General features: G+C 44.3%; 1 protein-coding gene across 5 annotated transcripts; it reads right to left on the bottom strand.

The window, feature by feature from the left end:
* Nucleotides 1-7,948: 7,948 nt before the first annotated feature.
* GLRX3 (glutaredoxin 3) lies at nt 7,949-55,262 on the bottom strand. Of its 5 annotated transcripts, none has more exons than XR_008651478.2 (13): nt 55,099-55,238; nt 46,684-46,792; nt 31,398-31,472; nt 30,467-30,668; nt 24,805-24,977; nt 24,510-24,571; nt 22,308-22,365; nt 20,167-20,219; nt 16,934-16,973; nt 16,751-16,843; nt 12,389-12,467; nt 11,470-11,680; nt 7,949-8,514 (listed from the first exon to the last, which is right to left on the bottom strand). XR_008651478.2 is itself a non-coding variant. In XM_055245361.2 (12 exons), the coding sequence occupies exons 1-11, from the start codon at nt 55,188-55,190 to the stop codon at nt 12,417-12,419; spliced, it is 1,008 nt and encodes a 335-aa protein (XP_055101336.1). In that variant the 5' UTR covers nt 55,191-55,260; the 3' UTR covers nt 11,413-11,680; nt 12,389-12,416. The 5 variants fall into 5 exon arrangements, 3 of the variants coding, with proteins under 3 accessions (XP_055101336.1, XP_055101330.1, XP_063472587.1); XR_010115379.1 differs by having other exon boundaries at nt 7,949-8,518; XM_055245361.2 differs by lacking the exon at nt 7,949-8,514 and having other exon boundaries at nt 11,413-11,680; nt 55,099-55,260.
* Between the last annotated feature and the right edge of the window lie 5,686 nt (nt 55,263-60,948).

The raw sequence follows: 60,948 nt of genomic DNA on the forward strand, positions 1-60,948 counted from the left end.
GTGACAGAGAGAGACCCTGTCTCCAAAAGAAAAAAAAAAGAAGAAGAAAAGAGATGAATATACAGAAGTCTCCATGCACAACTCAGCGATTTATGGGCTACTCCCCCTCAGGGACACTCATTCAGTGTAGGCTGCACACAGGGACTTCCAACGACACCCTATAGAAGGAGGGAGAAAGCAGAACTGGGGTGGAGACCTGGGAGGTGACCAAGGTCAGCACCGCAGCCAGAAGGCGTGTCAGCAGCGTGTAGCCTCGATGTGACAGGAGGGGGGTGGCGCCTTGCCTCTGCGGGCTTCCTCCCAAAACACTGCTGCCCCAACCTGACCATGAGAAAACCCCAGTCGAGAAACAGCCTTCCAAATACTCTCACACTGTCACGGTCACCAGAGACAAGGAGAGTCCGAGAAATGCTGCCGCCAAGGAGCGTGAGCAGACGGCGACCCGGTGGGATCCTGGGACAGAAAGGGGACCTCAGCTGTATGGACTCTAGCTAATAGTAACGTGTCACTATTTGTTCATTCATTAGAACAAATGCACCTCGCCTGTGCAAGATGTTCACGGGGCGGGTGGAGGGGGGCAGCAGGGGGTGTAATAAGAACTCCGGGCTACCTGCTCATTTTTTCTGTAAATGTAGAACTGTTCTAAAAATAAAGCCTATTGGTGTTTTAAAAACCCGAACCTCAACTGTCCCCAAGGTCCCTCGGCTCCCCTCTTGGAGGGGACGCAGAAGGTTCACTAGCGCTAAGGAACAAAAAATTCCTGGGGAGGGCCGACTCTGGGGAGGCGAGGCCAGGCCTGCGACGCCCTGCGGCTCGAGTGCTGGGGCCCAGGCCCGGTGGCTGCAGCGGCCGAGCCGGCCCAGGCTTGGGGAGGCGGGCAAGGCGCCCCGATGGGCTGGGGCTATGCCAGCTCCGCTCCCTTCTCTAGCCCAGGTCGCAGCCCGGGCAGGACGGGACAGGTGCGTCCCCTGCACAACCGCGCACCCCGGGCCAGGATGCAGCGCCCACCCGGAGGCGGCTCGGCCCCCAACCAGACCGACCCCCGGGTCCCCGGGGACGAGCGGGCAGGGGTCCAGGGGTCCGGGGATGCTCCCTGCTTCCCCGCAGCCGCCGCTCCCAGCACGGCCGCCCCCAAGGCTCCGGCGCTGGTTTCCCAAAGGTCCCGGCCCCCTCGAGCTCGGAAAGGCTCGGCAGCAGCAAGCAGCGGGGCGGGGCTCTGAGCCGGACCCTGGGGGTTCTGCCCCGGCCACGCAGGCACGGCGGACTCCACTCGGCTCCCGCAGGTAGAGCACGGTGCGTGCAGGTAACGCCCAGGCCAGTCGCAGCACCAGGTGAGCCCCGCACAGGTGTGCAGGCACGCGCCTCTGGCTTAGCGCGCCCCCGAGACGTTCCAGCCGCTTCGTCTGCGAAGGAGGCCCGAGCAGGCCGGCCGCGCGCCCTGGACCCAGCACACGGCGGGGCGCGCACTCCGGCATCCGCGGGCTTACTCTTGCGCTCTCCTCGGTCCTCGCACGCCCCCTGGCGCCAGGAGACCGCCCCTGCAGAAGGCGAGGCCGGGCTGGAGCGCGGTGCGCAGCGCCCTCGCGTGGACACGCGCCGCCACCGCCCGCCACCGAGGTCTGCAGCCGACGTGGCCTACCTGGGACTTGCCGCGCGCTGACCTCGATGGTGCACCAGCGACCAGGGGACGAGGGCACCATGGACCGTTTTGCATGGAAACTGAGGCTTTCGAGGTCCTGGAGATGGTGCATTGACTCCGCATATGGCAGAAGATTCAGTTCGCGCCCCGGCCTTGTCCCTCCAAAGTCACATCAGGCCGCAGCGGCAGCAAAGCTCCCAGTTGGCGCGGGGCCCTGGACATCACCTGCCGTCGCTGGCCCCGGGGTGTCCCTGCAGCCCCAACGTCCAGGGCACTCTGGGACCCAGGACAGGGACCCAACCCAGCCAGGCAGGGCTCGTGACCCGCTCCTACCCTGGCGTCTGGTTCCAGGGCTGCTGCTTCCTGCACGCGCCCTCCCCAGTGGCACCACCTGGACCCTGGCACCAGGGGCTGCGCGCCTCCCTGGATGCGTGGGGCAGACCCCTCCAAAAGGGATGTGCACGGGCCGCCCCCAGGAGTGCGTGCCCGGATCCCCGATCCCACCCGTGTGCCCCAGGGCCCGGGGGAGGGGACAGAAACAGGGTGGGAAACAAGGGGGGCACACGTGAGCAGGGCGATCTGTCCCCTGAAGCTGCCAAGACCCAGGACTTTCTAAATTCACAAGGCAGCCTTCCCGATCACTGGTAGGTGTATTTGTCAAGGTAAGAGAACATAACAGTTTAATGTTTGTTCGCTTGACTTAAAACTTCCAGTGTTTGCGGCCGGGCGCGGTGGCTCACGCCTGTAATCCCAGCACTTTGGGAGGCCGAGGCGGGCAGATCACGAGGTCAGAAAATCGAGACCATAAAGGCTAACAGGGTGAAACCCTGTCTCTACTAAAAATACAAAAAATTAGCCGGGCGTGGTGGCGGGCGCCTGTAGTCTCAGCTACTCGGGAGGCTGAGGCAGGAGAATGGCGTGAACCCGGGAGGCGGAGCTTGCAGTGAGCCGAGATCGCGCCACTGCACTCCAGCCTGGGCGACAGAGCGAGACTCCGTCTCAAAAAAAAAAAAAAAAAAAAAAAACACTTAGTGTTTGCACACGGCATGCAAGGATTTCTGTCTGAACTGCTGCTCCCAGGGTGCCCAGGGCGACCTCACCCTCTGGAGACCCAGGTAACGGATCCGCCGTAAGAACGCAGCGCGCTTCGCGCCGGTGGGTGCTCCCGCCCGCGTCAGACCTGCCTTCAGGGAGAATCCGTCCCCCGCCCCAGGCCTAAGCACAGCGCTTGCTGTGATCCGGGAGAAGCAGGATCCGGAGCTTGGTATGAACCCTGGCTGAGCCACTCGCCCCTTGGATAAGAGCTTTGGCAAATTCCTGAGCTTGTTTCCCCACCAGCAAAAATAACCCCCAAAACGCCATCGTGCTGGGGGGTCCTCAGCAGGTGCTAAATAGGCACCGTGCTTCGGGCAGAGCATGGCCTTCACGGTGGGCTGCTCCTGTGGTGCCAGCGTTCTCTCTCCTTCCGGCAAAGCCGGTCCTGGGCACCTCCTCACCCTCTCTGCCTACCATTAGGACCAGCATGGGCCCATCCACAGCGCAGCACTCACCCTGCACCCAGTGCTGTCCCTGGACACCCAGAGGAACATGTCTCCCTCCCAAGCCACAGGAGCCAATTCACTGACTCCTCACACCTCATAGGGGTTAAGAGGGCAAACTGCAGCCAGGAGGCCCAGAGTCAAATCCCAGGTCCAACAGGTACTATGAGCAGGAGCAGTTTGCTTCACCCATGCCTCAATTTCCCCATCTGTCAAATGGGGCTGATGATGCCTACCTCATAGGGTTGTGGTGAGAATTAAATGACTTAATACATGTCAACTATTCAGGACAGCACCTGTTTGCTGTGGTCGTTTCAGCATCAGGTGGAGAGTATGTCCCTGCAGGAATGCACCTAGAACAAGGGGTCCCAGGTGACCGGGTGTGTGTTTCTCTAGTGAGCAGTTCGGAGCAAGTTCAAAGAGAAGATCATGGCTAAGGTGAGCGGCCCTTTAACAGAATCTCCAGGAAAGGAGAACCCTGGGGTCAGGGCCTGAGTTCCCCAACCTCCTTCAGCCACACTCCTTGAAGCAGGGCTGGCCTTCCAGGCCTGCCACCTGTGCGGTCCATGGGGCCCTGCACTCAGAAGGACCACACTCGGTTTCATGTTCTGCTATTGTCATCTCGAAATTCTTCATAATTTGATCTGAACTCGTGCAGAGGCACCACAGAGCATGTGGGTGAGCAGAGAACTGGCTACTCCTTGCCACCCGGCTAACATGCAGGGTTCACGATGCGCCAGAAGCAGCGTTCCAGTGGGCCCCAGCATCGGAGGTGACAAGACTCAAGGTGAGGGCAACCTCAATGTGTAACCAGCTATGACAGGAGAGCTGGAGCTGACAGCCCTGGCACCACATTTTCCAATCACACGAGAACTTGCTTCCAGCCCAGAAAGAGAGCAATTGCATTCTAAGAAACACGGATGACGGAGGAAGCCATCATATCCTCCCTGCCTTGTCTCTTGCCCGTACTAGCCAACTACTCACACTGAAGATGACACAGAAGGCAGGCAATGAGAGGGCAACCCACAGCTCCTTCTCTCCCATGGTAACCTTAGCCTGAAGGCAGCGTTCGCTGAGGGAATGTGCACGGATCAAGAGCATTTCCTTTTATGCAACGCCTCCAGCATCCTGGCAGAAGCTGAGATAGACATAGATGGGCCAGCTCAAGTATCCCACACACAAGTTAAATGCTCTTATATTTGCATTTGAAATTGCCACTACACAGTGTAAAGAAAAGCAGAAACATTCATGTTAATAACTAATTTTTCTTTACTTAGAATATTGAGTAGCAGATAATACACACCCGGGGAAAAAGCTTTATATCTTAGCACCTCCAATGGCACTTTTTGCCTGCTTTCTGAACAAGCCCTGAAATTTATAAACCTGGACCTGCACGCAGGCCCTGCCCAGCAATATAGGAGGCTCCTTCCCTGGCAGTGGCCCGGGAAACAGTAGAGTGCCACAGCCCCTATGGGAACCCAGGGCTCCAGGGCTTAGCTGCAGGCGGAGGGCAAAAACCTGCCGTCACCCCACAGCATGCCCAGCGGGGTGTTATTTTCAACAGGAACATGCTTTCTTACACTCTATTGTATGAAACTACACATGCTTCCTGCACCTCAGTGCATGGAATTCAGGGATGGAGACAGAATGCTGGCATGGAGGCTGGCCCGGAAAATCCAGCCCGCTAACCGTGGGCCACCACCTCCCATCTCAGCCTCTGCTCAGGACCATCCCTGCCAGATCCTATGCTGCTTCTCATCAGCAACTTCGGACAGTCAAGCGTGCTGCAGCATGGGACACGCTCCTACCCACCAGGAGCCTTTGATTCTGGGATAAGACTCCTGGCATGAGGAAGACCTGCAGATCCTCCCTACCCGCACCCACCAAGGGCAAATGCCCTGGAACATTCCTCCAGACCTAAAGGCAAAATAGAGGGATATGCTGGGGCTCAGAAAATGATACCCCAAGGCCTGTGGTTTTGGCACACTGAGTACTAGGAACTGCAGGACACCGGAAGGGCCTCAGAAGCAAGGGCTCTCTGACCCTCTCTGGCCCCTTCCCTTGCCCGCACCCCACCTCCCCTCAAGGTAGGCCACAGAAAGTAGAATGCCTCTTCCGCAGTGCAGGTCATAGAAACCAGAACCCCTCTCCTGCAAGGCCAGCCATAAAACCTAGAAATATGGCCAGGCTCTGTGGCTCACGCCTGTAATCCCAGCACTTGGGAGGCTGAAGCAGGCAGATCCCTTGAGGTCAGGAGTTCAAGACCCACCTGGCCAACATGCCAAAACCCCGTCTCTACTAAAAATACAAAAACTAGCCGGGCATGGTGGCACATGCCTGTAATCCCAGCTACTGGGGAGGCTGAGGCAGGAGAAGTGCTTGAACCCTGGAGGCAGAGGTTGCAGTGAGCCAAGATCGCGCCACTGCACTCCAGCCTGGGGGACAAGAGCAAAACTCTGTCTCAAGGAAAAAAAAAAAACAAAACTAGAAATATGACTCTAACCTTCCCTGGCCTTTGTGTAGGAGTGTAACTGAGCAGCTTAACTTCAAAATGCATTTTTAGACATTTTTCTCCTTTTTCTTTAGTCCTGAGATGCAACCTTAAAGCAAACGCAGAAGCCTTGTCCCTTAATGTTAAAACAGACTCCATACCCCTCCCTTTCTCACCATATACCCTCTTCACATGTGTCTGTGAGCTAGTCTCTAATTAAGTGCTTACTTTGAAGTTCTAGGGACTACTCTTGAGACAGACCAAGCGTGGAAACCCAGCTGCAAAATCCCAGAGCTTACCTCAAGGTGACCAGTCAAATCTGGCCACTTGTTGAGATGACACCAGCCCACACTCCAGATGGACTGAGGCCCAGGACAGCCACCGGAACAAGACACACACCGTACTCAGCACAATCCCTGCACGCCTCCCATCCCAAGTTCCCTACTCCCCCCTTTTTAAACCCTTGCCTTCTCCCCAGAAATTCAAAGTAGTTACTTTGGGTGGAATCCAGCCATATCCCCATGACTAGTTCTGGTTAACAGTCACTTTCTTTCTACCAGACCTTGCTCTTTTCAACTGGCCTCTGTAACTGGCGAGCACCCGGACCTGAGTTCCACTACAGGAGCCAGCCACAAAGACATCCTCCTCACTACTTTACCTGAAAGTGGATCCCAGACCTTCATCCCAGAAGGGCCCTGCCCTGTACCTGGAAGGAACGTTACACACGGGGCAAGGTTTCCCCATCCAGTCTACGATTAGATCCTTCCCTTCTGTCCAATCACATTTCTGCACGGCCACCCACTCGTCGTTGAATCTGAGTGTGAACATGCAGTTTCTCTTGGGTCTTTATTCTCAAGACTCCTGTGTCACCTAAGTCTTTACATAAATTTTATACTTTTCCTTGGTTATCTATTCTAGAGTGCTGGCTGTGCCCCTTGTGATGGGTGAGGAAAGGCATCTTCCTTTCTGCCCCTACAGACAGGTGACGGGGCTCTCTGAGGGCATCCAGGCTCCTTCTGGGTTTTCTCCATTATATCAGGGCTCTTCCTTTTAAGCACAAAACATAGGACAAGAGCATAAAAATCTATTTTAATTCCTTTAGAAATTACCACACATGCCTTCTTCCTAGACGGCTCCCATATCCAGGTTACAAGCTTGGGCTCAACGACAGGGCTAGGGGTTAGGGAACTGGCTCCTGGGGACAGCAGGCTGGGAGATGAGGGGCAGAGAAACCCTTACCTTACCACATGGCAGGCATCCCCCGGGCAACCCCGAACGAGGGCAGGCTCTCTCTCTAGGAGTTCATATGGAAATCTGTAACTTCCTCAAATAAAACTTGATTTTTTGAGAAAAGATTAACGCTGTACCACTGACAACCATTTAGATGAATGACCGCGGGGAGAACAAGGTCTTTTTCAGTCAAAATTTGTGGGTCCTGGCAATTAGGTTTTTTTGCTTTTTTTTTTTTTTTTTCTGAGACAGGCTCTTATTTTTGTCACCCAAGCTGGGGTGCAATGGCACGATCACTGCAGCCTTGACCTCCTGGGCTCAAGCAATCCTCCCATCTCAGCTCCCCAAGTAGCTGGGACTACAGGGGAACACCACCATGACCAGTTAATTTTTTATTTTTTGTAGATATGAGGTTTCGCCATGTTGCTCAGGCTGGTCTCAAGCTCCTGAGCTCAAGCAACCCGCCCGCCTCTGCTTCCCAAAGTGCTGGGATTACAAGCATGAGCCATTGTGCCCAGCCTGGCACTTAATTTGTAAAAGCCACACTATTTCTAACAGGAGGGTAAAAATACCAGGTCATTTCAGAAGCCCCAGACTTGGGCAACTCCACTCACTAACTTGCAGCGTGCTACCTCAAAGCCAGTGTGGCATGAGGCTTCAAGCACAGCACTGGGGCTGCACTGACAGATACTGGTTCAAATCCCAGCTCCTAGTCCTAGAACCTTACAGTGACCTAAGTGCACCAAGACTCCTTCCTCAAGGTATTCTGCTGCTTTCCGTGAGTCAGTGCAATGTGCCCGGCCCATGAGCTAACTGAACTCATGTTTTCTGAATCTGAATGTCTCTAAGTATCAGACAAAGCTGTATGAAAAAAGCCCCCAAGACTCTGAAACCAGATGGGATGCCAGTTATGAAACTTGTCTTTAAAGTTACCCATCCTGGTGAATGAGGCATCAGGAAGCTACTGCAGCTTATGTCTGATTCAGAAAGGTGGATACCTTTCCTCATCCATCACAAGGGGCACAGCCGACACTCCTATAACAAAAGAGATTAACAAGAGAAAAGCATAAGATTTATTTAAGTCTATGTGACACAGGAGCCTTCAGAAAAGAAGAGCCAAAGCCGCAAGAGAAACTGTTCATGTTGACGCTGATTCAATCATTGGTGGACGGCCATGAGGAAGGAAATGCGACTAGACAAAAAGGGAAGGGTCTAGGTCCTCAAAGTCAACATCTGAAATGTGTATAAAACAAGAATTCATCTGCAAATAATCAACTTACTTTTATTTAGAAAGGTTTGAATTTTGAAAAGTAGCAACTGTCAAATTTAAGAAAACTGATCTTAGGTCAGGCATGGTGGCTCAGGCCTGTAATCCCAACACTTTGGGAGGCTGAGGTGGGAGGATCACTTGAGCCCAGGAGATTGAGACCAGCCTGGGCAACACAGTGAGACTTCATCTCTACAAAAAAAAATCAAAACACAGCCAGGCATGGTGGCACATGCCTGTCATCTCAGCTACTGAGGAGGCTGAGGGGGGAGGATCTTGAGCCTGGGAGGAAGGATGCTGTGAGCCATGATTGCACCACTGCACTCCAGCCTGGGTGACAGAGGAGACCCTGTCTCAAAAAACAAAAGAAAAGAAAGCTGATTTTACTTTAAAAACTAAACCAGAAATCATGTTTCATATTGCAATCTTAAGCTTTTAACTTTTGACTGTCAAGATAGGTCTTATTTATATAATTCTTTCCAATAAGGCAGATAATGATTACCAAGCACTTAAAATGTATTACAGTTGTTTCAGAGATTAAACATTTTTTAAGTTATTAAAATGAGGCTTTCTAATTATAAAAACATGGTATTTTTTAATCTACTCCTCGTAGACTTAAGACATTTTTGTAAAGAATGGAAATGGCAAATAATTTTTTTCCTTCCTTCTTAGTGATCAATCCAGTGGGACCAAGGTGGACTTCCTGATGGTTCTGCAAGGCTCAGTGTTCAACGAAAAAAGGCAAAAACATGTAAGTCACACGTGGGCAAGGCAAATGAACCCACCAGGTCCTGTTATTTTATTAAGGAGCATTTACATTATGATAGCAAGTTTCAACACATTCATCAACAAGGCGGTCTTCAAATCAATCAGTCAACTCCTGGAGTTAGAAAGTAGAGTCATGAGGAAGAACTGCTTGGCTGTAGGAAGTAGGGTTAATGCCCTCTAATCCCCAGGAAAGGGGCAGACTGAAGCCAGAGCCAGAATCCTGGCAATTCACCAGTTTCTCACCGCAGGTAAAAAGGCAACTGCATCACACATAGCTCTGGGGGGAGGCCTCCCAGGAGGGGCAAGCCTAAGGTTTGGGTGTCGCAGACCCTGGATGGAAGCCACAGCTCCCAACCTGTAGCTGTGCCCTTGAGAGAGCTGCTTTCTCCCCTCACATGCAAAGGAGAATTCCACAAACTACCTAGCCTGTTTCACTGGTTGTAGTTTTTCTTTCCATTTTTGATCAAGAGTTTTTATTAAAAAAAAAAAAAAATTCATTCCTGCAGGCTTATTTCCCCTAAACAGACACCAATTCCCTAAGAAGCCTTCCTACAAGGAAGGCACAAACACACAAGTCAAGAGGAGTGACAGCCCTGCCTGTATGAGGGCCTTTCTGGTTCCTATTCAACCAGCCTCTTCTAGAAAGGAAATTCTGACATTTGAGGTTTGGTTTCTAAGACTTAACAGGCAAATAGATGGCAGCCCCCATCATCGAGAGCCTCCCCACAGCACCAGCTCTATCCTAAGCACCACGCAGCTTTAACCTGTGGCAGGATGCCACACAAAGCCCCACTACATACTCAACAGAGCAGGCCGAGAAAGGGAGGGCAGGCAGAGCTGGCCACAGGCTCTGGCCAGGGTCCACGCTCCCAAAAGCGCAGCAGTGCTTCTCGGGACAGAAATGTGCCCAGACATGAAAACCCTCCATACAAAACCTGCCTGGAGGGTCCCTCCCACCACAAGCACCCAATGAGGCCTCACGTGTGGGACAACATCCAAATGACATTGTCACCTTTCCTTGTGAACCGATTTCTCAAATTCAGAAAACAACTTTGTCTCTAGAATTTGAGGATCGGAGAGGATTTCAATTCTGATAAAACATTTCTACAAGAGCAGGCTCAATTATAAACCCATATGCAAACTCTTTTGTTAGAAAATTCAATAGGGGAAGTTCAGTTGAGCTCAAGAATCTTACTTTACTTCCTAAAATACACTAATAAAAGCAGATTAGGAATGGCCATCAATCCGTCTGCATGAACAAGATGTCTTGACCTTCCCCATGTCTGGCCAGAAACAACTAGAAAATAGAAATACGCTGCACTGTCACCCCAACTTACCTGGAGTCAGTGGAGCCAATGACCACCAGAATTTAAGAGGATAAATTCATATAGGACCCAGGAGCAACTCCCCAAAAACTCTCAACACTCATCCTGACTCAAAACAGGATGGCTCAACAAAGGATAACATCACTGGTATCTTATGTCCTGCAGGAGTCAACCAAAGGGAAAGGAGGTCTTCCTAAAATGCACTGACCACATGACATTATCAGAGCAACGGCCTCTGGCCAGAAGAGTATTTCCCAAATTGGAGGTAGCCATTTATGTTAAAAGTTGTGCATTTTATTTATTTGTATGTGCATTAGAAAAAAATAAGCTTACTGAATCTGTGATGGCAAAGATATTCTTGCTTAGGATAAAGTGAAATTAAAAGTTGACTTAGAAAATATACTAGGACGGTTGGCACTTAGAGAAAAAGCAGTATGCAAATGATTTAAGTTTGAGGTAAGTATACCAAAAAAGTATGGAGCCCTCCTCCATGACACACATCCCTGCAGCCAATGGCTTCATAAAATTTCAGTTAAAATTCTATCTGTATTTAAGAACTGTTACTTATACAATGATTTTCATTTTAAATAGAAACAAGGAAGTTCTCATGGACCAATGCTATAAACAGCCTTATCTAATTACACAGAATGCCAAGAAAATCCACCATCATGGATGTCCTGACACCTAGCAGGAAGCAGGGCCATATCGAGCTTTATGACTTGTACAGACCAGCCTCTGTAACACACAAATCAGCACTCTACTCTTTACACAATCAAAACAGAGAAAAACAGCCTGAGCTGAAGAGACAGCAGCAGTGTGGAGGTGGTGGGCTAATCTTCCCTAGGAATAGATGCATTTCATCCTGTTTATTCTTGTCTGAATTACTGACTTCTGTTTCCCTTTCCTTATCACCACCAGACAGTGCCAGCCTCTTAACTGCCCAAACAAACAGGGTGGGGTAATATATGAAGAGAATGTGCCACAAGTACAAAAAAACTAAGAACCATGAGGTGAATTTAGCCATCCCATTTGAAGCCTGCACTGTGGAAGCCTAGTGGAGCAACTATTTTTCAAATATGTTAGATTCAGGATCAAAATTATTGTTAAAATTTTCATGGACTTCAAACTGTTCTCAATAGAAGGACCAAAGGAACTTGAAGGACCAAATCAATGTTTATTATAAGTAAGTGGACCAAGTGTGGTGGTCCTACCTGTAAATTCCAGCACTTTGGGAGGCTGAGGCAGGAGACCTCATCTCTACAAGAAATAAAAAAAATTAGGTGGGCATGGTGGTGCACGCCTGTGGTCCCAGCTACTCAGAAGGCTGAGGCAGGAGGATCGCTTGGCCCCAAGAAGTCGAGGCTGCAGTGAGCCATAATCGTGCCACTGCACTCCAGCCTGGGTGACAGAGCCAGACCCCGTCTGAAAAAAAAAAAAAAAAAAAAAAAAAAGTAGTGATGCTTACAACAAACGACAATACTTTTCCATTCTTTGTCATGACTACTCATTCTTCTAGACCTTATGAAAAAAGTGCTTGTTGTACCACATTCAATGAGAAATCATTTTCCTCTTAAATGTTTCTTGATAATTCACTACTGGTGCCTTGTGAAATGAGTCTGTAAACCTGCAGACATCCTACACTGCCTCTGCAATTTAACCAGTGCCAAGCTCAGCAATGACATCAGAAACTAATTTCCGTTGTTTTTCCTAAGCTGTAAAGAGATCTTTCACCAGCGAGGGGAGCCATTGTGTTGGCAAAGGAGTTGTCTGTCCTAAATACTGTTGTGTACTGCATTCCGCCACAGTTCTCCATTTTCTGACGACTGCCTTTCTTAACTGCTAGAAGATACTCATGTACTAAGAAAAAGAGATTTAAGGTGGGTTAATTATAGTAGCTGTATGTTTAATATTGCTGTAAAGATACACTTTTTTCATACACTTATTGTTCATAATTTGAAGATGTTTATTGCATTCTATTTTTGGTGGGAAAAAAATGTAACATACATTTATTTATCACGACATTGTGAAATACACAAAACATGTAACTGAGTAAGCAGGAATTTTCTATTCCTAGTCCATTTCTGAGGACTAAATCATGAACTGCTCCCAATGTAATTAAATATTTCTTACAATAGTTGGGCACCAAGTTTAAGATTTATTAATTTTCTCCTCTCAGTATAGGCAGCAATTCACCATTTTCTTTCAGTTCCTAAAAATAAAAAACAATAATAATAATATGTATATGCATACATAAAAAGATGGAAACATCTAAACAATCACAGCTTGTATGTATATTTGAGAACCAAAAGAAACACCTATTGGATTAAAACTCCAGTCTCTTAACACTCTCAAACTAAATGAGCCATAAACCCTGAATACACTATCAGGTTAAAAAATTAACAAGGTATTCTTGGCCAGGTGTGGTGGCTCACAAATGTAATCCCAGCACTTTGGGAGGCCAAGGCGGGCAGATAGCTTGAGGCCAGGAGTTCAAGACCAGCCTGACCAACATGGTGAAATCTGTCTCTTAAATAAATAAGGCTGGGTGCAGTGGCTCATGCCTGTAATCCCAGCACTTTGGGAGGCCGAGGAGGGCAGATCACCTGAGGTCAGGAGTTGGAGAACAGCCTGGCCAACATGGTGAAACCCCGTCTCTACTAAAAATACAAAAATCAGCTGGGCATGGTGGTGGGCACCTGTAATCCCAGCTACACAGGAGGCTGAGACAGGGAGAATCTCTTGAACCCGGGAGGTGGAGGTTGTAGTGAGCCAAGATCATGCCATTGCACTCCAGCCTGGGCTAGAGCGAGACTCCATCTCATTCATTCATTCATTCATTCATAAACAAATAAATGAAGTTAAGGTATCCTAAAACCAACAGCTTGTTTAGTACTAGGAAATGCAGCAACTGGAGCCAGTGAAGCCCCCTATTTAAACTATAGCAATAAATAAGGAAAATAAATCAAGTGACTTTCAAGGCTGAAAAATGAAGTAATGTGGCTGGGCACAGTGGCTCACACCTATAATCCCAGCACTTTAAGAGGCCGAGGGGGCAGATCATTTGAAGTCAGGAGTTCGAAGCCAGCCTGGCCAACATGACAAAACCCATCTCTATTAAAAAAAAAATTAGCCAGGTGGGCGTGGTGGCATGTGCCTGTAATTCTAGCTACTTAAGAGGCTGAGGCATGAAAATTGCTTGAAGCCAGAAGGTGGAGGGTGCAGTGACCCAAGAGCCAAGACTGCACCACTGCACTCCAGCCTGGGTGACAGAGTGAGACTCTGTCTCAAAAAAAAAGAAAAAAAAAAAGCAGTGTGACATTAAAAGTCTACTCAAATGTGATGCTTGTTCCCCTCCCGTTCTTCCACTCACAGAGAGGAATCAGGCTTTGCTATTGAAACCCAACCTGGGAATACATCTCTGCCTCAGGAAAAGCTAGAGTACCAGTAACAGGGAAAGGCAGAAACCATTAAAAAGACCTAACAATTCAGAAACAGACATGGCATCAAAAGAGCTACCACTAGGTTGACTGGAACTGCAGTACAGGCGCCATGCTCCTTGTGCCTGTTTTTCAGATTTAAAATCTGGACTATAGACACCAAGTTTGAAAGGAGAGATGTGATAAATAAGATTTTCTGGTTTAAAGAAACATTTAATATGATATAACATTTCAGGTTATCACTGAACAGCATAAACATCAATCAATAAAACCATTAAAATCCATATGACCTCCTCTCTGGATGAAATTCAAATAGGAATGATGCTGTCACACAAAACCCAGACGGCTTTCAGTCATGTATAGGGATCTTCTTCTACCTATTCAACGAGCAGACACCCTGCCCCTCCAAGTGACCCAGCAGGACTTTTCTGAGCACACACTCAAGAAGGCACGGAGAGGACCACACAGCTGAGTGGGCAAGGGCAGGTGGCCCTTAGGTGGAATGTGGACTCAATGGCTTACTAGTTATGGGATGGTGGACAATTCACCTGACCTCTCCATGTCTCTGTTTCCTCAACTACTGACTGAGAAGAATTCTGCTCTCTGAGGCTGCTTGGGAGATTGCGTGAAGCAGCCTCTTAAAGCACCAAAGCAGTGTGCCTGAACATTGGGAGTGTGCCAAATAAGGCAGTCCTCACCATCCTCACCGCTGCTAATGTGAGCCGGCAGGTGGAACGTCTAAACCTAACCAAATCTTCTAAATCTCTCTCAACAAACTGTCTTAAGACCAAACATTCTGCAACAGCAGTAGTGAACCGTTTACTCTTCAGAGGCAATAACAACTCACAATTTTCTCAGGACATTAGATTGGCCCCTGAGTAACTAAATCATTATCCAGTCCCTCATTCAACAAAACAAACGCTCATTGCTCCAAAGAGGCCAGCCAGATTAGACCATTTCAAACATCTTTTAATTGAACTGAACATGAAGAACTGCATTCTGCAAGAAACAGATCAAAATGGCATCGTAAGAGCTATTCCATGTATCTTCTCAAGGAAAAACGTTAACAATATCACACATTTCAAATGTATATGTTCTTAGCACGTGAACATAAAAAAATCACATAACACTCTGTTATATAACTAAAAAGAAGTTACCCACGCAGCTTAGCTTTAGAATTAAATGAGATTTATTGATTGTATCTTCCCAAGAGTTACCAATGGCTAAGGTACAGGCTATAAAACACTCAGACAAGAACAGGCTCAAGAGTATTTGGGGTTTCGAGTACTGTTTGTGTCTTACAAAAATAAGATTATATATATATATATACAGAGAGAGAGAGAGGGAGAGGGGGAGAGGGAGAGAGGGAGGGAGGGAGGGAGAGAGGGAGAGAGGGAGGGAGGGAGGGAGGGAAGAAACAAATGCAGATCTGTTTTTGCTGCTTCAGGGCTATTCAAGAGCTATAGTCTTAAAAATTTTTCCCTCCAGGAGTGAGACCATTCCCCAGGAAAAATGTCTCACTGGCTTGTTTAAGAGTATATCAAACCTGGAACTCCACAGGAAACAAAACCTACACAGAGGGCACTGAAGACAAAAACAGCCTCTGCGTCAATGGAACTCAAGCTTTGTTTTTATAAAACATATTGGTCCAAAGTGCTGATGTCATTTCAGTGGTAGGCTAGTGCTTCACTTTACAAAAGCACGTGTTAAAAACTTTTATTTTGGCCGGGCACGGTGGCTCATGCCTGTAATCCCAGCACTTTGGGAGGCCAAGGTGGGCAGATCATCTGAGGTCAGCAGTTCAAGACCAGCCTGGCCAACATGGTGAAATCCCATCTCTACTAAAAATACAAAAATTAGTGGGGCGTGGTGGCGGGTGTCTGTAATCCCAGCTACTCAGGAGGCTGAGGCAGGAGAATCACATGAACCTGGGAGGCAGAGGCTGCAGTGAGCCGAGATTGCACCATTGCACTCCAGCAGGGAACAAGAGTGAAACTCTGTCTCAAAAAAAAAATTAAAAAAAACAAAAAAACAAAAAAACTTTTATTTTACAACATAACTGGAAGTAGTACTACTTGCTATTTGGTTTCCACATAAAAAGTCGAAGATCTGACCTCAGAGAAAATTCTCTAATGGATTGAGGCAAGAGGAAGGCCTGAGGGCAGTCAGCAGCCCACTTTTCGGGGCAGTTTTGTTCATGTCCCTGAGCAGAACCTGGCATTCCTGCCCAGCATTCCTGTCTAGCTCCTCTCTATACCCAACCAGGTACCACCCTCCTCGATGCCACCATGCCCACAGTGGGCCTGGGATGCAGTGGGGCCTGTGTGTAGATATTAAAGCTACAGCTTCTGTTCATTGTTTTGGGCTAATCAAAGAGCTACGGAGCACACAGGTGCTAGTTGGTGGGCCTGCCCTAAATTCTAGACATTAAATACATGCAAAGTAACATCCATTTAAAACTCAATCAAGAAGTAAAGTCACTTATCCATCCAACAACCATTTACTGAACTCCTAAAATACACAAAGCATCAGGAAGGACTCAAGATACATAAGAAATGGTGTCTTATCTAAAACACAATCTAACAGATAACAGATTTCCAAGCATCTGAAAACCAAAAAGGGACCTACATTTTTTCTTTCGGGGGACCAGGGGCAGTGATCTTCGGCCTCTGTGGCAAGGATAGGCAGCACTGGGCCACAGGCCTCACACTGCTGTCACTCCATGCACCCAAGGGCAGGTAAGTAAGGCAAGAAGAAATAATTTGTTGGCTGGGAGCTGAAGCAGGATCTAACAAGTGACAGGGAAGATCGCCCCACAGAAAGGAGATGCAATGGTTAGTTCAGGTGGAAGTGAGAACAGGCTGCCGCGTGGGGACAGTGAGAATGGCAGGGTACTCATGCATACAGAAACAGTGATACTGGTCTAGAAATGTCTGAGAGTCAGGCTGGAAACAGGAGTCAAAAACAACTCTCAAGTTTCCATTCAATATGAAATTATTTTTAAACATACCAAAATCTTTTCCATTCTTTAGAACAGCAGAAGAACTGGCCTTACCTTCACAATATCCAATCCTCCCACCAGCTCCCCTTTCACATACAGCTGAGGGTATGTTGGCCAATTTGAGTAAGCTTTTAATCCTTGCCGAACCTAAAGAAACAACAGGAATCCTGAAAGCATCCTATCAGGCCCTTATGATTAAAGCTAAGACAAGGGTGAAACATCAAACACAGAACTTACTTCTTCATCCTCCAATATATCGAATGTTTCATATTCAACACTGCAAAAAAAGAGAAGACATTTTAACTGGAAATACAGTTAAATCAAATTGTAAAACCTCTATGCATTTGATGTTTTTAAAATAATCAAGAAAACCGTTTCATTGCTAACAAAATGTACTACAGACCAATGGAAATGATTTTACTTCTTAATCTGGTACTACACAGAGTCATTCCAACACACGACTTTATCTGGATTTTTCTCCAGACAATATTGGGTTAGACCAGGGGTGGGCAAACTTCTTCTTAAAGAGTGTGACAGTAAACACTTCAGGCTTTACAGGCCAGACAGTCTCTGCTGCAACTGCTCGGTTCTGCTGGGCAGCATAAAAGCAGCCACAGACAAGGTATAAATGAAGGGATGTGGCTATGTGCCAATATAACTTTATTTACAAAAATGGCCAGCCAGCTGCAACTTGCCAACCCCTGGGTCAGACCCACACCCCCAACTGCATGAGCCTTCGTTAACTGAACACTCTCACCCACTTCTAATATCTAACCCACCCCAGGCTGCTGCTTCTTAACCTCCTGGAAGCTGCCCATGGAGCAGGATGGTAGTGCTCGTGGACAGAGGCTGGAGGGCTCAGCAGCCGGATGACAACCACGCTGCCAGCTCCCTCCACCTTAGCAAGAGACATGCTTTCCACACTTAAACTTATTTCAGAGAGGGTGCTGTTTTTAATGTACAAAAGGCCAATGAAAGCTTTGTGGCTTTATACCGTACAATGAACATTACTTGTACAAAGAATGAAAAATCACTGCATGAATATCCAACTGTACCTACTCAGAGCGATTTCACCGTTAGGTGGTCAAGTTAGCAAGCATGTATGCCTAAATCCTTGCAGGGTGCCTGAGGGTACAGGTGCAATTCCCAAAGGTGGCCAAAGAAAATGCTACATGTAAAAAACACTAGACTTTCCATAAAACTGAAACTATCATAGGGAAATCTTATTTAGTAAACAAGTTCCCAAGGAAACTGTCTATGGTGCAGGGAACAGTCAAAAAAACTAAATGACGGGATAAATCAGAAGCAATTACCATAAAAGGAATGTTTGAAAGAAGAACAAAAAAAGACCCTAACGTAAACCTAATGCTTTTTAAAAACCCCAATGTAAGTCTTTGTTCAAGTTGGACTAACTAAAGGTGGCAGATCTCTTAATACTGTGATAAAAACAATGAGTTAAACAACTATTCATAAAGGATCCAGGAAGCACTGGGCCCAAGAGTATGTATGTGGAGTCCTAACAGCCAACAAACTTCCTAAAAGTTATTCATAAAGGGTACCTTTCAAACCTCAGTATACACTTGGTTCTCAGCCACTCATGCATGTGTATTTTGGCTACTAAAGGACAAGATAAGAAATGAGAAAAAGTAAAAAGGAGTTTTCTCCACATACTTTTGACTCCCAGCAAGAGCATGGTCTGTTCACGTTAAAAGAAGCTAAGGTCCTGGATGGCCTCACTCATCCTAGGGTCAATCATGCTTAGCAAGTCCGGAGCTGGGAGGTCATTCTCTCCCAAAACATCCTCCTGCTCTCTGCGACAACAGGGTGCTTTCAATACAATGGAGATTAGACAGATACGGGATAGAAAGCCAAGTTACCAAGATGTTCCACCAAAGACATGAGCTGGGTCAGGCCCAGTGTGTCGGCTCAGAAGACACCTGAGGAACCTGATGCCGCTAGAGAGGGATGGACTGTGGAGCTGCAGCACAGGGTCGACAAAGAAAGGGGAAAATCAAAAATGACCAAAAACAAGCCAGCCCCCACTGTACGGCCCAGGGCAGGGGTGAAGAAAGGAACGGGCTTGAAGTTACAATTACAATAAACTGACTATACTTGCCTCTATAAAATGTCATAATAATCTAAAAAAAAAAAACCACATCTTTTTTTTTGAGACAGAGTGTCACTGTCACCCAGGCTGGAGTGTAGTGGCGTGGTTTCAGCTCACTGAAACCTCCACCTCCTAGACTCAAGGGATTCTCCAGGCCTCAGCCTCCTGAGTGGCTGGGATTATAGGTGTGCGCCACCACACCCGGCTAATTGTTGTATTTTTAGTAGAGGCGGGGTTTCAGCATGTTCGCCAAGCTGGTCTCGAACTCCTGACCTCAAGTGATCCACCCACCTCGGCCTCCCAAAGTGCTGGGATTACAGGTGTAAGCCACTGTGCCTGGCCCCATATTCTTTTTATGTCCTTGAAATTGTATTCAACCTGTGCTATTCAACTATTTTGAATAGATCTTTGAAGTATATCAAAGATTACTTGAAAGTAATTTATTTAAAGTTACAGTCAGAATAGATGATTTTTAAAAGATGCAATCATGAAATGAGAAATAAACAAAAATATCTGACAAACCCTACAGAACATGTGCTGTATATCTCCAAATAAGTGCTTTTGTTTTTAACCACAAAAATCAATGGCAATGTTCTTACCTGACAGCTTCACCACTGAGCACATCAAAACCAGGAGCACTGCAGTTTAACTTGCGCTACCTCAAGGATCCAGGTAATGGACCTTAATATGCGCCCCTCAGCTTTCTGTATTGTTTAGCAACTAGAATATTTGGGAAAAATTTAAAACTACCTATAATATATTCCCCTGAAATGTCTTTATGCATGGTGAGGACTCAGTTATACACTTTCCTCTGGGAAAGTAGACAAATAGTTATTCCAAAGGTTACCTAAGGACCTCCTTTATGTTACTAATAGGCTGACACTGGCCAGAAAATACTATTTTGATCTAAGTAAAGGCATTCATAAAACAATATAGCAAAAAATAAAGAAAGTACAGATATTTATGGAAATAGACATTACAACTGAAAAGCATCAGTGGCAGAACTGAAAAGTTGAAACATTTTTTCTTTTTTTTGAGACAGGGTCTTGCTCTGTCACCCAGGCTGAGTGCAGTGGTGCAATCACAGCTCACTACAGCCTCACCCTCCAAGACTCCAGTGATCCTCCCACCTCAGTCTCTCAAGTAGCTGGGACCACAGATGTATGTGACCATGCCTGGCTAGTTTTTTTATTTTTTGTGGAGATGGGGTCTCACTATGTTGTCTAGGCTGGTCTCAAACACCTGGGCTCAAGCAATATTCCTGCCTCAGCCCCCCAAAATGTTAGGATTATATACGTGAGCCACTACGCCTGGCCAGGTTGGAATTTTTTTAATACACCATTTGAAAACAACATTTACATACCCAGTACTATTTAATATTTCCAGAATTTGTTTGCTGAATCCACATTTTGCTTCCTAAATGAAAAAAAATTTGCAAAGATTACAATTTTTATATGACCCAAGCAGCATGGTTGTACCTAATACTCTTGTCAACCAGCACAACACTTGTCCAGCATAGCTGCCACTACTTTCACTCAGCTCCCAGAACTTCTGCTCATCCCCTCTTCAAGTACGAACCCATGTACACATCAACCTATGCACAAGTGACCCACAGACTTCCTTTGGTTTGTAACCACTTGGGATGACATGTGTTCCAAGTTTATAATCTCTGTGGTCAAAAAGTTCCTCTAAGTGAAACCTAGATTTTCTACAGAGATTTCAGTTCATTCTTTACTTCACTCATGCAAAATGATCTTAACTCACTTAGTCTTTTTGCAATGATTATGACAATTATTTTTCCATTTCCAACTGGATTCTGACTCCCATTTTTCTTTTTCTTTTCTTTCTTTCTTTTTTTTTTTTTTTTTTGAGATGGAGTCTCACTCTGTCCCCAGGCTGGAGTGCGATCTCAGCTCACTGCAACATCCACCTCCCAGGTTCAAGCGATTCTCCTGCCTCAGCCTCCCGAGCAGCTGGGACTATAGGCGCGCACCACCACGCCCAGCAAATTTTTTGTATTTTTAGTAAAGATGGGGTTTCACCATGTTAGCCAGGATGTTCTCCATCTCTTGACCTCAGGATCCACCTGCCTTGGCCTCCCAAAGTGCTGGAATTACAGGCATGAGCTACCGCACCCAGCCTCATTTATTTTTACATTACAGAATACTAACACTTTTTTGAGTTTATGAAAATCTTAAGCTTTTTTCATGCCACAGGACTCCAAATTCCAGCAATCTTGTGGAAAAGATATGGTACCATGTAAACATTTTAATAGCCCTAATAACACTGTTTCCAAAATGTATTAATACCTTCTAGGTTTCCAGAAAAAAAACAGTTTTGAGAATAAATATCCACTTAAACAATTACCGAGAATAAGAAAAAATGTCACTTTGTCATTACTAGGAATTATTAACTTCCTCTATTGTTTCAATACACTGAACCAAAATCAAAGAATATAGGCCCTAACCTGATGTTTCCAACATGCTGAAATTTATATTAACATTTTCTTTGTTACTGTTACTTTCATTACCTAATTATATTAACCAGTTATGTCAACTAATTAGCTTCATTATACTAGTTATGTTAACTTACACAATAGTTATGGCAACCAGAGTCTGCCCTGTGAAGTACTGTGTCCCTTTCCCAATGAGCAAAGTGGTTCTCTGTGTCACTTGCCCGGTGCATCTCGCTAACAAGTGAGGCAGTTTCTTTATTCCAACAGCCTCACCTTTCAAAGCTTTGGTTTCTTTATCTTTAAAATAGGCCAAAGTCTGTCCAACCCTGCCTACTTCAACAACTGATTGAGAATTAAGTAGAAGTTCAATTGCTATGAAAACTACAAAATATGATATAAATGTGTATGGCTGGTTTCTGGAAATTACCACTCTGGACTCAATCTGAAAGAAAATTAGTTCTGCTCAAACTATTGGTGGAAGTAATCTATCAAACTTGATATTCAAAATGACGCACAATCAATATGTACTTGCATCAGAAAGCTACAAGAACCATCCCATTACAAATGAGAATTGCTGACCATTTCACTCATTCATCAAACACACACAGAGCACACCTGCTGCAGCCAGGGTTTGCTCCTCCACTGTCACAAAAGGACAATCTAGGGGTGCAAACCCAAGCACGACCAGCTTCCCTGCATTCAGGAAGTCCAGTGACTCAGCTGCACGCTCCAACAGTCCACAAACTCAAACAAAGGATAATGAAATAACAACTCATACAACCAGTAAAGTGTTAACAGTGTTGACCACGTTAGCTGACAAAGTTTGGCAATAGAAAGAAATGCACCCCACTGAGATGTTGATGATAAAGTCAAGCAAAATGTAGATTACTTTGTTTGATCTCCGTAAGCACCAATTAAGGCCTGGATAACTTCCTGATACCGCTACAGCTTCATTAGCTAAAGCTAGGAAAAAGAGATTTAACTGTCCCCTTGTTGCAGATGTTAACATCAAAAGAAATTACAAATAAAACCATTTTTGAGTTCTTTACCTGTTTGTTTCCTTTCATAAAGAGCATCACAGAAGCTTTATTTGTCAGCACTTTGAGCCTAAAGAGAGAAAATTGATATAAAACGGCTCAGCTCAATTATGCAACACCACTTTTCCTCCGCTTCGTGAGTAACATGCATATTTGAGGGATGGCAGGATGACAGTTCACAGCTTTGAGTGGTATTAAACAAGCAAATGCGTTGACATTTTCCTTGATTTCATTCTCTCCCTAAGCCACTGTAAAACACAATATGGCTTTTAAGGCAACGAATGTTCCTTCAAGTTGCAATTTAAGCCCATCAACTCACAGTAATAAAAAAATAATAATAATAACCAATTCAGTAAGGAATTGTTCAATAAAGGGCCTATATATTAAGCCCATCCAAAACTTCCAGAACTAGATCTTGTGTGCACCATCTTCCATCATGATGCTGCATACCACTGTACACGTGTAAAGCTCACAAGGTCGGACTGCAGGGTGACAGCGTTAAACCTCAGAACATCAACTAATGCCAGATACTAAAATCAAATTCTCTCATCTTAACATTATGTTTTATATTTTATACAGTCTTTCAAATATCATAATCTAACATGCTGTCAGGAATTTTAATTATCTGTATACAGCCACAAGTTTAGTCACAAATCTCAAGAAAAGTCAGTGTTGGGACAATGGGTCACTAAAGAACCTAAGCCCTATGGGGTCACGCCACCATGTTCTCCCAATTCACAGCTCAAAAATCTCCTTATAAACTCATCCCAAACGAAATGCATAAATCGTGCACAAAGCTGTATCACTTACATTGCCAACCGAGTGGGATTAGCTCAAGTTGAGAAAAATAGGAACAGACATAGGAATACGACGCTCACCCTGACAACCCAACTAACCCAGCCACCTGGATACAGGGAACCACAGCTCACAATGTACTGCCAAAATACACGTCACAAGTCCATGAACTCCACTTCCTGCACTCTGCTCACTAGGAGCCCTTTAAACTATTACTCAAAATAAGCTGAAGTTTACTTCCTACATAATTCTAGCCAGTTACCTTTTGGTGTCTGCAAGCACAGATTTAGAAGCAGCACATTAGGAAAATGGAGTCTGATGGAGACAAGGCCATTAACAGCAGCAAGTGTACTCAGCAGAAAAGAAAAATCAACTGAACAGCAAATACAAGCATATAAAAAACATGGCTGTCTTTGGAGACCACACAGCCTCCATGGGCCAAGGGCATCACCAGGCTACAGGCAAGAACCACACATGAAGACGCCCAGAGTCAACAAAGGGATGAGGAGCATCATTTTCTCATGAACAACACAGGAAATGGTACAAACCACAGGACAGAATGCGGCACTCAAAGATCAGCCTGACATACATGGAATGAACACTGTTTACAGAAATTATTAATTAACAACAGACAAATGTATTTATTATTAAACACTTTTAGAAATTCTCAAGATGTTACATGGCAAAAAAAAAATTACCAAAGGAAGGTTTATCTTACAATCTCCAGCCCCAACTATGAATGGCTGATTGCTGATATAATAAATTCCTTTTTAAAGTTCTATATTAATTCACATTTACTGCAATAAAAATCTCATTAAGTTGCCTTACACACCAAAGTCCAACATTTCTGTAAGAGAACTTCTCTAAAAGCCAAGTGAGATCCTTGATAAAACAAATACATGTTTCACAGCTCCAAAATCTGTTCGTGTAAGTTCTCGTGGTCTAGAAAGGCCATGAGAAGTGCCCAAAGCTTGCTGCGAGGTGATGAGCTTTTCACACTCACCACTTGTCACTCAGTGCTCTGGCGTTGGGGCAGCACCCACAGCAGTCACCAAGGCTGCACCCAGGAAAACACGAGTGTGCTGAGGTTACGCCAAGGAGCAGTGACAAAACAACCGGACCCTGGCTCTGAAATGCAGAGAGGTAAGCAAAATTTGGTTGTTCCACAGAAACAATGACATTTCTATAAAAGCAAAGAAGATCCTCCACATGATCACTAGGTTGGTGCTAAAATTTCTCCAATACAAATTAGGTTTGCCAAAGTTTGCATGGCTAATGTGACTAAACAATTATGACCTCTGGCACACAAATACCAAATCCTTGATTTCTACACAGAAAGAGCAATGCAAAACCTGAGGACTTTAAAATATTTTTAACATATTAAATGATAGGCTATTTGAAACCTTCTAAAACACTTACCTTTCCTCTAATTTGGGAGCTTTGGGACAAATTGTATCTAGTTCTTCAGATGCTTCTAGCTCCTAAAATAAGCACATGTCAGTTTTACGAAAAAATTATAACATAAATCTCCTTGATCATACCATAACACAGATTACTGATCAATCAACTAATCAGAAATACTGTGCATTCATTGCAGGTTCTTATTAGTAAATATAGATTCATAAGAAATCTGTATCTTAGATTTATCACAACATTTTAAAAAGTATGCTCTAAATGGAATTTCTTTACGAAGCACAGACTTCTCAATTCTAACCTTAATTATATCAAGTCCTCCTATGAGCTCTCCAGAAACGTAGAGCTGAGGATAGGTAGGCCAATTGGAATAGGCTTTGAGTCCCTGTCGAACCTCTTCATCTGAGAAGATGTCAAAACTGCTAAACTGAATATTATGTTTGTGAAGAATTTCCACCATCTGCTTGCTGAAACCTGTACACAAAAAAAGAAAATAAAGCACTTAACTTCTCTCTCTCGAAACACACACATGATAATACATTAGTTCAGCGTACATATCACCTAAAGGACATAGACGCCTGCCTTATTTTGCTGGTGAGTTAATTAGCATGGCTGAATAATATACAAAGAGAAAATAAATTCCTGGATCCCCTTATTTGACCTTGAACCATATCACACACTCAGATATGACTTAACTTTTTGACACAACTGTGAGTATTAAAAAAAAAAGGGGGAGGTGTGTGTATTTATTGGTTACTCTTCAGTATCATGGACATTTTTTGTCACAGGAGAAATAGCACTAGCCAAAAAGCAGAGACCTGGGGGTGATGGTGCACACCTGTAATCCCAGAGACTGGGGAAACTGAGGCAAGAGGCGCACTTGAGCCCAGAAGTCTGAAGCTGGAGTGACCTATGAGATTGTCACTGCACTCCAGCCTCCAGTTTGAGTGATAGAGCAAGACCCTGTCCTTAAAAAAAAACAGAAATCTGAATCCGACACCTGCTCCCTCCACCCACCAAGGTGACACATGATGAGGCCATGGGTGGCCTCCGCTCAGCACTTTCCTAGTAATCAGGAGACTGACCTGACGCTCTGACAGTCCTTCCCAGCCTTTCTGTTGTGAATCTACGAGAATCAATTCTGGGCAGAGGAAAAAATTCTACAACTGTTATTTTTAACTACTACTTGACTATACTGAAAACCCAATGCTGTTTCGTTTCTACTGCCATTTTACTACTTCCTGAGTTCCGACTTCAGTAGTTCTCAATCTTCACTATCTCTAAGTAGGATAAATTAAAAATCAAGAAGGCATGTGTTCTCCTGTAGTCTAAAATACACACAGTACATTGAATCTGTGAATCATTGAAGCTATCTTCTCTGTTGTTACATATGAACTATCAATAGATTGACAGTATTCTTTCTCATCTCGTCATAACTTGACAGTTTCTTTTTTAAAACTATTTACATTCCCTAAAGTATGTAATGTAATTTTTTTACTACACTACAGTGACAATTTTATGTTCCACAATTTTATTATACTTTTGTGACACATTTTTATTCTGTGCTTTGACATCATCTTATTATGACATTAGAACTGAAGAATAAGAGTGTGAATATCAGTCTTTTATAAACCTATTAGCCTAGTCTGAAAAAAAAAGTATTTTTCTTTCCATAAGCCAATTCTTCTCCATTGTTCCCAATACTTTGTAGGGCCCCACTCTTTCACACCTCATTCTTCTTCTCAAACACAGTTGTAATTCACTGGAAAATAACCTATTCTTCAGATTCAAAATTTCTATAAGACTTAGCAGTGTCAGCAATTGTTTTTAAATAAAATCAAACCATAAAATTCAATATAAGATTAATTGCAAGAATGGGCTTTACTGATGTCACCCAAAATCATATTTACTATTAAAACATGGATCTACAAGTGAGCTCTAAACATTTTCCAAATCTGCAGTTTATTGAGATGAAGCACTAGTATTTATTTGTGTAAGTTGCTTTTCCTACATCTGAAGTGTTAAGTTCATGTACAGCCTGAAGTAAAACACTGATTCTGAAATTTTTTTATTCATCTGGGAGTTCATTAGTAAACAGCTAACGGCTGATTGCTGATGGTTATTCTGTTGCCAATATATTAACTCATTTTTACTGTAACTGGCTGAGAAAAAGCTTTATTTTAGCTTTAGGCAATTACATGCAGACTAGAAAGATTGATTGGTAGTGTTTCATTTTTAAGGGTTAAAGTGGCAGACTAGAAATGTTACACTTAAGGATAAGATGGCAAGAAGGCTTTATTCTAGTAACAAAATATTTACACACCTTTTTTTAAGAAAAATGCATGCATGCAATAAAAATATTTAAATGTAGAAAAGTAATGTTTAACTGCCACAGAATCCCCATTTCCACCCCCAGTCATTTCTACTCATGACATGAATAGGTGCCTAACACCGCATCTCATCACTACCTAACAATAAACCTTAAAAAACATCTCTGAAACCTGATTCTGCGGCTGATTTAAAAGTAAGAGCCCGGCTGGATGACTCTCACTGCAGGAGGAATACCTGACTATGCCTCAAATACCTTTTGCTCTGCTAAAAGCTTTGTTAACTGAAATAGTTATAAGAATTCCCAAATAATTAACCTGCTCAAGGATTTAAGATTCTGTTTAAGATGACATATACCTCAGTGCTTCTGGAAACTCTTCCTAAAACAAGCATTTTCCTGTCTTCATGAGGCGCACAGAGTAAAAGGACAATCCAATTCTTTTCAACTGAGACCCTATCTACATGTCAGGCTCATAACACACCACACGATTCTGCAGGTAGAGCCCACGTGAAGGATAAGATGGAGACATGATCTGTGCAGGGGCTGGGCTGAGTCCAACGGGGCTCCAGGAGAGACCCTAAAAATGGCTTTCAAGTTTTTCTAGATATAAAATTTAAATGTTATTCATTCATGTTTTTCTGATTAGCAGAAAGCAAGGTGGGGACAAACTAATCAAAACACAAACATCGTTATACTCCGCAGTGGGAGTCCAGTGGTGTTAGCAGAGGGTAGCGCTTTCAAAGCTAATTTGGTGCAAAATAAGGAAAGAGCAGCCACGTGCGTGTTCAAAAGATGAGATGGCCAGTGCTTTTATAAAGGGAGCTTTGCCTACACCATTCTCTAAAATGCCAGCAGAAGAGCAAAAACAATGCTCCACTAAGCAGGCTCAGAAAGGACAGCAGAGGGTTGAGGTGACTTATGTTCCCATAAGAAAAGTTTAAAAATATTTTCCAATTAATCCTAAGTATTTTATTAAAGAACAGCAACATTCTTAAATGATCTATTTACTATATATGACAGAAAGACATGTAACAGAAAATATCAGGAAACAGAAAAACCCAATGAAAATGTAGTTATAAAAATTATACAGAAGTACTTTAAAAGAAGAAACTGTAACCGTTCAATCATATGTATCTCAAAATATTTATTCTCTTTTATTAATTAAATATCTATAACATTATGTTTTCAGATGGCTCTGAAATGTGTTTTGTTTTGAGATGGAGTTTCACTCTGTCACCCAGACTGGAATGCAATGGCTCGATCTCGGCTCACTGCAACTTCTGCCTCCCAGGTTCAAGCAATTCTCCTGCCTCAGCCTCCCACGTGGCTGGAATTACAGGGCGCCACCATGCCCAGCTAATTTTTGTATTTTTAGTAGAGACGGGGTTTTACCATGTTGGCCAGGCTGGTCTCGAACTCCTGACCTCAAGCGATCCGCCCACCTCAGCCTCCCGAAGTGCTGGGATTACAGGCATGAGCCACCACGCCCAGCCCTGAAATATTTCAAAGCTTCTTTTTTATTCTATTATTTGTACAGTCTTCCAAATGTCACTCCATTATAATAAACATAATTTAAATAAGTTTAATATAAATATAAAAATGCTAGCAGTATATTCTAAATTCAGTTTAATAAAGTAAAAGGTAAGCAGAAAAATTATAATTTCTAAGTTTCTCTCTAATTTACTTGAATAATCATATAATATCTACACTGAAAAGGCCCTCCAAGATTGGCTCCAACAGCCAATCTTGTTCCCAACAGCACTAGAAGGAACTAAAGGCACAAGGAGGGTACCTGACTTGTCCCCAAAGTTGCTAAGGCCGCATGGGTGGGCCTGAGGCTCGCCTGGCATGACATCTAGTGCAGCACACTTCCCAGGACATCCTTCTCCTCTGAGCACTCCTTCCCCAAGCTTCAGTGTTGCCACCTGCCTTTTCATTAGGTTTATCATTCAGAAAAGACTGAGACTGCTGCTATTCAACCCCAAAGGAGAGAATACCACAGAGATTTCACTGTAGGTGTGCTTCACCCACATTTCACAGCCAGTTCTACTGTACCTGAGACCTGAGTGAAGGTGCTGAACACAATCCATTCCACTGAAGTGTTAAGTTCCCATTTAGTGGCTACCACATAAAGTACAAGAAATGATTTTCATGTTTCATGGAAGAAGGTGAATGTAAACCATTTGCAACCCCCGTTAAAAACAAAATAACAAACGCAACAGAGACTATCTGTTGCTACCTTTAGTTTAGTACAGACTAAGCTAGCTTTGCAATACATAAATAGCAGGCATTATCTGACACATAAGTACTGGCAGGGAAATTTTTTAGGCAGAACTAAGAGATACTTTTAAGACAGAATTCACGGTGGCTCAAGCCTATAACCCCAGCAGCACTTTGGGAGGCCAAGGCAGGTGGATCACCTGAGGTCAGGAGTTCGACACCAGCCTGACCAACATGGACAAACCCCGTCTCTACTAAAAATACAAAAACATTAGCCGGGCATGGTGGTAGACATCTGTAATACCAGCTACTCGGGAGGCTGAAACAGGAGAATCGCTTGACCCCTAGGAGACAGAGGTTCCAGTGCACCGAGATCGCGCCATTGCACTCCAACGTGGGCAACAAGAGCAAAACTCTATCTCGAAAAAATAAGAATTCATCATGAAACTTTATTTTTAAAACTAGATATTATCATAACCTAATATGTAATTTAATAACCCTACGGGGAAGAATTTAGAATCAAATTCACACTAGAAGCTTGGCTATCTTTATAAAGTCACTCTGGACATGCTGTAATCATATCAAGAGCATACTAAATGTTACTGCCCCTATCTTAATAAAGTCCCTCCTGTGTAGTTGATACAAATACTCTTAGAGTCTCAACAGCATCATCAAATGGCATTAAATGCTCAATTATGCAGCATACTAATGTTGTACTAGGCACAGTAAAAAGAAAACAACATAAACCCAGTACCAGAGGGGTCAAATAACTCTAAAACTTACTTAAGGACAAAATTATAAGCATCTATGTGTACAGAAAATAAGCGTGACTACAAGCCAAGAATTCGGAATCTTTCCATTACTAGCAGCTATAAACTGGAAATGACAGCAATGCGGGAAGAGAATCATTAGATAGTGATGACACAGGGGAGGCAAAAGTACACAGGGTGGACACAAAAACACTAAAAAATTCCACAAATTTTTTAATTGCTGAATCTGAACTACGTGAAAAACAGGAGGCTGCCAAGAAAGAAAAAATAACTGTTAACAGCAAAAGTAGCTAAACAGGCAAAAGAGACAGCAATATGGTAGTTGGAACCTAATCCTAACTCTGCTTACCAGGTGACCTTAGGCAAGTCACCTCTATCTTTGAGTCTGAGGACTTAAGTATAAAACAAAAATTTGAATTAGATGAGTTCTGAGACCCCTTTTGGTTCCAACATGCTGAGTCCATAATGCAAACTAATTCTTATATAGTGTCATTGGGAATTATAACCTTTTCGATTTTCTAAAGGTATGTGAAAACAAGTATAAGATGTATGGTATAGCTTGGAAACAGGATGCCCATCTCAACCATACCCCATTCTGGGAAAGCACCCATTTTGTTTATATTATCTTAAAGGCAGCTTCTTACCACAGCGTGGTTCTTGAGGAGTTCCTTTCATAAACAGCATGCAGGGGGCAGCATGAGTCAACTTCTTCAAGCGAAGGTTGAGATCTTCTTTAAGATGTTCATTAGCGCTGGGTGGGAAGGAGCCACTAGATGCATGTCGCTGAACTTTTTTGGTCAACTCTGGGGCATGTGCACCATCTAATCGGTCGATTTTCTGAGAATTCTAAAGTTTAAAAAGTTATTTAGAATACACGCAGCATTCCATAATAATGACATTGTCATAGCAAATTTTTAAAGGGGACAACAGTATTACTGGAGATGTAGAAAAAAGAAACCCTCATTGCCAATTGCCTGCACTGCATCTCAATTTTAGAAATACATAATAATTTTTTTCTTTTCTTGGAAACACCCTGAGAAAACACTGCAACATCTCAAAGTCAAATCAGGTCAGTCTACCATAATACAAAAAAGACTGCCCCACGTTGGCTGGGATGAATCTATTATTAAGTATAAATGAGGTATTTGGGGAACTACGATGACACCCATAGGTGCCTGGAAGCACAGGTGTGCACCTGCTTCCTAAAAGTCATTCATCAAACCAGAACCAGCCAGAGGTTCCATTATGTCCAGATACATGCTCTAAACAACCAATTTAACCAACTCAGGGAACACTGGGGTTCCACAGCCACATATCTGAATTTTGATCAAGAAGCTCTGATTCTGGCTGCTGGCCCTACACAGTCCATGCCACTTTCCTAAGATGTTGGCAAGCAGCTGGCATGGTCTTCTTTCTCAGCATCGGTGCAAAAATGAGACTATCAGAAGAAAGGTGGAGGGCCAGAAACAGCCAAACACCTAATATTCGGGGATTAGAGAGAGGGTAAAGAAACAAAATAGGTAGCCCCATGGCACCCTACAAATGGATAATCTCTTGTACCACCTTTATCCTTACCTTGAAAAACAGAAAAGTGGGAACAGAGCTAATTTCATATTTTTCAGATACTTCAGGAACACCTTCAGCTTCCAACTTTAAAATAAAAGAATTCAAACTTGATTATTACAAGGTCCTTTTTCACTACTTTAATATGTAAATCAGTTTCACATGCATTATCCCTTCAAGTAGCTGGCATTTTTAAAGAGCATGGTACAAAAGTTTATGACACATTTACATTTAAATGAGACTCACTGGGCTGGCATGTCATCCACTGAGTTTGCAGTGTCAAAACAGGTTCAGAGGTTTTTATTTTGTTGCACATTTCAAAAGATGCCTGGAGGCTGTGAATAAAATTTTTGGTGCACTAGTGACCTAGTAAATTTTCAATCATATGCAGCTAGTACTATATTGAAATCCATAAATCACTGACCCCAGTTATGTCATGATTACAGTGCTTATTTTCTGCCCACAGCAATTCTTGCTGTTTGCTCTATTGACTAATTTCAAGAGGCAGTACATCATGACTGACAGTTGCAGCCTTCTGCAAATTATGAAGCAAAAAGGACTATTTCTTCAATAAACTATTGATGTCTGATAAATTTTGCTTTTAACTCTTTCAAGGCTGCTGGATACTAGGCAGATATCTTGCTAGGTTACTTGCTTCCGGTCTATTTACAATGTAAATACTTTTTAAATAAGATGACTGCATTGTGTTTGATAATTTCCTTGAGGCCCCTCAACAAGACAGGATGTGATATCTGATGCATGAATTTAAAACACATTTAGTAACACAATTTCTAAATAATTAGGGCACAATTACTGTAAGCTATTTATGCAGGTCTTTATAAATGATATACTTTGAGAAATACCAAGACATATCCTTCCCTCATAGGACTGTCAATTTAATATAAACTTTTGAAACCAATAAAAATCTGTATTCACATTATACCTGTAGGAAATAAAATTTATTGATAAATTATATTGTTAAAAGTTTTTAAAATACATACACTGTATTTTTCCAAGAGTAAAAGATTTCCACTGGGCTTGAAATACTATTTTTATTTAGAGCCTTACCCAATCAGATTATATCTACCCAAATAAAGCTTGCAGAGAAAGTGGGAAGCAGAGTCCTATGTATTTGGCTTTCATCTTCTATCTCCTACATTCTTGGGTGCTCTTTTACTACCTTAATTTTTATTTTTTTAGAAAACCCTTTTGCAACAATATTTTTAATTATTTCCATTTTTAAAATGTACTTATATGAAAATTCTATAAAATCAACAACAGTCTAATAATCTGAAAAAACAACAAAAAGATAAGGCATTCAAGACAGCTATTTAGAACAGACTCTCAAAAGTTTTAAAGACGTTTGTGTTTTCTTTCACATACACAACAGCACACTCAGATCAAAAATGACCAGAAAAGTTGATGGCTAGGGCATGTCTACACTACCATCCTCCAGCTCATTATTTTCTGTCTTTCAACTAACATCTATGGAGTGCCCACTACACACTGGGCATTGAGCAAGGATCACAGAAGGGTCCTTCCTTTAGTACTACTGAATTCTAACCAAAAAGTAATATAAATCCAAAAAAAGGCAATACTAAGTAGAAATAAGGTAATGTGATCTTAAATCAGAACAAAACAGGTAGCACTCTGACTCATAAAAACAAATTCCTATCTTCTTTTAAAATCTGATTTCTTAGCCAGGCATGATGGCGGGTGCCTGTAATCCCGGCTACTCAGGATGCTGAGGCGGGAGAATCGCTTGAACCTGGGAGGCAGAGGTTGCAGTGAGCCGAGATCACACTATTGCACTCCAGCCTGGGTGAATAAGCAAAACTCCGTCTCAAAAAAAAAAAAAAAATCTGATTTCTTCTTACATTGTTATATTCCTGCTGGTTTCCAGTGGAGTAACAATTCTTCTGGGAAGCAAATGACCTCTTACAATTCCTGCTGAAGGCTGAGAACTACCACAACTGCCTCCACTCAATCAGCTCCCAGAAGAAGAGCTCCTCACAACACAGAGACAATGGTAACAGACAAATCTTAAGAAGAGGGAACAGGAATATCATTTAAGGCAAGAGTTCTCCAGAACATCAAGGGCATCTGAAGTCCTAAAATCTTTGCAGCACTAGAATTCATTAGAAATATTTTTGTTGGATTTAATGTAACAGTTTTAACAATGAAAATAGAAAAGAAATATATAAGTATTTTTAAAGGATGTGCATTCAGAAGAGCTCAAAGATTATCAGAAATAGCTATCATTCATGGGCGACCTACTCTGTGCCATAAACCATGAGAAGGCCTTAACATAAAACAGCCTAGGCTACAGACAATTTTGAAAGGTGCAAAATTTTAGCATGTTATCATCTCAACTTATTAAGTAGTTAAAGAGGAGGTGCAATGCTTGGTTTAAGGTTTCAACTTGACTGGGTTAAGAGATACCCAGACAGCTGTTAAAACATTACTTCTGGGCATGGCTGTGAGGGTGTTTTGGGAAGAGACTGGCATTTGAATGAGTAAACTGAGTAAGGAAGATCCATTCTCACCCAATATGGGTGGGGGGAGGCCACCATCCAATAGGTTGAAGGCCTGAAAAGAACTAGTAAAAAAAAAAAATGCAGAGGAAAAGCAAAAAAGCAAATTCTGTCTTTCTCCCTCTTTCTCTCTGGCTCCCTCTCCTCCGCACACCCCCATCCCCCACCCCTCCCCTGCCCCATCCCTCCCTCCTAGAGCTGAGATATCCATCTTCTCCTGTCTTTGGACATCACAGCTCTAGATTCTCCAGCCGTTAGACTGCAGGACTTGCACCAGCGGCCCCCAGGTTCTCAGGCCTTCAGACTTGGACTGAGCTACGCCACCAGCTTCCCTAGTTCTCCAGCGTGTGGAGGGCAGATAGTGAGACTTCTCAGCCTCCTGAATCCCCTCTCATCTATCTGTACCTATCCTATTAGGTAGTTCTGTTTCTCTAGAGAACCCTAACACAGGAAGTAACTTGGGTAACTTGCCCAAAGATATATGGCTAATAAATGGCACAGCTGAGAAACAAACCCAAGTTTGTTTGACTATAAAACCTGTGCTTTTTTCACTATACTATGGTTAATTTTTTCTACTACTACAATCAAAAAGAAAGATTACATGTCAAAGTAGGATTTATACACGACTTCAGGACCAACCAAACATGAACATTTCCAAAACAGAATCCAAGCAAAATGCATCAAGTGGGAACCACTTGCTTCCTATACCAAGAATCTAAACCTTGGGACCAGTTCCACCTGCTATTATAGAGAAGGAAAGAAAGCGCAAGGGAGGTATGAGGTAAATCCAGAGATGGAGAATCCTCTCTCTATTCTACTTTTATTGAGCAGGGGTCATCAGAGGCCACTGTGATAGTAACGACAAATAGCTACAATTTATTCTGGGCCAGATACTATTCTAAGTGTGCTTCACGTATAGACTTACTTAATCCTCACAATAACAGGTACTGTGTTTAACATCCATTTTACAGAAGAAACTAGAACTTAAAGAGGTTCCATAACTTGGCCTAGATCACTGCCATGATTTGAATGTATATGTCCCTCCTAAATTTATATGCTGGAAATTAACATCAAAGGTGATAGCAATTAAGAGGGGCCTTTGGGAGGTGATTAGGCCAAGAGGGCTCTGCCCTCATGGATGGGAACAGTGCCATTATAAACGGGTTTGAGGCTGGCTAGTCCGTTTTTGCCCTTCTTCTCCTGCTGCCAAGTGAGGACACAGCAACCAGGTGCCATCTTGGGAACAGAGAGCAAGCCCTTGCCAGACACTGAATCTGCTGGTGATTTGATCTTGGATTTCCCAGCCTCTAGAACTGTGAGCAATAAATCTGTTGTTTAAAAATTACTCAGTCTAAGGTATTCTGTTATAGTATCAAAAATGGACTAGGACAATTACAAACCTGTTGAGTGATGTAGGCAGACAGTGTGTCTCTGGAGCCAAGCGCCTCCCTACACCATGTTCCACTTCATGGCTGCTGCCCTGTCCTCATTCCACTGACCCTTCAGTATCCCTCAGTAACAGTGACCACAACCGCCTTCCTGCAACACCTTCCACTTGGCTCTCCATGTTTCCTCTGCGCTCCCTAACTGCTCAGACTCAGTGTCCGTTTCTGTCATCTCTGACAACCTCTGAACACCGGCATGTGCCAGCCTTGGTTCTGAGTCCTCTTCTATGCCTATCCACACTCATTCTCCTGGAGTGGGCTCATCCGATCCTATGGCTCTAAATGACGCTGCTATTACAACTCCCAACTTCTTCCCAGCCCAGGCCTCTCCCCTCACCTCCAGACTATACACTCAACATCTGTACTCAGAGCTCTATCAAACACCTCTCACTAAACCTGCTCCTCCCACAAGGCATCTCTATCTCACAAAATCCATCCAGTTCCTAAAATCAAAAAGGAGACAACCTTGATTAATCCATTTCTCTCACTCTCACACCTACTCCATCAACAGGTGTTCTGGGCTCCCCTCCAAAATATAATACCACTCAGACCATGACATCATTTCATCTCTCACCTGGCCTAGGAGCCTCCTAACTGGGGTACCTGCTTCTATTCTGCACCCTTCCCCCTTCAAACCAGTCTCCACCCAGCAGCCAGAGTAACTGACTTATGACAGGAATGGAACTGTGTCATTGCTATTGCACTTGGAATAAGACCTGAATGTTATCATTCCCCACAAGGTCACTGATGCCTGCCTGCCACTCCAACCTCATGTCACATTCTCACCACCCTCCAGCCCCACTAGCCTTCTGCTTTGACACTCTGCACTTTGGTTAAAAGCTCTTCCTAGCTCTCCCAATGGCTGGCTCCTTTCCATTTTTCAAATGGCCCTGCCAGCACAGTAGCTCACACCTGTAATCCCAGCACTTTGGGAGGCCAAGGTGGGAGGAATGATTGAGCTCGGAAGTTTGAGGCTGCAGTGAGCTATGATCACGCCACTGCACCCTGGCCTGGGTGACAGAGCAAGACCTTATCGCTTTAAAAAAAAAGATCTCTCTTCCTTAGATATACCCTTCCAGCTCAATCTAAATAAAGTATCACATCTATCCCAATTCCCATTTTTCATAGCCTATTTCTTTCTTTTGCAGAACTTATTACTACCTAAAATTACCTTGATAACATATATGTCTACTATTTGTTGTCTGTGACCCCTGGTGTTATGTTCTGTATCCTCAGTGCCTAGACTACTGTGTGGCATTTAGTGTTTCATAAATTTTGACAGAATATTAAACAAAGGTGGTCACTATACCTAAGCCAAGAATGGGGATGGCCACTTGCCAATGATGGCACTGAGCTGCAAGACTAAGGAGAGAACACTTAAACCTGCTATTCAGGAACATTTGGTTAAAGCTCCAAAAGAGGCTTCCTTCTACTCTGTGATGTGTGATATTTAAAATATATATATATATATAGAATTTCAAAATCAAAATCTTTGTCAAACAGCCAAATATAAATTTCAAAACAGAAATTTAAATTAACAGTTTTGATAGCTTAGGCGGAGATCACTTCCAAGATGGCCGAATAGAACAGCTCCAGTCTGCAGCTCCCAGCGAGATCAATGCAGAAGATGAGTGATTTCCCCATTTCCAACTGAGGTACCGGGTTCATCTTATTGGGACTGGTTGGACAGTGGGTGCAGCCCATGGAGGGCAAGCCAAAGCAAGGCAGGGCATCACCTCACCCGGGAAGCGCAAGGGGTTGGGGGATTTCCCTTTCCTAGCCAAGGGAAGCCATGAGTGACTGTACCTGAAGGAATGGTACACTTCTGCCCAAACACTGCGCTTTACCCACGGTCTTTGCAACTGGCAGACCAGGAGATTCCCTCCCGTGCCTGGCTCGGTAAGTCCCACACCCATGGAGCCTTGCTCGCTGCCAGCACAGCAGTCTGAGATCAACCTAGGACGCTGAAGTTTGGCTAGGGGAGGGGCGTCCGCCATTGCTGAGGCTTGAATAGGCAGTTCTATGCTCACAGTGTAAACAAAGTTGCGGGGAAGCTCGAACTGGGTGGAGCCCACCACAGCTCAGCAAGGCCTGCTGCCTCTCTAGATTCCACCTCTGGGGGCAGGGCATATCTGAACAAAAGGCTTCTACAGACTTAAACGTCCCTGCCTGACAGCTCTGAAGAGAGCAGGTGGTTCTCCCAGCATGGCGTTCAAGATCCGATAACAGACAAACTGCCTCCTCAACTGGGTCCCTGACCCCCGTATAGCCTCACTGGAAGACACCTCCCAGTGGGGGCTGACAGACACCTCATACAGACAGGTGCCCCTCTGGAACGAAGCTTCCAGAGGAAGGTTCAGGCAGCAATATTTGCTGTTCTGCAGCCTCCGCTGGTGATACCCAGACAAACAGGGTCTGGAGTAGACCTCCAGCAAACTCCAACAGACCTGCAGCTGAGGGGCCCGTTAGAAGGAAAACTAACAAACAGAAAGGAATAGCATCAACATCAACAAAAAGGATATCCACACAGAAACCCCATCCAAAGGTCACCAACATCAAAGACCAAAGGTAGATAAAACCACAAAGATGGGGAGAAACCAGAGCAGAAAGGCCGAAAATTCCAAAAACCAGAACGTCTCTTCTCCTCCAAAGGAACACAACTCCTTGCCAGCAAAGGAACAAAACTGGACAGAGAATGAGTTCAACAAGTTGACAGAAGTAGGATTCAGAAGGTCGGTAACAACAAACTTCTCCTAGCTAAAGGAGCATGTTCTAACCCATTGCAAGGAAGCTAAAAACCTTGAAAAAAAGTTAGACAAGTGGCTAACTAATCAGTGTAGAGAAGAGCTTAAATGACCTGACAGAGCTGAAAACCACAGTATGAGAACTGCGTGAAGCATACACAAGCTTCAATAGCCGATTCAATCAAGTGGAAGAAAGGATATCAGTGACTGAAGATCAAATTAATGAAATAAAGTGAGAAGACAAGATTAGAGCAAAAAAGAGTGAAAAGAAACGAACAAAGCCTCCAAGAAATATGGGACTATGTGAAAAGACCAAATCTACATTTGATTGGTGTACCTGAAAGTGACAGGGAGAATGGAACCAAGTTAGAAAACACTCTTCAGGATATTATCCAGGAGAACTTACACAACCTAGCAAGGCAGGCCAACATTCAAATTCAGGAAATACACAGAACGCCACAAATATACTCCTCGAGAAGAGCAACCCCAAGACATATAACTGTCAGATTCACCAAGGTTGAAATTAAGGAAAAAATGTTAAGGGCAGCCAGAGAGAAAGGTTAGGTTACCCACAAAGGGAAGGCCATCAGACTAACAGCAGATCTCTCGGCAGAAACACTACAAGCCAGAAGAGAGTGGGGGCCAATATTCAACATTCTTAAGGAATTTTCAACCCAGAATTTAATATCCAGCCAAACTAAGCTTCATAAGTGAAGGAGAAATAAAATCATTTAAAGACAAGAAAATGCTGAGACATTTTGTCACCACCAGGCCTACCTTACAAGAGCTCCTGAAGGAAGCACTAAACATGGAAAGGAACAACCAGTACCAGCCACTGCAAAAACAGGCCAAATGGTAAAAGACCATTGACACTATGAAGAAACTGCATTAACAAACGGGCAAAATTACCAGCTAGCATCGTAATGACAGAATCAAATTCACACGTAACGGGCTGGGCGTGGTGGCTCATGCCTGTAATTCCAGCACTTCGGGAGGCCGAGGCAGGTGGATCATTTGAGGTCAGGAGTTCGAGACCAGCCTGGCCAACATGGTGAAACCCTGTCTCTACTAAAAATACAAAAATTAGCTGGGCATGGTGGCAGGTGCCTGTAACCCCAGCTACTCCGGAGGCTGAGGCAGGAGAATCGCTTGAACCTGGACGGCGGAGGTTGCAGTGAGCCGATCGCATCACTGCACTCCAGCCTGGGCAACAGAGCAAGACTCCGTCTCAAAAAAAAAAAAAAAAAAATTCACACATAACAAAATTAACCTTAAATGTAAGTGGGCTAAATGCCCCAGTTAAAAGACTAAAAGACACAGCCTGGCAAATTGGACAGAGTCAAGACCCATCGGTGTGCTGTATTCAGGAGACCCCTCTCATGTGCAAAGACAAACACAGGCTCAAAATAAAAGTGACGGAGGAAGATCTACCAAGCAAATGGAAAGCAAAAAAAGCAGGGGTTGCAATCCTGGTCTCTGATAAAACAGACTTTAAACCAACAATAACAGACTGGATAAAGAAAATGTGGCACATATACACCATGGAATACTATGCAGCCATAAAAAAGGATGAGTTCATGTCCTTTACAGGGACATGGATGAAGCTGGAAACTATCATTTTCAGCAAACAATCACAAGGACAGAAAACCAAACACCACATGTTCTCACTCATAAGTGGGAGCTGAACAATGAGAACACATGGGCACAGGGAGGGGAACATCACACACCGGGGCCTGCTGGAGGGTAGGGGACTGAGGGAGGGATAGCGTTAGGAGAAATACCTAATGTAAATGATGAGTTGATGGGTACAGCAAACCAACATGGCACATGTATACCTACGTAACGAACCTGCACATTGTGCACATGTACCCTAGAACTTAAAGTATAATAATAATTAAAAAAAAAAAAGTTTTGCCGGGCGCGGTGGCTCACGCTTGTAATCCCAGCACTTTGGGAGGCCGAGGCGGGCGGATCACGAGGTCAGGAGATCGAGACCACGGTGAAACCCCGTCTCTACTAAAAATACAAAAAAAAATTAGCCGGGCGTGGTGGCAGGCGCCTGTAGTCTCAGCTACTCGGAGAGGCTGAGACAGGAGAATTGCTTGAACCCAGAGGCGGAGCTTGCAGTGAGCCGAGATTGCGCCACTGCACTCCAGCCTGGGCCACAGAGCGAGACTCCATCTCAAAAAAAAAAAAAAAAAAAAAAAAGTTTTGATAACTTCTTTAAAGACTTTCACCAAACTTAGCCCAGGAACAGCTAATAAAACCATGTTAATTTTGGGTTTTTTTAATTACCAAGATAGCACAGATAAAAACCTACAGTCTTTTTAAGATTTAACAATTCTACCAGAGCCGGGCACGATGGCTCATGCCTGTAATCCCAGCACTTTGGGAGGCCTAGGTGGGCAGATTACGAGGTCAGGAATTCGAAACCAGCCTGGCCAACATGGTGAAACCCTGTCTCTACTAAAAATACAAAAATTAGCCGGGAGTGGTGGCACACACCTGTAATCCCAGCTACTCAGGGGGCTGAGGTAGGAGAATTCCTTGAACCCGGGAGGCAGAGGTTGCAGTGAGCTGAGTTCACACCATCACACTCCAGCCTGGGTGACATAGTGAGACTCCATCTCAAAAAAAAAAAAAAAAAATTCTACCAGAATTATCTGAGAAGCATTTTTAGAGTTCCTTCCTGTAGAATGAAATCCAACATATGCTCTCTTAAGATGCCAAATAAATTGGCCAACATTCTCTCACACTGAAAAATTTTAATTCCACTAGGTAGCGTGCACCTGGTTATACAGCTAACTGGTACCCTTCAGAAGATTGCCCAACACTATCTGTTTACATAAATTATACACTCAGAAATTAAACATAAACTACCTTTACATTTATAATGATTGTACAGATCTTTAGAAATTCAACAGTGCAATCTGTATCTTTAAGATAGTCGCACTTTCAAAATAAGAATAAATTAAACTAGGCCGGGCGCAGTGGCTCACGCTTGTAATCCCAGCACTTTGGGAGGCCGAGGCAGGCGGATCATGAGGTCAGGAGATCGAGACCACGGTGAAACCCTGTCTCTACTAAAAATACAAAAAAAAAAAAATTAGCCGGGCGTGGTGGCGGGCGCCTGTAGTCCCAGCTACTCGGAGAGGCTGAGGCAGGAGAATGGCGTGAACCCGGGAAGCGGAGCTTGCAGTGAGCCGAGATTGTGCCACTGCACTCCAGCCTAGGCGACAGAGCGAGACTCCGTCTCAAAAAAAAAAAAAAAAAAAAAAAGAATTAAACTATAAAGATTCTTGTTTTTTAAGAAGCAAAAATACATTTAAATACATAACTCCTCCATACCCTTGATCGTATATTTTAAATTACAATGAAAATAAAATGCAAGTACAGCAGCTACTATATAAACAAAATTAATGTCAAATGAAATACAATACTATAAAATCTCACCAACCAGCTAGCTGGTAAGTCTGACTTGGAGAATGTTTGCACTGAAGCACATGATATGGTAAAATGAGTATACTATGGCCTAGCAGGATGGGAGTACTAAGCTGGAAGTGGGATCGGGGAGGCTTGCATGGAAAGCAAGAGCCATTCGAACGAAGCAAAGTCATTTTTCTTTTTTTTTTTTTGAGACAGAGTCTTGCTCTAAGAGTTATCCAGGCTGGAATGCAGTGGTGTGGTCTCAGCTCACTGCAACCTCCGCCTCCTGGGTTCAAGCAATTCTCCTGCCTCAGCCTCCCAAGTAGCTGGGAATAGAGGCGTGTGCCACCACACCTGGCTGATTTTTTTTGTATTTTTAGTAGAGATGGGGTTTCACTGTGTTAGCCAGGACGGTCTCAATCTCCTGACCTCGTGATCCACCCGCCTCAGCCTCCCAAAGTGCTGGGATTACAGGTGTGAGCCACCACACCCAGCCCTATTTTTTTTTTTTTTTTTTACTAATGAAAACCTGATAAGATAAAGGTCCCCACCTCAAGTATCTCACCATCTAGTCAAGGAGGCAATGAAAAGAGGAATTAAATGACAATATAGACAAAAATATAGGGCATTTCCTGACCCAAGCAACCAATGGCACAGTCTAAGTTCAGAGACAAAAAAAAGGCTACGAGAAAAAATAGCTATGATTTCATACAAAATAGTTGATTTAGATCTCAAATACAACCAACAGCAGGCACCCAACAAAGCCTTGTGCTATTCTTCCTCTCTCCCACCCACCTCTGCCAGATACCATATTTTGGAAGATTCTATCAAACAATTAATTAAATGACAAAGGTGTACTATTTTAAGGTAAAGACACAAACAAGGATCAGTATGAGAGAAGATACTGACTATGAAATTTGAAAATAAAAGGCACTAAAACATTAAAACATTTTAACTATTTCATTTTATTCTGAATAAACACAAGGTTTCTCTAAGACTTTTTCTGTTTTTTTGTTTTTTTTTTGAGACGGAGTCTTGCTCTGTCACGCAGGCTGGAGTGCAGTCACTGCAACCTCCACCTCCTGGGTTGAAGTGATTCTCCTGCCTCGGCCTCCCGAGTAGCTGGGATTACACACGTGCGCCATCATGCCTGGCTAAATTTTGTACTTTTAGTAGAGACAGGGTTTCACCATGTTACTCAAGCTGGTCTTGAACACCTTTTAGTGACAGAAATACCACATCATCTCCTCTGTGCCCTTGGAGGTGTGACAGCCTCAGGATGGAGCCCAGAAGAGCCCACTAGACATGGCAGTAACTCAGGTAAATGGAACACCACCCATTATAAACACAGCACCCAAAAGGAGTACAGATGCACTTTTTAATTTTTTTTAAGAGACAAGGTCTCACTCTGTCACCCAAGCTGGACTGTAGTGACACAATCATAGCTCACTGCAGCCTCTAACTCCTAGACTTAAGCAATCCTCCCACCCCAGCCTCCCAAGTTGCTGGGGCAACAGGTGTACACAGCTAGTTTTTTAAATTTTTATTCAGTAGAGATGAAGTCTCGCTATGTTGCCCAGGCTGGTCTCGAACTCCTGTCCTTGAACAATCCTCCCACTCACACCTCCCAAAGTGCTGGGATTACAGGTGTGAGCCACTGTGCCCCACTCCAAATACACTTTACGACCATATCATCAATACAGAGAATGAGGGATTCAGATGCAATAAATATGAAAACCTTGTCTTTCAGCATTCAATTCCAATGAGCACAAACTAACTACTCTGATCAAAAATGGGTGACTAACTCTTCTAACTCTATTTTACCAGCTCCTACAAAATAAGAAATTGTTGATAGTCACAAAAATTTACAATCTGTTTAAAAATATCTAGTTTATGATCACTTATTTAAATGATTTTATAAATCCCAGTCACAAAAATGAACTGATCCCTTTACTTCACAAGCCAAAAATGCCAGACTATTTTATCATTTAAAAAAAAAAAGACTGAAGGGCAAAGTGGCTCACATCCATAATCTGAGCACTTTGGGAGGCCAAGGTAGGTAGACTGCTTGAGCCCATGAGTTCAAGACCAGCCTGAGCAACATGGCGAAACCGTATCGCTACAAAAAACACAAAAATTATCTGGGCAGGGGGTGTACACCTATAGTCCCAGCTATTCAGGAGGCTGAGGTGGGGAAATTGCTTGAGCCTGGGAGGTAGAGGCTGCAGTGAGCCAAGATCACTGCACTACAGCCTGGGCAATAAGAGTGAGACCTTCTCTCCAAAAAAAAGACTAAGAAATCAAATAGACACAAGATGAAGCAGAAGAACATTAGTTCATACTCTAGAACTTTCCAAAAACTCTCATTAACAAAAAGAAAGCTGTTTTAAAATTAACTACATTCCTCCTTTTTTTTTTTTTTTTTTTTGAGACATGGTACAACTCTACGTCACCCAGTGGTGTGACTGCCTTGAGACCTCCTGGGCTCAAGGAATCCTCTGCCTTTTCCTCCCAAGTAACTGGGACTACAGGTGCACACCAACATGCACAGCTAACTTTTTTAGTTTTTCTTTTGTAGAGATGGTTTTGCTATGTGTATCAGGCTGGTTTTGAATTCCTGGCCTCAAGCAATCCTCCCACCTCAGCCTCAAGAGGTGTTGGGATTACAGGTGTGAGCCACGGCGCCCAGCCTGCATGCCTCTCTTACTGGGAACGAACGATGATCTCTCATTCTACTTCTCTTTTGCTTACTATTGTCCGGCAAGTGCCTTTTAATTAGCTGCCTTACAAATGTCATGCAAAGTACCTTTGCCCTTAATGATGGCTAATCAAAGAAAAACTATGTTATAGAGTGAATTTCTGGAAAGTGATGGATGACTCCTGGAAGAATGACCAATCTTACGCTGTCATCATCCTCATGAGTGGCAGGTGCAGTCAGGCTCAGGTATCCCCCACAACCCAAAATCGCTGAAGGCTCCTCCAACCTTTGGCTCACAGAGATACTTAAGCACTTGAACAACTTAAAATCTCACTGCCAAGTCTGGTACCAATGTGAGAAGTAATTCTATAGTCACTTTAAATAAATCATTCAGATAGCAGCTAAGAACAATGTGTTACCTAAACCAGTAACATGATACACACAAAAGCAGACTTGGAACAATTACCATCATCTTGATTAATCTTATGATTGAAATGTTTAATCATTCATTTCACTTGTAATCATTATCTTTTATCACTGACCAAACATGCAGTTTTAATGCCCCCTTCTATTATTTATATTGGACATTTTAGGGTTACACTCTAAAGTTACATTATACATTTCACTGGAATTTTAAATAAGTCCTTAAATTTTAAAAACCTCATCACTATATTCACATCTGCCCTATTTGCATAAAGAAACACTAGAAGGATTCATACAAAATTAATACAAGCAGTTACTTATGTGGTGGGACACAAGGGTGACAACGGAGGAACGGGGTGAGCCTTCTCAATGGACACCTTTCTATACTGTTTGGAATTTTGAGCCATCCGAGTATAATACCTATTCAAAGCAAACTTATTTATACAGAAGCCTCCTGAAAATTTTATCACCTACTATACGAATGAATTATCCTGTCAGAATTCTGTGTTTTCAGTTTACATAAAAAGAGGCATACAGACCAATACAGTTGATGTTATTTTTAACCCCATATATGAGTATATTGGGTAACATGTACTCTGAACTCACAGATTCTTGTTTTAAAAAATAAGACTTTGGTTTTTCATTTGTTTTTTAAATCTTAAGGATTCAGACTTTGGAATACAAGGTGCACTTCCCCTCCTGATAATTCATTTCTAAGACTCTCAACACATATTTTGGCCCTGCTGCCTAAACCAGTACTAAGTCCTGAATAATATCTTTAATGTGCTAAACCAATTGAGTTAATCCACAGTCAAAACTACAGCTTTCCTAGCACTCATCCACTCAAGAGAGACAGCAGGAATGTAGGAGCACACAAAACCAGAGTGAAAAACAAAAGAGGCAAGGAAGAGACTGACTGGCTTCCATCTTCCTCTGCATTCTGAACAGGTTAGAAAGACTTTCACCTTCTCCCGTAGGTCTGCCTTCATCTAAACCAAGATAGCAACTTCCTGTTCCCTGGTCCCTAGCAGCATTTACATACCCTTTCCTGAATTATTTTCCACAGCACACCTAGCTTTTCAATGACATAATTTGTGTTACTACTTTAAACGCCTTAAAACCACAGTTACCCACAAGGAACTAACTTGTCTGCCTATGCTCTCCAAAACTCCAGCCCACAGCCACCCTGACATTTGGTAGTCATGCCCCACACCCGAGGATGATCAAGAAAAAGTGTACATTTGGCCGGGCGTGGCGGCTCACGCCTCATCACAGGACTTTGGGAGGCCAAGGCGGACAGATCACGAGGTCAGGAGACCAAGACCATCCTGGCTAAGATGGTGAAACCCCGTCTCTACTAAAAACACAAAAAAATAGCTGGGCATGGTGGCATGTGCCTGTAGTCCCAGCTACTCAGGAGGCTGAGGCAGGAAAATCACTTAAACTGGGGAGGCAGAGGTTGCAGTGAGCCGAGATAGTGCCACTGCACTCCAGCCTGGGTGACAGAACAAGACTCCATCTCAAAAAAAAAAAAAAAAAAAAAAAACGCAAAATTATTTTAAGATTTTTAAGAATAATGTGCAAAAATAACAGATCCCACACCAATTATAGATATTTGGAATTTCACACCACTCCATCTTTATATTAGTTAATAAAATCTAATTTTTTATGTTATTTATTTATTTTGAGATGGCATCTCACTCTGTCACCCAGGCTGGAGTGCAGTGGCACAATCTCAGCTCACTGCAACCTCTGCCTTCCGGATTCAAAAGATTATCCTGCCTCAGCCCCCCACATAGCTGGGATTATAGGCACCTGCCCCCATGCCCAGCTAATTTTTGTATTTTAGTAGAGACAGGGTTTCACTATGTTGGCCAGGCTGGTCTCAAACTCCTGAACTCAGGTGATCTGCCCGCCTCAGCCTCCCAAAGTGCTGGGATTACAGGCGTGAGCTACTGTGCCCAGCCCTAATCTAACCCATAAATCAGAATTAAATTCACAAAAGACATGACATTGAAATATAAATACCTTCACAAATGAAACTTGAGGGAGTTCTTTAGCTAACTCTGCCATAACTTCGTTCATCTGTGCACACTGTGGAGCCCATGGTGCCCAGAAATGGACCACAAGGAGAGACCTGTAAATCAATTAAATGCATTTATTTAAAATTATACCAATTTTGGAAATAAACAAATACTGATATAAATTACCAAAAAGAAAAAAAAAAAGAAACTTTTAAAAGAACCATCTGAAGTTTTTCATATTGCTAGAATTTTATTGTATACAACACTGGAATATAAAAGCACTCTGCAACGTCTTGAGACTCAGATAAATTTTCAAGTCAATGATATTTCGAGTGAAGCCCATTTGAAGTAGATCTGAATATTCATCCACCTCAATTAAAAGTCATGTAAATCACTGTTGGTGGGAGTGTAAATTAGTTCAACCATTGTGGAAGACAGTGTGACAATTCCTCAAGGATCTAGAACCAGAAATACCATTTGACCTAGCAATCCCATTACTGGGTATATACCCAAAAGATTATAAATCATTCTACTATGAAGACACATGTACACATTATGTTATTGCAGCACTATTCACAATATCAAAGACTTGGAACCAACCCAAATGCCCATCAATGACAGACTGGATAAAGAAAACGTGGCACATATATACCATGGAATACTATGCAGTCATAAACAGGAATGAGTTCATGTCCTTTGCAGGGACACGGATGAAGCTGGAAGCCACCATTCTCAGTAAACTAACACAGGAACAGAAAAACAAACACTGCATGTTCTCATTCATAAGTGGGAGGTGAACAATGAAACCACATGGACACAGGGAGGGGAACATCACATACCAGGGCCTGTCAGGGGGTGGGGGGCAAGGGGAGGGAAAGCATTAGGACAAATACCTAATGCATGCAGGGCTTAAAACCTAGATGATGAGTTGATAGGTGCAGCAAACCACCATGGCATATGCATACCTATGTAAGAAACCTGCATGTTCTGCATTTGTATCCCAGAACTTTAAACGAAAAAAAAAAAAAGCCAGGCAAATCAACCATATTTTCAGACCCCCGGGCAAAGTGGAAACTGAATTTCTGTATTAATGGCACAATGTTTGTGAAAAATGGTTGTAGACACATTACTAATAATATCATTATTTACTTTTTAAATGTGGTATAGTGATGAAAAGACATAACCGTGACCATAGAAACAGCAGTAAGTGCTGAAAATGAAGGCATGCCAGTGGAAAACGAGGAAAAGCACTGCTTTTCACAAAGACATTCTTTTATACTTTTTAATATTATGCTACAAAAGATTTTTCTAGGCCCAGCGCAGTGGCTCACACCTGTAATCCCAGCACTTTGGAAGGCCGAGGCAGGCAGATCACTTGAGGTCGGCAGTTCAACACCAGCCTGGCTAACGTGGTGAAACCCCATCTCTACTAAAAATACAAAAAATTAGCTGGGTGTGTTGGTGCATGCCTGTAATCCCAGCTACTCAGGAGGCTGAGGCAGAAGAATTGTTTGAACCCGGGAGGCAGAGGTTACAGTGAGCTGAGATCACACCACTGCACTGCAGCCTGGGCGGCAGAGCAAGACTCTGTCTCAAAATAAAAAAAAAAAAGAAAAGATTTTTCTAGGCCAGGCAAGGTGGCTCATGCCTGTACTCAGCATTTTGGCAGACTAAGGTGGAAGGATTACTTGAGCCCAGGGGGTCAAGGCTGTAGTGAGCCATGATCATACCACTACACTCCAGCATGGGCAACAGAGCAAGACCCATTAAAAAAAAAAAAATTCTAAACATTTATAGTATGAACACACAGAATATATTAATAACTCAGTATCTATTTTAGTTCATTTTCATACAAAATTATCTTGGCAAAGATATCTATGGTCATATCCAACTGAAAAATCCTTCAGTTTTATGGAATTCTGTTCAAATATAATACCACCTCCCAAAAAAATCTGAAAAATCACGAACAGAAATATGTTCCACGGCAAAAAGAACCAAGGACAACTAACCTATGGGTAAAGAAAGGAATAACAAACGTAAAAACTGATCAAATAATACCAGCGAGAATAGAATAAGCCTACAATAAAGTGTCAGGAAAGCAGAAGCAAAGAGCAGCATGAGGATTTCGAAAGTAGAAGGGGAAGGATTTGGTGACATATAAGGCTGTCTACAGCTGGCTCCAAGTTCTGGCTTAGAGACTGATGGCTAGTGGTGGCACTATGCCTCAAATCATAGTGCAGAAGCTGCCAACCTGAGGAAAGGAAGTTTAATGGGCTGTTAGTATGATGTCTGGAGCTCAGGGAAGAAGTCTGCACTTGATATACAGATTTGGGAATCAAGAAAGGAACAGAGCCAGCACCACACCGCAAAGGGATACAGAGGGACACACGCAGGGGGCTTATCAACATTAAGTTAAGACAGATGGAGGAGAAGGAACTCATGTAGTAAAGCAGAGAAGGGGTCCTAGGCGGTACTGGAAGATTAAAGGGTCGCACAGAAGTCAAGAGAAGAGTGTCAAGAGGGAGTGACAATCATCCAATGCAGCGGGAAAGGGCAACTAACAGAGAGAATACCTTCAATGGAATAGCAGAAGCACAGGTCAGACTGCAGTCCACTGAGGACTGAAGTGAAGATGAGGAAGCAGAGATCTACTCTAAGACATCTGTACAGGCAGAGGAAAAGACAAAATCAAGGGATGGGCTTTTTTAATACAAGAAAATCCTCATATGTTTACTTTACCAGGGGATAGTGCAAATGGAGAGGGAAGGGCGGTAGACACAAGACAGCTGAGGATGTAAGGACTCAGAAGAGGCAGGAGAGGAGAAATCCAGAGCAGAGAAGAGCTTACCTTGAAGAAGAAGAAGGCAGTCTCCTCTGAGTCAGGAGCCAAGGAATTAAGAATGGGTAAGGCTACAAATAAATGGTAAGTGTTGGGAGAGGTGGGAGTGGAAGGAGGGCTCGGGGAGATGCTACCTGAAATCCTGTTTTCTCTCAGGTGGGAAGCAACGTCATTTATCAAAGCATAGGAAAACAGAGGGCAGAGACCACTGGTAGGACTGATGAAGGGAGAGTGTCCACAGGCACACAGAAGGAACGCAGGAAGCTCCAAATAAAGACCCACCTAAGGCAGGGAAGGACACATTGTAGCAGCCCCTAGTCACTGGATGTTAATTTGCATCCAGCACAACTCAGCCACTTCAATGGTTGAGTAGGTGGGGCCTCAGGTCCACGGCAGACTGTGCTGCTTCAATCAAGCACTGTTTCATCTTCCTCCTGTGCATTCAGCTAGATTACATTTATCAGTCTTCCTTGCAGTTGTCTGGGGCCCTGGAACTGAATTCTGTCCCTAAAACTAGAACATAGGCCTGACCCCTCAAAACCCTCCCCTCAGGAGCCTCTGCCCACCATAGCCTCCAGCAATGAAGAGGATCTAGGGAGCCTTTTTTGTCCATTGCCTAAGGATGACAAGAACAAAAGAGAGGCTCACAGAGGCCTCATGCAAGAATGCTCACAGCAGCCCGATACATAATAACGCAAAACTGGAAATTAGCCAAATGTCCGCCAATAGGAGAAAGTGACAGACATTCATACAACAGAATGTAACTTAGCAGTAAAAAGGAACCAACAACAGACACAAGCAATGACACAGATGAAGCTCGAAAATATGTGAGCAAAAGATGCCACAGACAAAGAACTGTATGATTCCACTCACACAAAGTCCAAGAGCAGGGAAAACTCATCTACAGTGACAGTAAGAAATCAGTCGTTCGGCTAAAGGGGACAGAAAACTTCCTGGGTTCTATATTCTTCCTGTGAATGGTGGTTATCGGTGTGTATACAATTGTGAAAATTCATCACATCTGACAATTAAGATCTGTGCACTTTGTTACTGTATGTAATACTTCAATTTCTTTTTAAAGCTGGGATACCATTTTCCACCAAATTGACCAAAAAAAAAAATTTTTTTTCTTTGAGACAGGTTCTTACTCTAATGCCCAGTCTGGAGTGCGAGGCAAGTGCAGCCTCGACTTCCTGGGCTCAGGTGATCCTCCCACCTCAGCCTCCCAGACTACAGACATATTTTGTTCTTAAGTTGGGCTTCGGCCAATGCCCAGGCTGGTCTCAAACTCCTGGGCTCAAGCAATCAATCTGCCTGCATTCGCCTCTTAAAGTGCTAGGATTACAGGCATGAGCCACCATGTCCAGCCAACAAAAGGACTGTTTAAATCATAATATTCAATGATAAAAAGGATGACGAGAAGTACTTTCATGTCCTGCTGGTAAAAATTAAATTGGGACCTTTCAGAAATTTCTTATACATAAGTATCAATCCTAAGGAAGTAATTAAGAGACAAAGATTTTCTGTATATGGATATTTTCCCACTATTTTACGTAGCAAATCAGAAAAATTTCTGATGGTCAATAATAGTTTTTAAATGGTCATAAGAAAATATTATAAAGCCATTACAAATCAAATTTTCAAAGAACTTCCAATGCCACAGGAAAATACTAATATAACTACATTTTTCAAAAATTAAAGTAGGTTACCAAATTTTATAACAGTAGAAGCCCAAATAAGTAAAAAAGAAAAGAAGAAAGTATGCCATAGAAACTGAATTCATTTCAGTTTCATTATTACTAACATGGCTTTGAAGAGTAATTTAACTTCCAACATCTGTAAAATAGCAATAACCAATACTCTGGGATGTTGAGAAGATGAAACGAAAATATAAAACATTAAAACATGATATTGTTAGTTGAAATTATCCACAATATTCTCCTATTCAATGCTTAACTTCCATTTCTCAATTAAGCACATAATGTCCAGTATTATAAGGACATACTATATCTGAAAGAAATATAAACGTTATCCCCTTTTGGATTATATGTTACAGTATTCTTTCCATCTTAATGGATAGCCCCATACGCCTGCAGCACGGTTGGAGAAAAACCATCAGACAAAAACCACATTCAAATCCTGACTAATGGAACTTCAGACAATGTAATAAACTTCAGCTCTTCATCAGCAAATAGTTGTTTTTCAATTATTACAGTATTCTGCTACTACATCCATCTGCAGATAATACCAGCTACTGTTTATTAAACATATCATATACTAAACCTGCTTAATTACTCTGCAAATGAATATTAATAACCCCATTGTACAAACCAGCTGAGATTTCAGCAACTTATGTAAATATCTGATGCAACTACTTAAAAGAAAAAAATTTCAATTCATGTCAAATTTTAAAATTGGAGAAGCGATGATTTGGAAAGTAGATTTAAAATTATTACATCAACACAAGTACTAAAATTCGGGCACTTTTTGTTTGTTTTTTGAGACAGGGTCTCACTCTGTCACCCTGGCAGGATCATAGCTCACCGCAGCTTGGAACTCCTGGGCTCAAACAATCCTCCCATCTCAGCCTCCTGAGTAGCTGGGGACTACAGGTATGCATCACCATGCCTGGCTACTTTTTTTATTTTTTGTAGAGACGGGTTCTCACCATGTTCTCCAAGTTAGTCTCAAACTCCTGGCCTCAAGCCATCCTCCCAAAGTGCTGGGTTTGCTGGTGTGAGCCACCATAATATTTTTAAATGTCTCCATCGTCACCAAAAAAGCTGCAGAAATTTGCTCCTTCCCCAGATGCCACACATCATTTATCATGTGTCCGTTTAAACTAGTCACTAAGGAAACTGTACATTGTTTCCTGGGTCATTTCAAGTACAGGCCAGTGGCAAGGATACATCCAAATGGTATTTACATTTAAACTTTTATCCATTTTGGCCGGGCGCAGTGGCTCATGCCTGTAATCCCAGCACGCTGGGAAGCAGGCCCATCACCTGAGGTCAGGAGTTCGAGACCAGCCTGGCCAACATGGTGAAACCCATCTCTACTAAAAATGCAAAAATTAGCCAGGCATGGTGGTGGGCACCTGTAATCCCAGCTACTCGGAAGGCTGAGGCAGGAGAATCATTTGAACCCGTGAGGTGGAGGTTGCAGTGAGCCAAGATTGTGCCACTGCACTCCACTCCAGCCTGGGCAACAGAGAGAGACTCTGTTTCCAAAAAAAAAAAAAAAACACTTTTATTCATTTTGATAGTTTAAGGACTTTTTAAAACATGAAGCATTTAAAACAAACATATAAAACACATAGACAAAACAGTCTTTTCAGGTGATGGTAAATTCAAAACGTTTACTTAGGGCAGGTCCACACAAGACCTGCTCATTTCAAGAGGCCACTTGTGGTGACTCCCATGATTGTGCTGATCTGTACTGGATGAATCAGAGCCCAGCTTCCATCAGTGAGTAAATGTCACATGTCCCTCCTCAACCCCTGCTTTTTTCCTTAACAATTTCCCAGGTAAACCTGAAATGCCTAAAGAGCTGTTTAAATAACACTTCAACTTCATCACCCCCATAAAGCATTTCTAACCATTAGTCAGTAACTCTCACCCCTCCCCATTTCCAAAGGCAACACCCCATCTCACCTGCACTCTCCATTGCAAAATCAGAGTACTACTTGCCTCTAATTCAAATTCAGTCAACAAAATTTCACTCAATTTAGATCAACAGGGCAGGTCACGAGGGCTCAAGCCTGTAATCCTGATACTTTACAAGGCCGAGGCAGGCGAATCACTTGAGCTCAGGAGTTCCAGAGACCAGCCTGGGCAACATGAGGAAACCCTGCCTCTATGAAAAATACACAAATTAGCCCAGCGTGGTGGACCGCACGTGTAGTCCCAGATACTCAGGAGGCTGAGGCGTGAGGATCGCTTGAACCCAGGAGGTAGAGGCTGCAGTGAGCCGAGATCACGCCATTGCACTCAGCCTGGGCAACAGAGCAACAGCCTGTCTCGAAAACAAAACAAAATTTAGATCAATAAGCATTTTTGGCCAGACGTGGTAGCTCACACCTGTAATCCCAACCCTTTGGGAGGCTGAGGAGGGCAGATCGCTTGAGTCCAGAAGGTCGAGACGAGGCTGGGCAACATGGCGAGACCTCGTCTCTATAAAAAAAATATAAAAATTAGCCGGGCGTGGTGGTGAGCACCTGTGGTCCCAGCTACTCGGGAGGATGAGGTGGGTGGATCACTTGAGCCTGGGAGGCGGAGGCTGCAGGGAGCCGTGATCGCTCCACTACACTGCAGCCTGGGTGACAGAGTCAGACCCCGTCTCAAAAAAAAATCAAAACAAAAAGCTTTTTGCCTGTGAATTCCATGAACCATTCTACTTCCTACTGAAATACTAAGGGCCAACATCTACTGAGTGCTTCCTGATACTAGGCATTGTATTAATTGTATTTTACATACGTCACCTCATTTAACCCTCGCAACCACCCTGAGGTACTAACAGGTGCTAACCTATGTCACCGTTGGGAAACTGAGGCTTGGGTATGAAACGTGCCCATGGGTTACATGGCTAGTGAGTGGCTGCGGTGGGACTGGATCCCGGGCAATCCGACATAAGAGTTCCCATAACAACCGCTAACAATACAACTAAGAGAACAACTCAAGTCCTTGGAGTAGTCTACAATGTGAGGTGGTATTATCACGGAGAGTCCACGTGCAGACCTTTCCCTGCAGGCACGCACGCTAGTAAGCATTTACTCGTAAGCATGCTTGCAGTTCAGAGCTTCTAGTCCACCCTGAAAACGTTTTCTATGCATTCCTATGGATCTCCTTTTGTAGTCTTCCCAGGGATTGAAGACGACACCGGCGCCAAATCTGAACAGACTCTCACTACACCAGTTCATGGAACAGGAAATCTCTGTCTCCGGCAACAGGTTAAGTCTGAAGACTGAGGCTACCTGCTGACCAACAAACTTTAAGGCTAACTTCAAAAGGCAGCCAGGCCTAGCTAATGCAGCGGGGCCTTCCCTAGCGGCTCTTCCTGCGACAGGGGCGTTCCTGAAGGGAGGCTGAAGAGCAATGGACCGACGCCGAGCCTGCCGCTCCCTCCCGGCGGGCACAGCAAAGGTGGAGCCCGCAGCCGTGGGTCCCCGCTCCGTGGCGCGAAGGGCCGGGGTCTCGGCGCCGCCCCGTCCCCCGCCCCGCCACTGCGGCACGGCTGAGTCACCACCGCCGTCTTCCCGCGGCAGGGCCGCCCAGGCCAGAGGCCGGGAAGGTCGCGTCCCCCGGGCTTGGACCTCAGTCGAGGTCGGACCCAGGGCTGGGGCCGGGGCTGCGAGGCGTGCCTCGCGCCCTGCTCGCTGTTCCGGGGCGGGGAACCCGCGGCTCGGGCCACTCACGCGGAGGCTCGGGGGAGTCTACGGGTGGCGCCGGGCCCGGTCCCCCGAGGCAGAAGGGAGCCGGGCGCCAAGGAGCCAGGCTGGGCCACCCGCCGCCCCACACCGGCCCGGTCTCGCGGCCGCTCCCGCTCCGTCTCCTCACTCCTGCCGCTCGCCGCCCCGCTTACTTGGCTTTGAGGCGCAGCAGCTCCTCAAACTGCCCGGCTGAGCCGACCTCCTCCAGGGCCGCTACAGCTGCCTCAGCCGCCCCCGCCGCCATGCTGCCGCCGCCAGACAGGAGCAATCCAGTGCCGGCGGCCGGATGTGGGCGGGGCCGCGGAGAGCTGAGCGGCTGCGCGAGGGAAAGCCCCGCCCCTGCCTGCGCTGAGGCAGCAGAGCCTGAGAAATCCCAGAAGGGGCTTCGGCAGCGGGCTCTGGATCCTGCTGGGGGGGCTCTGACCCTGCCAAGTCTGGGCACTCCGCTGCGGGCCTCCTGGCTCCTGGGGTTCATGGCTGTTATGGCTCCTGGCTGTCGGGGCTCCTGGCTGTAGGGGCTCCTGCTGTAGAGGCTCCTGGCTATGGAGCTTCCCGGTTATAAGGGCTTCTGGCTGTAGTGGATTCTGGCCGTCGAGGCCCCTGGCTGTGGGGGTTCTTGGCTGTCGGGGCTCCTGGCCGTAATGGCTCCTGGTTGTCGGGACCCCTGGGTGTCGGGGTTTCTGTCAGGCCTCCTGGTGGTAGAGGTTTCTGGCTGTTGGGTTCCTGGCTGTTGGGGTGACTGGGTGTCAGGGCTCCTGGTGTTAGGGTTCCTGGTTTCCTGGCTATAGTAGGGGCTCCTGGGTGTCGGGGTTCCTTGCTGTCAGGCCTCCTGGTGGTAGAGGCTTCTGGCTGTTGGGGTTCCTGGGTGTCAGGGCTCCTGGCTGTCAGGACACCTGACTCCTGAGGCTCCTGGCTTTTGGGGCTCCAGACCTTCCTTGCACTTCCTGTGTCTCCTGGGTCTGTAATAGTGAGAAGGGGCCGGTGGAGGGGTGGGGGTGAGACATGCGAGTGAAAGTGAAGTCAGATGTGTACATTTAGGAAGCTGAAATTATCAAAAATGAAATTGCATAAAGGTGAAGAAGAACTGGGAGGTCTGGGAACAGAAGTGGTAGATCTTGAACTTCAACACAGACAGGGTGCTTCCAATTCAGTCCTGGGACCTGAACCTAGAGCCCACAGCATGTCCGTCCTCCCCTGGCCCTCCGCGCATGCCACCGCTCATTGCAGCCCCATAGAGCCATCACCTATTGTAACCTCAGAACAGAAGGGGCTGGGTAGGTCCACTGGGTTGGGGGCCTGGCTCCAAGATCCCTGCAGTCCTCCTACCTGGACTCCTTGGGTGGTCCCTGGCTTGTCTTTCTCCCTTGGGAATCCCCCTGATGTTGGCTCTCCATGTGGTGTACTCTGTACCCCACTCCCCATGCTTCCTACACACTTTCTGGCCTGAGTAATCTCCATGCCACCACTGACATCAACCTCCAGGGAAACCTCAACAGCGAGCCCAGAACTCTCCCCTGCAGTTAGAGCCTAGCATCCATTAACTTTGAGGAGGGGCCATCTTTTATTGGATATCCCCAAACCACACTGGGCCTTCCCTCCAAAGTGCCTCTCTTCTTGGTTCCCATCTCAGGGAACACCATCGCTCCCACCCAGACACTTGGGGCTCCCTCTGGCTGGTCCCCCCTGCTGTCCCTGGGCTTTGAGGCCAAGCCCCCACAGAGCCTTCCCTACTAGCCAGGTGTTCCCAGGCCCACTGTGCTTGCTTCTACCATGGCCTGTCTCATGTTCTAGAACTGTTTGTCCTCCATTGGCCTGTGTTCTTAAAGGGCAGGAGCTGGTCTGTGTCGCAGTGCCTGGATCAGAGTCACACATAGGAGGTGCTCAGCCCATGCTAACAGCTGCCAGAGGACCGGGGTCACTGGATTGCAAAGACTTCGTACAAGAAAAGTAGCATATCATTCATACTTTTTATATTGATAACATGTTGAAATGAGAATATTTGGATATATTGGGTTTTCTGAAATATTTAAATTGGCCTCTTTTACCTTTGGCTCCTGGGAAATGTCTAATTTCATAGGTAACTTTCATTCGTGGCCCTTGAGTTTTCTTGGGCAGCACTACTGTGGTGATTAAAAGTGGCCTTTTGGAGCTTGTCACATGTATTCGTCACCTGGAGAAATACATGGTATTGAACACAGTAAATTGCGTTATTTAAAATGCAACGGGAGAATGATGAGTAACCGTTTTGTATCTTGCCTGTGGTGGTGGGAACACAAACTAAACATGATAAAATTGTATAGAACTTGGCTGGACGCTCTGACTCACACCTGTAATCCCAACACTTTGGAAACCCCAGGCAGGAGGATCACTTGAGCCGAGGAGTTGGAGACCAGCGGGGCAACATAGGAAGACCCAGTCTCTACAAAAAAAAAAAAATGGGTCAGGCATGGTGGCTCACATTTGTGGTCCCAGCTAGGTGAGAGGCTGAGATGAGAAGATCACTTGAGCCTGGGAGTTGGAGGCTGCAGTGAGCCATGATCCTGCCACTGCTACTGCCCACTAACCTGGGCGACAGAGCAAGACCCTGTCTCAAAAACAAAAACAAACTACACACACACACACACACACACGCATGCACGCGCACACGAGTACAAGTAAAACTGGGAAAATCTGAAAAAGATCAGTGGATTGTTTATAAATATCAACATCCTGGTTGTAGTATTACAGTTTTGCAAGGTGTTGTCATTGGAAGAAAGTGTACCCAGGATCTGCATTGTTTCTTACAACTGCATGTGAATCTATAGTTCTTTTAAACTAAAAAGCTTAGTTAAAAACAATGTAAATAAAACTTTAAAGTTTACTATGAAAAGAATGCAATAGGAGGGAAAAAAGACACCATGTCAAAAAAAAGAAAAAGATACCATGTCATAAAACAAGATACACATTCTGGTTATCATTTTCTTTTCTTTTCTTTTCTTTTCTTTTCTTTTCTTTTCTTTTCTTTTTTTGAGATGGAGTTTTGCTCCTGTTGCCCAGGCTGGAGTGCAATGGTGTGATGTCGGCTCACCACAACCTCCGCCTCCCGGGTTCAAGCAATTCTCCTGCCTCAGCCTCCCAAGTAGCTGGGATTACAGGTGTGTGCCACCAAGCCCGGCTAATTTTGTATTTTTAGTAGAGACGGGGTTTCTCCATGTTGTGTTAGGCTGGTCTCGAACTCCTGACCTCAGGTGATCCGCCCGCCTCGGCTTCCCAAAGTGCTGGGATTGCAGGCGTGAGCCACCGCGCCCGGCCTGTGATGATCATTTTTAAGTAGAATTGAATGTAAATAAAGCATATAACTATATCAGTGAATGGCGCATAGAAAAGGGTCTCCAGAAGGATGCTCCCCAAATCATTATCAGAGCTTGCCTCCAGAGAGCAGAAACAGAGGAGAGCTAAAGTGAGGTCCTTCACTTTGAATTACACACTTCTTTGTGTCATTTGCATGTTTTCCAATAGCATGGAATGCTTTTGAAATTTAAAAAATAATGAAATTGTATTGCACAGGGGAAATGTGCTATAGTGAATCCTTTTCAAAAAAAAAAAAGCAGTAATCACCCCTCAAATGTGGCTGTTTTATAAATGCTGATTTTTCTTTATTTTTTATTTTTATTTATTTATTTATTTTTTTTGACATGGAGTCTTGCTCTGTCACCCAGACTGGAGTGCAGTAGTGCGATCTCGGCTCACTGCAAGCTCTTCCTCCCGGGTTCATGCCATTCTCCTGCCTCAGCCTCCCGGGTAGCTAGGAATAGAGGTGCCTGCCATCACGCCCGGCTAATTTTTTGTATTTTTAGTAGAGATGGGGTTTCACCGTGTTAGCCAGGATGGTCTCGATCTCCTGAACTCGTGATCCGCCCGCCTCAGCCTCCCAAAGTGCTGGGATTACAGACGTGAGCCACCGCGCCCGGCCCGCTGATTTTTCTTTTAAATGGAATTTGCTGAAAGTAGCACAAACCAGTTGCAGAGCAGACTCTTTAAAAAAAAAATGCTATGAAAACTCCTGGATAACACTTCCATTTCTGCCCTTTTTGTAGTTTATTATTGTTGGGGCCACAGGAAAGCTTCCCCTTAGCCCTCTGATGGTTTGCTGAAAATCACTGACAAAGGGCAAATTAATAGGAGAAAAGATATACAAATTTATTTGATCACAGTTTCACATCACACGTGAAGACTCAAAGATACAGGGAAAACTGTCCATTTTTATGCTTAGGTTCAACAAAGTATGGACATTTGTGTAGAAATACGATTGGACAAAATGGGTATGCTCTTATGCTAGCAGAACTCACAGGGGGCTTTGCAGATGCTCATGCCCCCCAGAACCCCCTGCTACCAGCCATGGTCAATCCCACCATGTTCTTCAACATGGCCATCAATGGCAAGCCCTGGGGTCATCAAACAGCCCTTCAAGCTGTTTGCAGACAAGATTCCAAAGACAGCAGAACACTTGCATGCTCTGAGCACTGGAGGGAAAGGATTTTGTCATAAGGGTTCCTGCTTTCACAGAATTATTCCGGGGCTTATGTGTTAGGGTGGTGGCTTCACACGCCGTAATGGCACTAGTGGCAAGTCCATCTACAGGGAGAAATTTGATGATGAAAACTGTAGCCTGAAGCATACAGGTCCCAGCATGTTGTCCAAGGCAAATGCTGGACCCAACACACACGGTTCCCAGTTTTGCATCTGCACTGCCAAGCCTCAGTGGTTGCATGGTGAGCATGTGACTTTTGGCAAGGTGAAAGAAGGCGTGAGGGTCCAGAAATGGCAAGACCAGCAAGAAGGTCACCATTGTTGACTGTGGACAACTCTAATAAATTGACTTTATATTTTATCTTTTAAAAAGACCTGACTGGGAGAACGCAGCAAGGCCAGTCTGGTGTTCAGATTCTTCCTGGCCTCTGTGCAGCCTCCTTACTTCTGGGTAAAGGAGCAAGACCCTCTCTGGAATGGGGGTCTTATGACCTACACTCAAGCAAGATAGGTCAGAACATTTCTTTTTGGCCAGTTTTTTGTTTGTTTGTTTGTTTGTTTTTGAGATGGGGTCTCGCTCTGCCACCCAGGCTGGGGTGCATTGGCATGATCTCGGCTCACTGCAACCTCCACCTCCCAGGTTCAAGTAATTCTCCTGCCTCAGCTTCCCGAGTAGCTGTGATTACAGTTATGTGCCACCACACCAGGCTAATTTTTTGTATTTTCTGTAGAGATGGGGTTTTACCACATTGGCCAGACTGGTCTTGAGCTCCTGACCTCAAGTGATCCACCTGCCTTGGCCTCCCAAAGTGTTGGGATTACAGGCGTGAGCCACCATGTCTGCCCTGTGGCCAGTTTTTACAGAGAAAAGATGGGGTGTTGGGTTCTGTGTTTTTACACAGGAAAAGTGGGGTCAGCTTGTTTAGCTGACTTTGCTATAGGATATGGTGTATTAGGTAGCATGGAGAATTTTGGATTTTCGGGTGTTGGGGAGCAGGGAGTTAGAGTAATTATTTGGAGAAAAGGGGTTCTGGTTTCTGTGACTTGCCTAGGGGAAGAGGGATTCTAGTTTCTCTGGCTAGCCGCAGAGGAGAATGAGGGGCAGGGACAGGAGGGCAGGAGAAGGTCAGAGAAAAACTTTTGCTTCTGAGGCTAGAGCTGAGGCCTCATTCTAGGGTTCTGTTTCCTGAGCCCGTGTTGTCACTGTTGATATCAAGAGGCCTAGGGGCAGCAGAGGACCTCCTCCTAGCTCTAGGAGCTCTGATGTTCTGACATGGCCAACACACTACTAGGCTCTGCCCTGAGCGGAGCCAGGTTTTGGGGAGCTATGGGATACACAGGTGCCCACTGGTAGATGGCACTTTTCAGCTATTCAAAGCCCCCAAAGGTAAACATCCGTATTGATCATTCAGCACCCCCTTAAGCTGATGATGTGGGACCCACACTGCTCATGCCCCACTGTATAGCTAAGGAAACTGCCCAACCCACAGCAG

Source organism: Symphalangus syndactylus, chromosome 2 (genome assembly GCF_028878055.3).
Source record: "Symphalangus syndactylus isolate Jambi chromosome 2, NHGRI_mSymSyn1-v2.1_pri, whole genome shotgun sequence".
Classification (NCBI taxonomy): Eukaryota; Metazoa; Chordata; class Mammalia; order Primates; family Hylobatidae; genus Symphalangus; species Symphalangus syndactylus.

Bases quoted from the DNA above. Each gene is read 5' to 3' on its own strand.
- GLRX3 (XM_055245361.2), bottom strand. From the start codon at position 55,190: ATGGCGGCGGGGGCGGCTGAGGCAGCTGTAGCGGCCCTGGAGGAGGTC. The intron at 31,473-46,683 runs GTATTTATATTT...TTTATTTTAAAG, and splicing joins CTCAAGTTTCATTTGTGAAG to TTGGAAGCTGAAGGTGTTCC. The intron at 20,220-22,307 runs GTAAAGAACTCA...TTTTTCATTTAG, and splicing joins TTATGAAAGGAAACAAACAG to GAAGCAAAATGTGGATTCAG.